Raw genomic sequence first — 72,089 nt, 5'->3', positions numbered from 1 at the left:
TCATGGTTATCACACATTTTGTAATTTTCCCCATACGTACATGACAGGTCAAAAAATGACAAAATTTTAAAAAGAGTTATCATAATGAAACTTCCTGAGTTGATTACTTACATGAAGACAATGATTTATCGTATTACAAGTTTTCTGAAATTGTATATTTAAATATGCAAATTAGGCATTTAGTCCATGAGCCAGAGCCCCAAAATTGAGCAGATATTGAATATTCCCTCGTTAAAAACCTTTGAATCCAACATCTTAACAAAATGAAATAAGTATGTTGACTCTGGCTTTGTCCAATGTTGATTCTGGAAAGTTATGCAAATTTGGGCATATTTTCCTATGCCTAATTTGCATATTTAAATATACAATTTCAGAAAACTTGTAATACGATAAATCATCGTCTTCATGTAAGTAATCAACTCAGGAAGTTTCATTATGATAACTCTTTTTAAAATGTTGTCATTTTTTGACCTGTCATGTACGTATGGGGAAAATTACAAAATGTGTGATAACCATGAAAAAGCTGCTCCTGTGGTGAGGTTATCATACATTTATTTACTCGTATTGACCCTCTGAACAATTTAATATAGGTTTGGTGTTGCCCACTCTTTCGATAATAATTGCTCAATTTTGGGGCTCTGGCTCATGGACTAATATTGGTAGTTGCAGGTTGCGTTTTTTTTGGGGGGCTTGTTTCTAAAGTGTAGTTGCTTATTTTGGGCTTGAGCTTCCAATTTTTGGAATTATTGTTTAAACCAGTGGTTCTCAAATATGTTCATGTCATGGACCCCCAAATTCATATGTATTTGTCCCTAACCCCCATCTGAAAATGTGTTGTGCCAGGGAGCCCCGTACCAGATTTTTGTTGTTAGAATGTTTAAAAAAACTTCCAAATATTCCACATTTTAAGATCTTTTTAGAAAATAGACGATCTACAAGCTCACACACGTCACATCGTGACACGTTGGTGAGCTTGTAGATTGGATATTTTCAAATATACAGTATGTTTAAAGTGTCAGTTGCTTCTTTTGGGCTTGTTTTCATAGACCTGGTTGCTTATTTCTCTCGCAGAATCTGGCTGTGTCCACAGCCAGAACCACCACTAAGGGTACAGCCACACATGTCCGTAAAGCGTCCATCAAGTTGCCGTACGGACGCCGGAAGTCCCATCCACTCCCATGTAAAAAAAAAAAAGGAACGGTACTTCCGGTTTTAAACTTAACATGGGAGTGGATGGGACTTCCGGCGTCCGTACGGCAACTTTACGGACGTTTACGGACATGTGTGGCTGTACCCTATGCAGTGGGGATTGAACAGGAACAGGAAGGTTAGGCAACCAATGATGCTATTTTAAGGAGTCTGCAGTTGCTTGTGTTTGTGACGGTCTACAGGATTCATGGTATTACAAATGTGTTTAGAGTTTTGAAGCAGTCAAGATTCCTGAGAATTTTAGTTTTAGGTTACAAGGAAAATCCAACAGACTGTGCTAATAGTAAAATCTTTATATATATATTTATAATCTTTATTTCAGACCCATGGGTCCATATAAAAGAAGACAGCACATAATATAAAAAAAGACAGCAGTATATAATTATATACAATATACAAAACGGATCACTCAAGTGCACCCACCCGCACCCCCCACCTCATTTACACAGACACCAATACATCTGTCAAGTACAGTATATTGCATACATACTTACAGTACATACTTACATTCAGGGGCCATAGCACCAAATTCTGGGCCCTGGGGACAACGATTCACTGTGCAACTTGTAAACGTTACATATAACTATAAATTATACAGTAGACAGTGTATAATATTTAGGTCAGTGCCCATGGCAGTCAATATTCCTTCACTCATTGTGAAACGTGACACACTGTGAGAGGGGGTGTTGCACTGTCTATCATGTATTCAGTACAATTCTGAGGTATTTTTACTTTACTGGAGTATTTCCAATTTTAAATAATTTTACTTCTACTCCACTATATCTCAGAGGCAAATATTGTACTTTTGCTCCACTACAATTATTTGAAAACTAAACTTCAGTTACTAGTTACTTTTTATAACATTTTCAAACATTAAAGGGATATTTCACTTTCAAAAAAACTTTTGGTCATTTTATCATCTACTCAGGCCTTTGTGAACCCCCCAGACAGTTTTTAAGTTGCTTGATTCAGTATTTATATATTTGATATTAATTTTATCAGACACGCCCCCTTCCTATACAATCCCATTGTAACTTCAAACTCCATTTTAACCATGTTAGATTAATCAAAAACACCTGTCCTTGGTTCTGGTGACTCACCCTGCCCTCCTAATGCGTGAGGGGGCCGTGTTTTTTCAATTACTTTTTTCATTTATTTTATAAAATTTTTTTATTGTATTTTATTTTTTTAATTTTCCAAAATTTTTTTTTTTAAATAAATGAAAAAAGTAATTGAAAAAACACGGCCCCCTCGCGTATTAGGGGGGCGGTATGAGTCACCAGAACCAAGGACGGGTGTTTTTGATGAATCTAACATGTTAAAAATGGAGTTTGAAGTTACAATGGGTTTGTATAGGAAGGGGGCGTGTCTGATAAAATGAATATCAAATATATAAATACTGAATCAAGCAACTTAAAAACTGTCTGGGGGGTTCACAAAGGCCTGAGTAGATGATAAAATTACCAAAAGTTTTTTTGAAAGTGAAATATGCCTTTAAGCCTAACCCTAAGTACTAACATTTTTAGTACTTTTACTTTTGTTACTTAGCACTGAATGTTGTTTTGTACTTTTACTCAAGTAATGTTTTGAACACAGGCCTTTTAGTTGTAACAGAGTATTTTTGTATTGCTACTTAAGTAAAATATCTGAGTAATACTTCCACCACTGGTCAGGACATTGCTTGGGACCTTGCCATTTATCACATTATGACTGAGAACAGACAAAGTGTACAGTATATGGTATGTGAGGGAGCTGGAAAACATGTCCCTCATTAAAGGGATAGTTCACCCCCAAAAATCATTTTTTTCTATCGATTAGTCACCCCATTGAGATATTTTAGTTTTTTGTCTCATTCCTAAGCCAATAATTTGATGACCGGCAGCGGTTCCGGTAGCAGACATAAAGAGTCTCCTTTGTGTCTCCTACCGGAACCGCCAGTGGTGGAAAGTAACTAAGTACATTTACTTAAAGGGCAAGACCACTTTGGTAGAGGTTTGGGTTTTGTAGTTACCTTGCCATGATGTAACTCCAAAGGTGGACAAGAAATCAAAAATAATCGCTCCATTTATTAGAAATTGATCATTCAAAATATGCTCCTCATTGACTTACATTGTACGGTAAAACAGCTCTCAAAGTCACTCTTTTAGCACATAAACAAACGCAAACAAAGTTGATTCAGACAATATAGAACATCACCAAACCCAGTACTGTTTTTTTTTTTTAATAAAAATGTTAACTTCCTGTTGATTTTGCTATTTTTATTAAGAAGAAAACCTGGACTGGATTCGCGGATCCAGATCTTCAAATAGTAAGTAGTAATGGTGTGTTGGCCCGTGATGGTACTGCAGGCTCCCTTTGCGGCTTGCTTGAATGGCCCTCCTAAAGGCCTCACCGTGGATTTGTTGGGCTTCTTCCTCACGGAAGACACAGACTGGGGCGCCAACCCAAACTGCTCCCGGATGCCGATAAGTACTGTACTTAAGTACAATTTTGAGGTATTTATTTTACTTGAGTATTTCCAATTTCCAATAATTTTACTTCTACTCCACTACATCTCAGAGGCAAATATTGTACTTTTACTCCACTACAATTATTTGAAAACTTTAGTTACTAGTTACTTTTCAGAAATGATGATACTATGAAACATACATTAACCACTTTAGTCCTATTTTATACATAGGCTATTGAAAATAGCAGATCTACAAGCTCACAACGCGTCGCACTGCGATGCGTTGTGAGCTTTATCGTATGAGTTTTATCGTATACTCAGACTTTTGTGAGCCCCCCAGACAGTTTTTAAGTAGCTTGATTCAGTGTTTAGATATTTGATATAAATTTGATCAGACATGCCCCCTTCCCATACAAACCCATTATAACTTCAAACTCAATTCTTAACATGTTAGATTCATCAAAAACACCTGTCCTTGGTTCTGGTGACTCATCCTGCCCTCCTAATACATGAGGGGGACGTGTTTTCTTACTTCTTACTTTTTTCATTTATTTTATTGATTTTTTTTATTGTATTAAATATTTCTCCCCAAAAAAATAAATGAGAAAAGTAATTGAAAAAACACGGTCTCCTCACGTATTAGAAGGACAATTTCAGTCACCAGACCAAAAACTGTCCGGGGTGTTTCCAAAAGCCTGAGTAGACAATACAATGACCCAATTATTTTTTTAAAGTGAAATATCCCTTAAGTAAAAGTATCAATACTGCATGTAGAAATACTGAATTTACTTGCGTAAAAGTACAAAATATTGGTATCAAAAAGTAGAAAGTACTCATTATGTAGAATGTCCCATTTCACAAGTTTTGAAATGTATAAATGTTTTTTGAAAATAGCAGATCTACAAGCTCACAATGCGTCGCATCGCGACGCTTTGTAAGCTTGTAGGTCTACTATTTTCAACTGTCTGAAATATATATAGGGCCAAAGTGGTTAATGTATGTTTTGTTATAATCAAAATCTACAAAGTGGAGTAAAAAGTATATTTGCCTCTGAGATGTAGTGGAGTAGAAGTAAAAATACTGCAAATTGGAAATACTCCAGTTAAGTAAAAATACCTCAAAATTGTACTTAAGTACAGTACTTGAGTAAATGTACTCAGTTACTTTACACCACTGCAAACCACAGGATTCCAGCAGACGTCAATTACCTTGTCAGTCGATCAATTAGCTCAGGCTGTACCAAGTAGTCAGGGAAGAGAGAGGGGAATGGGTCGAGGTTTCTTCTTTTAGTTTGGATTTTGTTTAGCATTCCTTCAGTTTATTATGCGTTTGATTTGATATCTATTAAGGCAATAGTCATTTGTGTTATGTATATGCAAATATTACTATGGTTACATTGTAAATATATATGCATAAGTTATCGTGGGAATGTCCATGTGCCCTTCACTATAAAACTGCTGGTAGAGAGTATGTAAGCAGTGTGTCGCCCTCATGTCACCTTGGCTTCTGGAATCTGTTGTACCTGAAAGACTGCTTTAGTTGTCCACCAGCCAAGATTTGTGGAAAGTTTTGCCACTAGTAAAAATCTTGGATTGGTTAATGCATCTCATTTCTCTATCACACTCCCCACCTCAATCTTGTTGGATTTAATCATGTTTATAAGGGCTCAGCACCATCAATACCTTACATCAGTGGTTCTCAACCTGTGGGTCTGATTTTGGGGGGCTGTCCCCAGATTACAGTGAAGTGACTTTTAAGACCTTTTTAATACCTAAAAAAAGTTTGCGTTGCAAGGCTTTGTGAGCTTGTAGATCGGCTATTTTCACAATATTTATCTGTGGAACTGAGTCAAACAAAATTGAACTCCTACATTGAAAAAAATAATAATTTACTCCTGCATTCCAAGTGTATATAATTGGTTTTAGTAACACATCACTGAATTCAAAGGGGCCCATAAAGAGCAGTGTACACATGTGGGTTACTTACTTACTTACTTATGCCTATCGCTCCTTTTCATGGAGCATAGGCCGTTGACTACAGTCCGCCAGAGTCCTCTCTCCTGGGCCTTCTTTTCCAGCTCTTTCCATGTCAGTCCACACTGCTTGATGTCAGTCTCAAGGTCCCTGCGCCAGGTGTTCTTTGGCCTTCCCCTCTTTCTTTTGCCTTGCGGGTTCCATCTAAGGGCTTGTCTCATGATGCTGGTAATGGGCTTCCAGAGTGTGTGGCCAATCCATCCCCACCTTCTTCTCTTAATCTCCTCTTCCACTGGTGGTAGACCCGCTCTCTGCCAGAGATCGATATTGCTGATGGTGTCTGGCCAGCGAATGCTCAGGATCCTCCTCAGGCAGCTGTTTATGAATGTTTGTACCTTCATAGTTGTGGTCTTTGTTGTCCTCCACGTCTCTGATCCGTACAGTAGTACTGGCTTGACGTTTGAGCTGGAGTCTGAGCTTTGTCCGCTGGCTGATTTCTTTAGAGCTCCAGATGTTCTTTAGTTGGATGAATGCGGCTCTTGCCTTGCCGATTCTGGCTCTGACGTCAGCATCCGTGCCGCCCTGACTGTCTATGACACTGCCTAAGTATGTAAAGGCTTTTACTTCCTCAAGTGCTGTTCCCTCCAGCATCACTGGGTCTCTGTTTGTTATATTGACCTTGAGGATTCTTGTTTTCCCTTTATGGATGGTGAGGCCAACTTGTGATGAGGTGTCTGCCAGCACCCTTGTCTTCTCTTGCATCTGCTTTTGACTATGCGAGAGCAGAGCGATGTCATCCGCAAAGTCTAGGTCATCCAGCTGTGATGTCATTGTCCACTGGATCCCGTGTCTCCTCTGTGTTGTTGTGACCTTCATTATCCAATCGATGGCTAAGAGGAAGAGGAAAGGGGACAGTAGACAGCCCTGCCTGACTCCAGTCTTCACGTGGAAGCTTCGAGTGAGCTGACCTCCATGGATGACTCTGCATGTCATCCCTTCATAGGAGTTCCTTATCAAGTTGACCAGTTTTTCTGGGATGCCATAGTGTCTGAGCAGTTTCCAGAGGGTGTCTCTGTCAACACTATCAAACGCCTTCTCATAATCTATGAAATTGATGTAGAGCGGAGAGTTCCATTCCACTGATTGCTCAACTATGATACGGAGAGTTGTAATTTGGTCGACACAGGATCTATTTTGCCGGAACCCTGCTTGTTGGTCTCTTAGCAGCGGGTCCACAGCTTTCTTTATTCGTTCCAGGAGAATCCTGTTGAATATTTTTCCTGGCACTGAGAGCAGCATGATTCCCCTGTAGTTATGGCACTGACTGAGGTCTCCTTTCTTGGGGAGTTTGACCAGGTATCCTTCCTTCCAGTCTGTTGGAATTTCCCCTTTCTCCCAGGTCTCCTTTAACAGTGGATGTAACATCTCTACCGAAGCATCTATGTCTGCCCTCAGTGCCTCTGCTGGGATGTTATCTGGTCCTGTCGCCTTTCCGTTCTTCAGTTGAGTGATTGCTTTCTTAATTTCTAGCTTCACATGTGGGTGAACGCTACAAAAATAATATAATATACTTCAGACTTCTGGTCAGTGATGGAAAAAGTACTCACATTTTTTACTTAAGTAAAAGTATCAATACTGCAATATAGAAATAGAAAAGTAAAAGTAATCATTATGCAGAATGTCCCATTTCACAAGTTTTCAAATGTATGAAATGTAGATAGGCTAATATTTCAAATGGCCGAAATGTATATAGGGCTGAAGTGGTTCTGTAATAATAATCAAATTCCACAAAGTAACAAATTTTTTCAAATAATTGTAATGGAGTAAAAGTACAATATTTCCCTCTGAGATGTAGTGGAGTAGCCTAGAAGTAAAAGTAAAGACAAAAAAAATCCTCAAAATTGTACTTAAGTACAGTATTTGAGTAAATGTACTTAGTTACTTTACAGCACTTCTCACAAGTGAAGACAGCGTGCGGTGTTGATTCCATCAACCCTTTTAATCAAAGACATGAAAAAACGCCTTTGACCATATTCACATGGTGGCCAGTTTGGGCACTACATTCTTTCGTAGTCTATGGGAATATAGAGTGACAACCCGATCTCATACAACTTAGTATACATTGCACGGAGTGTCATTCCGTGCATAGACAACTGGAAAACCTGCACGGAATGACGTGCAGTATAGAACTGGTAATAAAGAGGATTAATAAAGAGACTAGGCTTTAATAAGAGGCAATTAATTTGTCTTCTCAGTGACTCCACCTATGCGTGGCATTTGAATTTGCACAGCATTCTAAAAAAAAAAATCTTGTTGGAATGAGCCATTCACCTGATACACTTAGCTTTCAAGCCACTTGCATTATTTATGTACAGTAATATGGTCTGGCATGCACAACAGATGTGGAAGATAAGTAGCCTGGGATCCAGCCTGCTTCGCTACGTTCGGCGGATTTTTTTTCTCTCTTCGCTTCTCAGTCCAAGACTGTAAAGCCTCCTATCTCCAAGGTAGGCGGGACATGCCAAACGGCTTGAGTCCTGACGTGGCTTCTGATTGGTCTGTAATGCGGGGCGGGACAAAGCACCAGTGAGACGTCATTCCAATGCGCAGAAAAACAACAGTGTGAAAAGCATGGAGGGTGGCGCTGGCTGATGACGTAGGTTGCCTAACGCTACTCTCATTCGTTGGAACGACATCCAATCAGCAACAGCGTTGACTACGTAACATATGTAGTTCTAGTGTAGTTCTGCAAAACCTCCCAATGGGAGGCTTTCCAGACTGAAAAGCGAAGAGAGAAAAAAAAATCCACCGAACGTAGCGAAGCAGGCTGGATCCCAAGCTAGAAGATAAGACCGTATACATGTACTTTCATTTCTTGCACCACACTTGTGTCATAAGAGACTCTTACTGAAGGAAGAACCAGCGGGATATAAATAGCTATACCTGAAGAGCACAACCCAGGTTTTCATTACAGAGGAATGGCTTATAGTGAATTGTGTCTTATTTATTCAATGCCTAGCAATGAGTGGAAGTTGGCTAATGTTCAAGTGCGTATTATGTTCCCTGAAAGGCAATCCGATCCCAATGCACACACACACACACACACACACACACACACACACACACACACACACACACACACACACACACACACACACACACACACACACACACACACACACACACGTACTGTACACACACTCATTTTAAGATTTCTTTGGCTATTCAAAAATAGCAGATCTACAAGTTCATAGCGCGCAAACTTGTAGATCTGCAAATGTTTTAAGAATCGTGAAAATGGGTTCAAATCTTTGAATACATATTCTACAAATGTCTTCTAAATTGTAACAATAACAAAAAAACGTATGTTGCTAAATCAGTGGTGCTCCAACTTTTCCATGTAAAGATGATATGTATTTGGCCGCGGACCCCCATCTCAAAAATAAAATATGTTGTCCCAGGGACCCCCAGAAGCAAAGATTTGAGTAAAAAATGTTCGCTTTAAAAATATATATATTCAAAGATTTGTGCAAATCTTTGAGTACATTTTTAACTCAAGTCTTTGTTTCTGGGGGGAGGGGGCCCTGGAATAACATATGTTGATGAAGGTCGGCGGCCAAAAACATATAATTTTGGGGGTCCTTGCGATGTAGGTGTGGGTCCCCATCTCAAGATATGTTGTTGTTTGTTGTTGAAAATTATATCAAAGATTTTTCAAAAATAGCAGATCTACAAGCTCATAGCGCGGCATGAGCTTGTAGATCTGCTATTTTTTAATAGCCAAATTATTCAAAAAATGACACCGATACTTTCCCGCTCTTAAGGGGTTAATAGCTTAGCATAAAGTTCAATTTTGAACCCGCAATTCCTGTTTTTTTTATGTACAAACTTGTGCTTGCATTCCCATTCAGCTTCAAAGTGGACCGAATTACAATTTTGTAAGAAACATTTGTAAATTTCGTGTAAAAGAAGCTTAACATGTTGACCCTATTCACTCTCACAATTGAGAGTATAGGACATTGGGGGATTTTAGGAAAACTAATCTGTCCTTGCAGCATGAAGACAAGAATTGTTACAAGTAAAAGGCTTGTGTTCAAAATGTTACTTGAGTAAAAGTACATAAGTATTCGCATCAAAATATACTTAAAGTACCAAAAGTAAAAGTACTAAAATGTTGGAAAATAGCAGATCTACAAGCTGACAACGCATCGCAATAATTATAAAGTAAAAGTACAATATTTGCCTCTGAGATGTAGTGGAGTAGAAGTAAAAGTGTTAAACATTGGAAATACTCCAGTAAAGTAAAAGTAGCCTACCTCAAAATTGTACTTGAGTAAATGTACTTAGTTACTTTATACCACTGTCCACACATCATCATGTAATTAAGCTCACAAAAGCCGTCACATACTGTCACCAGACTTGACAGAATCACTGGCATGATAACAGGCACATCATCCAGTCTTCACTCTAGTATGACAATGCTCAAAAATAGACTCCTCAGCTTTGACATGTCACGCGTTAACTTGTATATCTCTGCTGTTCGGCCGGAACCAGCTAAATCCAAAATGGTAATTGTTCAGGAAATGAAAAACAAAATATCAATTTTTCAGAAAATGAAGAAAACCTTATATTTTTAAAACAAAGCAATACTGCCTCATCAAACTTGGTATTGTGACTTTATATATTATCAGATACTTGCATGTGTCATTATATTATCACCACTTTACCCAAATCCAGTGCAAGTGGAGTTAGGAGGTTTTGTCCATCATTGATAAGAACAGCTGGCAATGGATCTCAAAGCTCACAACACATCACAACGCATTGTGAGCTTGGAGATCAGCTATTTATGGTGAGCGCCATCCTCATATACTATAGATCAAGCTGAATTCTGTACTTAAACAACTTTTATTTTAACATGCATTGTAAACAACCATGGATCTAACTGTTACCACTGTTGTTCTTCTACAGTTGAGTGCAACAAACAATTCTGCCTCAATACTCAATCATGTATTTAACAAAAGCGATCATGGCACACCAACAATAAAAAAAATGGCATATAAATACAAAATACATTCATGAAAAATAGAATATTTAGCCTATCAAATCTGTAGCCTACTGCACTAACAATAACAACCACAGTTGAATTTACCTATCATATACCTATCAACATTTTATTATCACTCTGTTGTGTGTTGTGTGTTGCGTGTGTGTGGTGGGTGTTTCTTAGTGCTTTAGATTGTCATAAAAGCTGTGAAAGTCTTTTGGCATGATCTCCTTGAGCTCTTGGAGATGTTTGAAACAAACTCCTGCACACACTCATTCTCTGTCCATTAACATTTAAAAAGAAAACACGAGCAGATGACCTTTGTGAAGACACCCTTCTCCTCTTTACTGGGGTGATATCTATCAAACCTTGCACATACATTCTCTTCTCTTCCCAGTTTATGTTCTCCCAAAAGCATTGAAAAATCTTCTCCCTGTCTGCCTCATACAGAGCAGAGCTTCTCGAGAGCCTGAGAGGAGGGGGGAGTTGTTTGTTTTTGACGGACAGTTTGAGGGTCCAATGGAGTTAGGAGTTTTCGTCAGAGGCGTTTTTTAATACTTTTCATATGTTTATATTATTAAAAAAAAAATTACACAGATGTAGAGGGGGTTCAATAGTGTTGATTTATGAAAAAAAAAAAAAAAAACTGAAAAAGGAGTTAGCTGGTCCCGGCTGGACACTGACGATATATCTAATGACCCGTGGCATTCGTTCATATTTCTGTAACAAAGAAGGTATTGTGGAAGTCAGAACAAAGTTAGAATTTGGGTGTGAGTTTGATTTCCTCACCGAAACATTACAAGTTAAAAAAAAAAACTTTAGCATATATGCATATCTACGAATGTGAACAGCTCTCTAACTTTGAATCTTTTGAAACATGTATCTTTCCATTTTACATCTTATGTCTATATTGATTCATTTTGATATGTAACTTAACTTATCCTTTGCTGCTGATGTAACTTGATTTCTACCGGTTCATAAGCTTTAACGTTGACACCATAGCATACCAAAGCTATAATTCAAAGGTATTTAACAGTGCTGTCAAAGAGGAGTGCCAAATGATTTGATGGATTGTGTGAACAGGGTCAGATGTATCCTTTGTCATCATATTTGGAGAAGTTCCAAATGATGTGTTCCCATGATGGGAATGCAAGCAGAAAAGCATCAGTGAGAAGTCATTCCAATGCGCAGAAAAACAACAGTGTGAAAAGCATGGAGGGTGGCGCTGGCTGATGACGTAGGTTGCCTAAAGGCAGGTACAGACTGCCCGACCTTAAAGTGGTCGGGGGGTCATCTGATCGTTAAGCATAACACACTGCAGGAGTTTATTTCTTGAAATCGGCTGTCATAATATCGTTGTGGTCTTCACAACAGGATTGATCCCCGACAAGGGCTGACACACTGTAGGATAGTTCACTAGGATGCTATCTCCAGAGTCAGACCCAATACATACATTTGAGTTTATTCCAATTCATTTTAATCGACGTATCCCGTGATATGCCTCTCCCCCTCTCCCTCTCCCCCCTCTCTCGCTCTTTCTCTCTCTCTCCCTCTCTCTCGCTCGCACGTCAAAGTGCGCAGAAGCGGTCAGTGACAGAGTTGCCATGTCCGCTTATTATAAGCGACTTTGGGATAGTTTTTCTGTAAAGTTGCTTTTTTGGCCTTGTTTCCTAATGTTGTTTGAACCAGTTATTCTCAAACATTTTCATGGCAAGGACCCCCAAAATAATATTTGTCCGCAGAGGCGCAGACCTCCCCCTTCTGAAAATATGTCGTGCCATAGACCCTCATACAAGATCTGCGTGGATTTGGAAAATATTCCACAATTCCCCCCCCCCCAGATATCTTCTTTAAAAATAGCCTATCTACAACGTGAGCTTGTAGATCGTCTATTTTCAAGTATCCAATGTATTTATTTATATATATAGGCTTACAGTTGTTTGGCTTGTTTTCACAAACCTGGTTGCTTATTTCTCTCGCAAAATCTGGCAACACTCACTCACAGACAAACACATACACACACACACACACACATACATACAGATCGCTCGCTCTCTGTGTGTGTGTCTCTCTCTCTCTCTCTCTCTCTCTATCTCTGTGCAATAGTCTCAAATAAACAGCCCCCTTCGAGCACGCTCGCTCACTCTCATTCTGTTTTATAATAATGTTTAACTTAATACAGGACTGGACAGTAACTATGCGGGGGAGGGATCTGTTTGTTGTGGTCAGGCCACGGTGGCTGTAATGTGCTCTCATTGGCTGTAGCGTGCATCTCCTCGCAAGGTGGTCGCAGCCCCGTTCATAGTGTATGATATTGTCTGCTGTCCTGTCCCAGACAGAGCTGAATATCTAACATGGTAGTTATCTGAAAACGGTCGGAAAGCCGTCGCAGAGCGGATAATCGCGGCCATATCGTCTCGCGGAACCTTTCACACACAGCGAGCATTATCTCGCAGATCAAAGGCCGATCTGCGTCAGATCGGGAGGTTTTGTCGGCGAGCGCCAAAAAATGTCGGCGACAGCAATATCGGACCCAATCTCCTGCAGTCTGTACGGGCCCTAACGCTACTCTCATTCGTTGGAACGACATCCAATCAGCAACGACGTTGACTACGTAACATATGTAGTTCTAGTGTAGTTCTGCAAAACCTCCCAATGGGAGGCTTTCCAGACTGAAAAGCGAAGAGAGAAAAAAAGAATCCACCGAACGTAGCGAAGCAGGCTGGATCCCAAGCTAGAAGATAAGACCGTATACATGTACTTTCATTTCTTGCACCACACTTGTGTCATAAGAGACTCTTACTGAAGGAAGAACCAGCGGGATATAAATAGCTATACCTGAAGAGCACAACCCAGGTTTTCATTACAGAGGAATGGCTTATAGTGAATTGTGTCTTATTTATTCAATGCCTAGCAATGAGTGGAAGTTGGCTAATGTTCAAGTGTGTATTATGTTCCCTGAAAGGCAATCCGATCCCAATGCACACACACACACACACACACACACACACACACACACACACACACACACACACACACACACACACACACACACACACACACACACACACGTACTGTACACACACTCATTTTAAGATTTCTTTGGCTATTCAAAAATAGCAGATCTACAAGTTCATAGCGCGCAAACTTGTAGATCTGCAAATGTTTTAAGAATCGTGAAAATGGGTTCAAATCTTTGAATACATATTCTACAAATGTCTTCTAAATTGTAACAATAAAAAAAAAACGTATGTTGCTAAATCAGTGGTGCTCCAACTTTTCCATGTCAAGATGATATGTATTTGGCCGCGGACCCCCATCTCAAAAATAAAATATGTTGTCCCAGGGACCCCCAGAAGCAAAGATTTGAGTTAAAAATGTTCGCTTTAAAAATATATATATTCAAAGATTTGTGCAAATCTTTGAGTACATTTTTAACTCAAGTCTTTGTTTCTGGGGGGAGGGGGCCCTGGAATAACATATGTTGATGAAGGTCGGCGGCCAAAAACATATAATTTTGGGGGTCCTTGCGATGTAGGTGTGGGTCCCCATCTCAAGATATGTTGTTGTTTGTTGTTGAAAATTATATCAAAGATTTTTCAAAAATAGCAGATCTACAAGCTCATAGCGCGGCATGAGCTTGTAGATCTGCTATTTTTTAATAGCCAAATTATTCAAAAAATGACACCGATACTTTCCCGCTCTTAAGGGGTTAATAGCTTAGCATAAAGTTCAATTTTGAACCCGCAATTCCTGTTTTTTTTATGTACAAACTTGTGCTTGCATTCCCATTCAGCTTCAAAGTGGACCGAATTACAATTTTGTAAGAAACATTTGTAAATTTCGTGTAAAAGAAGCTTAACATGTTGACCCTATTCACTCTCACAATTGAGAGTATAGGACATTGGGGGATTTTAGGAAAACTAATCTGTCCTTGCAGCATGAAGACAAGAATTGTTACAAGTAAAAGGCTTGTGTTCAAAATGTTACTTGAGTAAAAGTACATAAGTATTCGCATCAAAATATACTTAAAGTACCAAAAGTAAAAGTACTAAAATGTTGGAAAATAGCAGATCTACAAGCTGACAACGCATCGCAATAATTATAAAGTAAAAGTACAATATTTGCCTCTGAGATGTAGTGGAGTAGAAGTAAAAGTGTTAAACATTGGAAATACTCCAGTAAAGTAGAAGTAGCCTACCTCAAAATTGTACTTGAGTAAATGTACTTAGTTACTTTATACCACTGTCCACACATCATCATGTAATTAAGCTCACAAAAGCCGTCACATACTGTCACCAGACTTGACAGAATCACTGGCATGATAACAGGCACATCATCCAGTCTTCAATCTAGTATGACAATGCTCAAAAATAGACTCCTCAGCTTTGACATGTCACGCGTTAACTTGTATATATCTAATGACCCGTGGCATTCGTTCATATTTCTGTAACAAAGAAGGTATTGTGGAAGTCAGAACAAAGTTAAAATTTGGGTGTGAGTTTGATTTCCTCACCGAAACATTACAAGTTTAAAAAAAATTTTTTAGCATATATGCATATCTACGAATGTGAACAGCTCTCTAACTTTGAATCTTTTGAAACATGTATCTTTCCATTTTACATCTTATGTCTATATTGATTTATTTTGATATGTAACTTAACTTATCCTTTGCCGCTGATGTAACTTGATTTCTACCGGTTCATAAGCTTTAACGTTGACACCATAGCATACCAAAGCTATAATTCAAAGGTATTTAACAGTGCTGTCAAAGAGGAGTGCCAAATGATTTGATGGATTGTGTGAACAGGGTCAGATGTATCCTTTGTCATCATATTTGGAGAAGTTCCAAATGATGTGTTCTGAATCATTGTAATTAAGTCTGTTCCATTACTGCCTTCATGTTGTACCAGGTAAGACCATTTAGAATATGGTATATCCAGGACTAAAAGTATCTAATAAACATGGATTAGGAAATCTAAAGTAATATTTATTATTGGTTAATAACATTGTGGGAATTTTCAGGCCCTCGCCTGAAAATTGTGACCTTATGGAGTCAAGAGGGTGAGAAGGCAGTCACTAACAGTCAGGCAACAAACCCCCTTAATTAGTGTGGTTGCCCTAACAGGGCAACCAGACTATAGTAATCTTCACACTTTATTAGTGTGGTTGCCCTAACAGGGCAACCAGACTATTGTTCTAGGGATACTATCATAATCTTTCTAGATAAACAATACTTTAGACCGCATCTCCTCCCACAGTTTTTATCCCCCAATGTTGTGCCATATCTCAAAATGACCGTCTTGACCTGGAATCGTGCGCTTGTATTTTGCTAAGAGATTGGTTAAATAGTTTAATTGATATTGATTTATTAGTGCATTAAATTTCCCCATCCACTTTAATGGGAATTGCAAAAACTCCCATTCAAGTATTTTTTTCTCGGTAACCATAAGGGCTACAGTTACATGACTTGGAGGGGAGGTTAATAGATTATTGCAAAATTATTACAAAAAAAATCACACCAGTCGGCCACATGGTGGCGCTATAACAGCCCACTTTACCTTTTGGCCTATAACTCTTGAACCGTAGGTCGTAAAATCAAAATTTATTTTCCCTAGATTCCTTGGGTCATGACGCAACTCCCCATATAGGCCACGCCCATTTCCGTCTGGATAGATTTTCCGCCATTTTGAATTTTCTTCAAAACACACTTTTAGCTCCTCCTCCCATATATTTTGTCCAAATTTCACAAAAATCGGTACACATAATCTCTGGACCCATGCAATAATCTGGACCGAAACAGAATTTTGATAGTCCATACCGTTCGTCCGTAAATGGCTTCCAAAGTTAGCGGGAGGGGCCCGTATTACAAAAAAGCCCACAAATCACGAACAAAACGTCCAGTCAATCCCAAATTTGAATCACATGTCAAGTGTGGTTTACTCAACAAATCCCCAAAAGAATTTCCACTTTGATCCATAGGGGGCGCCACAAATGCTCAAAATGTAACCGTTTGATGCAAAAACCTTATTTTGGGGGGATCAATCCTCTCAAAATGAAACGCAAGTGATCTCAGGAGTTACGTGACAATGTAATTGGCACAGCTTCCGACGGTATTCCTCCCAGCGTATTCCTCGAGTCCCGGCGGCAGCGACCCGCGACTAGCGTCGGTGCAACCACACTCTGCAATTGCCCTGAATTGCGACGCGTCTAGTTTGAATCTGCTATTGATGTGTTGATCAGTCAACCCTTTAAGATCCTGGTCTTTGTCCTGGAGCAGAAGCTCCTAGCTTTAAGTGTGAACCAAAACAAGTCTCTGGGCCAAGTCTTTTGTTACCAAGCGGCTGATTATAATACTATTGTCCTTATGCAAGGTGATGGCTAAGGTGAATGCATATGTTATCTCTCTCTCTATCCCCACAGACCTCTGGTAAAGCCAGATTGAATTCATACTGTATTATTCTTATTTCACAGCAAAAGCTTATTTTGTAGTAAGTACACAAGAATGAACATTGGTGAAATGTGGTTGGTGGAAGAAACCAGTTAGTTTCATGTAAACTTTTCTTCTTGAATCTAAGGAATAATGTCATGCTATTTAAATCATCTATTTTTGTCTAAATCATTCATACAAGGTTGAATACATATATGTGTGGTCTTATATTGAAGCTAATAAGATGTTAAACAATGATTTCATAATATGAGCTTGTGTAAAAGTGCAGTTTGATAGATAAATGTTATGTGTTAAAACCAAGACAGATTGTGTGATCCATTGTGCTGACTGAGAAGGACCACCCCAAGAAGTCTTTTGTTTCTAAAAACCTGTTTGTGAGTGGTCAAGAAGGAGGACTGGGAGGTAGGTCCTAAGACAAATGTCTGTCTGTATGAAGTGCAATGTTGTTGTGATTTAAGTACACTCTGTGGATTGGCAATGCAGATGTCAACGTCTGTGGAAATAAATATATTTCTGTGGACAAACCCTCTTTCAAACTGGATGCTTCTTATTCTTGCACTTAGGGAATAGTTATGGAATAGTGTTTTTCTTGTCTGATCAATGGACCATATACGACAAGAACTTAACAGACAGAATACAGGCTTTGTACAGTATAGCCAGTATTTAAGTTTTATATTAGCATTGGCAATAATACCACTATATTCCACTTCCGATACTGGCACTATTATATTGGCAAAAGCAGCAAATATAGGTGTCAGTTTCACTTTGTTCAAGTTCCTCCACAATCCAAACATAAAACCTAATAAGATCAGCCTCTACTTGTTTTACGTTTATCTTCCACATCAGTTGTGCATGCAAAACCATATTACTGTACATAAATAATGCAAATGGTTTGAAAGCTAAGTGTATCAGGTGAATGGCTCATCCAACAAGAATATTCTTTTTAGAATGCTGTGCAATTTCAAAACTCTCAGGTGGAGTCACTGAGAAGACACATTAATTGCCTGTTATTAAAGCTTAAAGCCATCCTCTTTATTACCAGTCCTGTTCAAGCTACAGAAGACAATACATGCTAGTTGGTTACCAGAGCCATGGTACCTAGAAATGACAAATTGATCATATTCCCATAGTCTACGAAAGAAGTGTGTGTGTGTGTGTGTGTGTGTGTGTGTGTGTGTGTGTGTGTGTGTGTGTGTGTGTGTGTGTGTGTGTGTGTGTGTTATTACTTCAATTTAGTGAGTCTACTTCTAATATCAGTGGAAGTAGACTCACTAAGTAACTAAGTACATTTAATCAAGTACTGTACTTAAGTAAATATTTTTGGTATGTTTACTTTACTGGAGTATTTCCAATTTGTAATACTTTTACTTCTACTCCACTACATCTCAGAGGCAAATATAGCACTTTTACTCCACTACAATTCTGATAAAACATTCTATAACAGGTAGACTGGTGGAGTAGCAGGGTTGAGAGAATAGACACTGCACACTGTCTTCACTTGTGGTATCACTTGTTAGCAGGTCTTAAACTGATAGAGTCATTTGATCTCTTATCTTAATTATCATAATGTGTCTAGGGTCCTTAACCTGGTTAAAATGTCCTATTAATAATGGTCCCATATGGGCCTGTACCTCAGTCATGTTAAAAGTACTCTGTACTCTCTACTAGCAGTCTCTCTGTCTGCAAGCCAAGGTCGAACGCATGCAGGCTTTCTCTGTGGCAATCTTTTGTTTTAAGAACACTGTATCTAGAATTCTCTTCTACAGCTGTCTCCCTTAGTGTCACCAAATCTTCCCTGACCAGTGACAGGTCAGAGCAGTCAGATGTCAAACCTGTTGACCCAGACATGGGGACGCATTAATAGAGTTTATAAAGGGTCGTAAATCCTGCTCTATGTTATTTATAACTATTTGTAGTTAAACAGCTGAAAACCCAGTGTAAAAAGGATGAGACGAAATCAAAGACAGACACAGGCCGGTTCTCAAATTAAAAGGTTGACATTGTATTAAGAGAAAGAATCAATCCACGAGGCACCGTACAGCAAAAATATCTCTCTGCCATTACAAAGACAGGCAATAGTATTTATACACAAGTTGGTGTCCGGACATCAGTTATGAGGTGGATCCTAACGATTGGTTAAGACCCTCAGACGTCAGATCATATCTGATGAGCTGTCAGGCATCAGGGTGTCATCATAATAAGTTGTTGTTCATCTTATAGTATCCTTGTGTACATCTTATGGTTTCATAAACAAGTTATCCCTTCGATATCATAGGACATGTGGCAGGTTTATCTGTGACAGGGTGACAGCTGACAGAGTACATTAGTGACGATGTCAGGTCATACAGAGATATAGGTTGTGTACAGAGATACAGGTCATTAGGACATTAGATCACAAAGCGTTGACCAAGACATGTTTTTACTGATTGGAAACATATGGAGCCGGCACCAGATAGCAAATATGGAGGTGTTGTTGCTTTGTCATAGATGGTCAAGTTAACTCCAATGAGCTGTTATTGTATTCCTCCAGAGATAATCAGTGACCTTGGAGGGCCTGCGCTCTGTACAGCTCAAAACACATGCAGTCTCTAGAGGAAAGGAGAGACCTGATACTAGGATTAGTTTTGTCCAACCTCGAACTTAATAAAATCATAAGATTGGTAGGCAAACTTGAGTTATGTCAAGATGGCACACTAAAATAGGATATGAGGGCATATATATCAATATTGTCGACAAAAGACATAGTTTTAACTCTAACAAGTCCCCAGTTCTTGTGGACAAGATTGGTAGATGACGTCAAAATAATATGTAATTAATTAATTAATATAAGAAAACAGATACATGTAGACTTAAATACCTTTTTAAATTGTATTAAAGGACTATAAGGGCAAAAACAAATGTTTCTTTGTTCAGATAACATACACATTTTTTCTTCTTCAAAAGGACTGAATTGTTTATTAATTTGGAAGCAAAATGGTTATATTTCATGAGTAAATAATCAGCGTTAGTAGGATGAAATCTTACATAGACTAAAGAATAATTAAAATGGTAAGTGGGTTCTATATGCTGTTAAATGAGAAAAATGACATCACCTCATAAGTTCCCAGAATAAGGTATTATAATTATGAACAGATCAAACCTTTCTTTATTTTATTTTATTTTGAAGGCCATCCCTTGGCAGGATCTGAATTTTTTTAACTTTTAACTTTTCCTGAAAATCCCACAATGTATGTACCACCAGGAACTTTAGCCAACATAGTCTTGTTTCCAAGAAGTTGTTGTTTCAGGTCCCGCCCCCAAGTGTGTATAGGCTCAGTCGAATTTTAGCCCTACTTCTCCTTGAAGCAATACTGTGGGTAGATATGTTAAAGGGGTAGTTCACCCCCAAAATAACTTTTTTTCTATTGATTACTCACCCCATGGAGCCTTGAATTCATAGATATTTTTTTGTTTTTGTCACATTCCTAAGCCAATAATTTGATTATAATAAATTTAGCCCCATTGATTCCGGTAGGAGACACAAATGCATTTGTGTCTCCTACCGGAATCAATGGGGCTAAATTTATTATAATCAAATAATAAAGGAAGGAATGCGACAAAAACAAAAAAATATCCATGAATTCAAGGCTCCATGGGGTGAGTAATCAATAGAAAAAAAGTTATTTTGGGGGTGAACTACCCCTTTAACCCTAAGCAAAATAATTTATGGCGGGAAAAACTCACGTGATGCCTCTTTACTCACACAGACGTATAGGACCTACTTTTCCTCTTTGAGCAGTCGAGAGGAGAGGCTTCTGTCACTCAATTTAACCAGGAAGATTATTTAATAAAGGTTTTCCATCGGAGTTTGAGACCCTCAGTCTCCCCTGGGGAGGTTTTGTAAACTTCGATTACTCCTGGGGCAAGATCTGAAATGGATGAATGTAAATCAAATTTACTGTTTGGCAGAGTTTAAAACAGTTTGGCATGGCAGTAGCCTACAGTTGACTGTAGTATGAAACACAGTTTAAAACAGGTTTAGAACCAGATATAAAATTAAAGTTTAGCCCTGTATTTACAATTGTATGTACAATTAGCAGGTAATGTGACCAGTGATTGTTGTCCAGGAATTGGATTAATGGGGTAATGGGGTGGCTTACATTCTCGTTCTAAAATGAAACACAAACATAAAACACAGCATTAAACATTAAAATCATAATCATATTTAAATCAGATATTCATCAAACTCCCCTCTATTTGACACCCATATATCTATAATATGTGTGTCAGATGATTTGTTGATGAGAAAGGGGATGAAAACAAAAAAACATTTTATTTTTTATTTATTTTTAATTAAAAAGTTATAATTAAAACTTTTAAAAATAAAATATAACAATGAAAAATAAGGAATAAACATCTTTGTTCTGAAGAGTATATTGAAATGAGATAAGTACAGAAAAATAGCTTTTGAAAATTAGCAAATCTACAAGCTCATAAAAAAATCTTAAGTTAAAATGATAAAATACTTTCAAAACTTTTAAAAATAAATCAAAATTACTTTATAATAAACTTAATATTATAGTTAATGTTTCCCAATATTGATATGGCACTTATTGTATCTTATTGTGGGTTAATTTAACGGATCTATGTTTTAAATGGAATTCAATAGAGACGCAGCCATGGAAACGTGTCTAACATACCACTAACACTTCCTGCTGAAGGAATTATGGGAAATGGAGTCTAAGTAGCCCAGAAGGAATTATGGGAAATTGAGTTTTAAGAGGTCATTTTGGAATGAGTTGCCATAGCAACGTGGCTGTTACAGACCCTAACGGAAACGGAAATCTCCACAAGGGATTTTGGATATTGGAGTTTGCTTAACAGTTAAAGTTACTAAATTAGATGAACAAACTCATTCATATGCTGATGGTGCTGACATTATGGCAAAAATAAAGGAAAACATATTAATAATGGGCTGACAGTAATAAAACTGATATTATATATATAGAGATAGATAGATATTGCTATAAGGGAGTTACTGTAATTGGAAGGAATGGGTTAAAGTTATATTGAGCCCAATGGCCCTCACAAAGTCAGAATGTTCTCATAACAATTCGGTCACAGACTTTTCTGAGACAGCAAACTGGTGAAAATAAATAAAATGAAATCCTTTGCATTCTACATTCTGTCTGATCACTTTCTTTACTTTCCCTACTCGACATAACTGACTTTCTTTACCTTCACTACGACATAACTGACTTTCTTTACCTTCTTTCACACTTCTCTTTACTTTCGACATAACTCACTTTCTTTACTTTCTTTCACACTTCTGTGAGCAATTATTAACCATAGCCTACTTTGTTATGAGAACAGCTGAACAAGAGAATGTAAACAGATAAGAAACTGGAGAAATGAGAGGCTATATTGGATAAGGGAGTGAGAGAACCTATGATGAATTTGATTATCTAATATACTTAGTAGTGGGTAAATTGACAATGAGTATTTTAGTGTACTCTGGGAATCTAACGAAATATCTTCCTTTTTTAAGTAAATGGATATGAATTATTATTATAAACTGAGCAAATTGTACCAGGATTCATATTAATGTGTAAATCGTAATTTTTTTTTTTTTTTTTTTTGAGTTTCAGAAGGAGCACAGGAGGCGTAAGATGTTAAAATGCACCTTACCTCTCATTGTGATCCCCCCTGAAATCCACTGACCTCTGATCCCGTACGGTCTTGGGTCACAAAAAAATCAGTAATTTGGATCTGAATGGATCTCGGCTGCCTTCTTCCGGGGTATCAGTGATGCTGTGAGGCATAAAGCAGACGTCGAGAAGGTTTTTACAACAAAATACTATCGGGTGGAATTTTAACATGAAGTCAAAAAATGATGGGTTTGATCAAATAAACAAAAGGGTGGGATTCCGTTTATGCCAGAAAAGATTTCCCCGTCGTCATAAACAGGACCCCCTTAGCTACCAAAACAAAATAAAAGCTTGAACTACCCGCTAACGAGAAAAGGAAAAAAAAAAACATTAGATATATAACTTAAAACCAACCCATCAGAAACTGGACTAATTAATGTAAAATACTCAAATGGAATTAATATGCTGGTGTGCCCTGGGTGTCGTGGAGAATAGCCAAGTCCTAATCACACATTAGGCACAGCAGAGAAGGAGAGGGCAGCGTCATAGGGGTCATAGGTGGGTGTCTAGCCAATATGAGGGCCCCAGCAGGGAGGATAGACACTAAACACAAACAAAAATACTCAAATGGAATTAATATGCTGGTGTGCCCTGGGTGTCGTGGAGAATAGCCAAGTCCTAATCACACATTAGGCACAGCAGAGAAGGAGAGGGCAGCGTCATAGGGGTCATAGGTGGGTGTCTAGCCAATATGAGGGCCCCAGCAGGGAGGATAGACACTAAACACAAACAAAGCAACATTAGTGTACAACAGTGGTATGGGGTGTGCGAGCACATACTGTGACATCAAGGACTAATTCTGTATATATTTGAGTACATTTTCTGTTAACAATTGAAAGTGGGACCCATATAAATGGGAACAAGACAACAATGTGGGAGATTAATACTAAATGGGTTAACAATCTGAATTGTCTTTGGTAAATATAAATGTAACAGGTATCAGATTATTTGAAGATGGGTATTCATAAATACTATATTGACACATATCATATTAGAACCTCGAATTTGAATTTCATGAAGTGAGTGGGCTAGGGTAGATGATTTTATATATATATGAAATATATATATATATTAAACTCATATATAGATATAATTTTTTTTTCTCATAGTAATGGGAGATGGGAAATAATCACCTTTTGTCTGTAAATGGTGAAACTTTTCGAAAATATCAGATCTACAAGGACTGATTCCTTTTAAGTGTTTTAAAAGTTAGGACACATCAAATTCATCTATTTCTGTATCAATTTCATCTATTTGCGGCCAGAGTGTCTTTGTCCGTTTAAAGGGAAGTTCATCTATGTCTAATTATCTACAACAACCCGGTTGTCAAAACCCCAGTTTGGCCGTCGGTGCCAAAGTGGAGGTTTGAAAGGGAGCGCTGTGTTCGGCTGGGGACATAGGGTCAAAGTATGGTCCGCCGTGGTCCCACATGACCAACAAATATAAGTTCGCGGGGGCCGGCCTGCAGTGTGTGAGCCCTGTGTAGAGAGACCAGGGGTGTTCTGGGTGTGGTGTGTATTACCTTGATTCCATGGTCCTGGTTGGTTCTGCTGTCGGTTTGCCCCGGATCCCCCGTTGTGGTTTTGGTTATTCTGTGGTGCCTGTAGGCTGATGTGTCCTTCCCCAGTAATCACGGCCTGTAGTTTAGCCCTAGGCTTTGGTTCGGCTATGCAATTGTTGTAATACTGAGCTAGAGTAGTGAGTTCCTCTGTGGTTTTCATTTTCCATAAGGGATCATTCATAGTGATGGCCTGTTTTAAGTGAGGGCGTAGAGCCTCCATTAAGAGGAGGTTAAACAATTTCTGGTAGCCCACCTGGCCACTGGTTAGGCCTGAGTGGCGGTTAAACTGGGTTTTAAATTTCTGAATGAATTCCGAGACATCCTCTCCGTCTTTCTGCTTAATGTCGGTGAGGACAGATAAATTAGTGTTAGCACGCAGGAGACCTAGTGCGTTCCCTATCATTTTGTTTACAGCTTCCTCGTGGTCTACCTGTCTTATCATTTGGGGTCTCTGTTCGTCCAGAGCTGGTGGCTCGGTACGGAAACATTGGATCGCACGGCCATGTAGGTCGAGGAGGTGGGCCCCCTCTGAAATCTGATGTGACATGGCTTTGGGGCTACTTTTTGCAATAAGGTCCCTGACTTCCGTAGTGTTAAGCTGGTGTTCTATTATCTCTGCTTTGAGCGCGGTCTCCCACCCCTCTGGATTGTCCTGAATATTAGGTAAAGTTTCTGCAATGTTCTTAATATCTTCAGGAGACCATTTCCTGTACCTATAAGCCAAATTGCCATCCCCCTGTGAATAGGCCATTAAGGGAGCAATCAGTGTTTCTATCTGATCTACTGTATGCTGTGCAGTAAGTGATTGTGTAGGGTGCGTTTTAGTGTTAACCCGACGTTCATGTAAAGATTTTGATCTCTTACTAGTGCTTGTGTCAGATGGAGGAACGTGGGGTAGGGGTGAAAGTCCTGAAGGCTCACCGACAGCAGGTCCAAGCACAGGTCCAAGCAGGTCCACATCCTGAGAACGTGGAGAAAGAGTAATTTTTATTAAAACCTCGTCATCATCCTCACTTTCAAACATTGACTTATCAAATGAAGGTAGTATGTCAGTGTGAGTGGTGCACTGTGCTTTGTTACCACTGGTGGGTCCCTGTGACGGGGAAAGGATATTTCCCATAATGTAAAAATGTAATTATTCAGACGTGACTAAAACGTAAAAGACGGTGTTCAAAATCTATTTAGTATCTAGCAAGAAGTGGGTGGGCAGGTAGACAATTTACTGATATAAAATTTTAATGAAACAATTCTGAGCAGATGCACGGCTTGTGGGAGAGAGAGAGAGAAACAGTGACAGTGACTACAGATTGTTGACACGTTCAAGGGACCGAGAGAGTGAGTGAGTGAGATAAAGAGGCCGTCAGCCCTACCCAAGGTTAAATACTTCTGTCTGTGGCCAAGTGGAAGGTTTAAATGACTAGTTTCTTAGTTTCTTTAAAATACTCAAATCAGCAGGCTGTGTCTTATCCTAGAAAATAAGTAAATATCATACAAACGGTTCAGTGCTGATGTAATGCTGTTTAGGGTCTGATTGGATGAGATGCCTGTAGCTGGTTTTAGTGATACAGAGGTTGCCTGGAGCAAAGGTGGCTGGTTTCTAGGTAAATGGGAATGAAATCAAATATTAAAACATATATATATTTTTTTAAATTGACCAAAGGTAGGAATAGAACAAAATCTAAATAATAGGACAGTATGGTCTTATTAGTTTAATATCTAACCTCTGTCCTTTTTGATTCATGATCTGCAGCTCATGAGTCAGAAACGGAGTTTGGCTAGTATTAGTGACTTTGGATGGGCTAGCTGGGTTCAGTATTGGTGTATCTGGACTATATTATATATTATATTATATTATATTGCTATAATAATTCCCCTCTGATTGGCACACACGGAAGGTATCTGTGTGTGTCAAGGTTTAAATGATTTACAAAATCAAAGTAAAAATATAATCATTCAACAGGTTGGCTATAAGGCAGCGCCTGTGGATTATTAAGCAGTTCACACAATATAATCTAACAACAGGTTGGCTAGGAGGCAGCGCCTGTGGATTATTAAGTGGTACAGTTCACACAATATAATCTAACAACAGGTTTGCACCTGTGGATTATTAAGTGGTACAGTTCACACAATATAATCTAACAACAGGTTTGCACCTGTGGATTATTAAGTGGTACAGTTCACACAATATAATCTAACAACAGGTTTGCACCTGTGGATTATTAAGTGGTAAAAAAACAGATATGAATAATATATGTAGGCCTATCTATGTACAACTGTAGTTAAAAACCAAGGAACAAATGTACGAGGCAATAAATATCTATGCACACACTGGTAGACGTCTGATATGCGCATATATATGTATTGACAGTATCTGTCCAAAAAAATTAATAATAATAATAGTAATAATAATAATATATATATATATATATACAAGTACGGCCAATGAGCCTCGTGATAAAGTTAATACAATGTCAAAATTACAAGTCAAGGAACTGAACCAAAAGGGAACCTGTGTCTTGTAGTCAGCTGGACGGAGAATCCCCACGCGTTTGAGGAATGTCTGTGAGCCGCTTGTCTCCAAAAACAATATTTGGAAAAGAGGCTGATTCTAAGATAGCTGACCGGAAAGAGTCCTCGCGCGAAGAGGAGTCGTCCGGAGCCCCTCAGAGTCGACCGTGAAAAAAATCTAAATTTGTTAAGGCTGATTCTAAACGCACCGTCCGAGAAAAATATTAATAATAATTATGATAATAATGTCGGACAGGCCTTTAACCGTTCGAAGGACCAATTAATAGAGTTTATAAAGGGTCGTAAATCCTGCTCTATGTTATTTATAACTATTTGTAGTTAAACAGCTGAAAACCCAGTGTAAAAAGGATGAGACGAAATCAAAGACAGACACAGGCCGGTTCTCAAATTAAAAGGTTGACATTGTATTAAGAGAAAGAATCAATCCACGAGGCACCGTACAGCAAAAATATCTCTCTGCCATTACAAAGACAGGCAATAGTATTTATACACAAGTTGGAGTCCGGACATCAGTTATGAGGTGGATCCTAACGATTGGTTAAGACCCTCAGACGTCAGATCATATCTGATGAGCTGTCAGGCATCAGGGTGTCATCATAATAAGTTGTTGTTCATCTTATAGTATCCTTGTGTACATCTTATGGTTTCATAAACAAGTTATCCCTTCGATATCATAGGACATGTGGCAGGTTTATCTGTGACAGGGTGACAGCTGACAGAGTACATTAGTGACGATGTCAGGTCATACAGAGATATAGGTCGTGTACAGAGATACAGGTCATTAGGACATTAGATCACAAAGCGTTGACCAAGACATGTTTTTACTGATTGGAAACATATGGAGCCGGCACCAGATAGCAAATATGGAGGTGTTGTTGCTTTGTCATAGATGGTCAAGTTAACTCCAATGAGCTGTTATTGTATTCCTCCAGAGATAATCAGTGACCTTGGAGGGCCTGCGCTCTGTACAGCTCAAAACACATGCAGTCTCTAGAGGAAAGGAGAGACCTGATACTAGGATTAGTTTTGTCCAACCTCGAACTTAATAAAATCATAAGATTGGTAGGCAAACTTGAGTTATGTCAAGATGGCACACTAAAATAGGATATGAGGGCATATATATCAATATTGTCGACAAAAGACATAGTTTTAACTCTAACATAAACAAACAATTTTTTTATTGCCAATGTATGAAATAATGGTTAAAGTGGTTCAAATGAAAAATGACACAGATGCTTTCCCGGTTTTAATGGGTTAAACCCATGTTGTGTTAATCAAAACATACTGTATCTTGGAGATTTTAGCTGTCATAATTATTTGTAATTATGTTGTTTCTTATATTTAATTTTAGTTTCTTGATTGCTGATTTATTTGCCCAATTGAACTTGGTTGTTGTGAGTTACATCATGTGTATTCTCTATATTCTCTGTATCATTATTATTATTATTATTATTATTATTATTATTATTATTATTTGCTTTAATGTTCTTCTATACTATATTACTTCACTGTTTATTGCTTTCTATTGTATATACTGTATCTGTGTTGTACTCGCAAAAGAGCTTGCTCTCAACAGACTACCCTGAATAAATAAAGGTCAATAAAATAAAAATAAAAAGTTGACATTGAGCCGGAAGTGCCAATTGTTTCATCTATGCCGGAACGACATATATGGTTGGTCTCAAGTAGATGCATTAGGTGGCTACACTTCTGGTGGTTTTGTTTGTTGACAGTATGACACGAGACCAATAGGTTTGTGTGTTTTGTAACCTTAAAGTATAGGGTAAGTGATATTTTTTGGTGAAAACAAAAAGTATTTTGTTAAAAGGTTAAAACACTATATTCTGATAGTAATCATTGCTATAGAGTGTTTTTTCAGTAACAGATGTCTCCCTGTCTCTCCAGTTCTTTAATAAACAGAAAATACATTTTCCGGTAGGTGTCAAAATCTCAGCCAATCAGGAGAAAGTACCCATTTTTAAGCTTAATTTGTATAGTGTTCCAGTTCCAATTTGGTCTGCTCATTTCTTAGTGTCATCACTTCCTAAATCACTTCCTTCCTTACTACACTCGTTTAATCTGTATCCTGATTGAGTTCTCTGTCCTGGTTGGATAAAATTGGAAATGAAACTGAAACTGAAACGAAAATGCATTTTCTGTTTAATAAAGAGGTGGAGAGACAAGGAGACTCCTGTTACTGAACAAACACTCTATAGCAATGAGTACTATCAGAATATAGAGCTATTTAACACTTATTTTAACCAAAGCAAATCACTTACCCTACCTTTAAATTTAAGACAACTAGACCATACCCATCGGGGGATATGAGCACCCAAAGTATGTGCAGTTTGGGTTATGCGCTGTGCACAGACCCATAGCTCGGGGGCCATCCCATAGCTCGGGGGGCCGTAACCATGGCAACATTATTTAACATAAAAATGATAATAAAATGCTGACATTTGGGTAAAGTGAAAAACGGGCTTCGGTGTTCCGTGCACATGGTAATGGTCAATGGCTGTGTGCAAATGCAGATCAATTGCTCCAGCCACTGAGGAGAATCGGGCAGAAGAGATTTTGGGCACAGACAGACGCACATGATTGAATGATGTTGTATGGTTTGAACATCCTATTGATTGAATTAATTATATTTCAGTCTGTGCGTCGCTGTGTTTTTGGGCACTTCAAATGAGTTCATGGGCATTCAAGGAACTTATTGTCTCCGCCAGGCCGAAAGGCATGGCCGAGACTATGTTTTGCACCCTGTCCGTCCGTGTGTCTGTGTGATTCCCGTGAAACTTTGCACGCACATTCCCACTAGGCTGAGGAAGAAATGCCGCCCTTTTCATATTGGTCTGTTATAGCGCCACCAGCAGGTATAATTTAGTAAAACAAATTTTTGGAACAAAATGCCTCAAAAAATGCCTCATGAATGCAGTGTTAGCTTGCCATGAAAGGCCTAAGAAGAAATGCCATCCTTTTCACTTTGGCCTATTATAGCGCCACCAGGAGGCCACAATAACCTACCTGACCTGGCGGAGACATGTGCTCCAAGGAGTACTTTTTCTAGTTCCCTTTCATTCCATGCAGCAGCCAGTAAGGTGTGTTTAGTGTATTTTCTTTGTTGCATTTGTTACATTTTATTTATTATTCAATATTTACGTCATGTTTCTGTTATGTTTATTCTGAACGTTTGTTTATGCTTTATTTTCGTTATGTTCCCAGTTCGACGTTGGATGATTGTGCCTATAAGAGTGCTTAATAAATCCACCAGTGAGATTTATTGACTAAACTGACTAGTTTTTGGCTGAGTAATAGAGGTTATTCTGCTTCTCATGGCTTAATTACATAGGGAAACTGGCCTACTAGTTCACTGAAAGTACTTTCATGTGGAACTATGTGAAACTAGTCATAGTCTAGAGACACGTCATTTAGCACACTTTTTATTTTATTTTAACCAAAGAAAATCACTTACCCTACCTTTAAATTTTTATCCCACGATTTTGTAACCCTTTTTTTTTCACCCGGTGCCAATTTTCGAAGTGATCCTGGGCGCTACGCTCCCCCCACCAGCCTAGGGAGCCCAGGGCCGAGCTCATGCCTCCTTCAATGCATGAGAGCCAACTGACCTTCTTGTCACCTGACAGGGGGGAGTTTCCCTTGTTGGACATAGTGCGTGGAAGGAACACGTTATTCCAACCAGTTCCCTTCCCCTCCATCAGGCGCCCCGGCTGTCATGGGGGAGGTGATATAGCGACCAGTATTACTACGTGTTCTTGTGAGGGTATTCTACCCTAGGAGACACGGTTAGAACATGCAAACTCCACACAAAGTAGGCCCTTTCGCCAACCCCACCTAGGGTATGGGGTATGGGCGCTGATGATGGCGCTCATTTAGCACACTTAGGTTGTGTGTATTAATTCCTAAATGTAATAATCATTTCATTCATTCGCTAAGTGAAAAACTCATTGAGAGAAGAGTTTATTCCTGGCCTTCGTGATTTCACTATTTATTTATTTTATTTATTTAATATATCTGTGTGTTGAATGCTGGAAATTATGATGTCTTTGTGTTGTGTTGTCATGCTTTTATTGTGTGTTTATGGAGCATCCCCTCAACCTATGTTTTTCACAGTGCATGTGCGTGACAATAAATCTGTTGATCTCTTGTGTTGGTCCTTCTGTTTTAAGCTGCACAACAGTGCACGACCAGTTTAAACAATTATGTTTTCTTTAATTAAACTAATACTGCTGTTTAGATAAATCGAAATGACGCCTGTCAGGTAGTGTTTGAAGAGTGGTTACACACATACATCTCTTCATGTCTAAGGCAATAAATCTGGACAGTGATGCTCGTGATGTGTCATGTTTTTCAATGGAACATCAGCAACGCCCCACCACACCACCATCACTATCTAGCCTGGGATCCAGCCTGATTCTTTCTCACCATTCCATTTGAGTCGTATTTTAATGACGTAGTCAGGAGCCCCCCCCCCCCCCCCTACAGACCAATCAGAAGCCGCGAGCCTTTTTCACTCGTTTGAGCACGGAGATGGGAGGCTTTCCAGACTGTATAGCGAGTGACAAAAAAATCCACCGAACGTAGCGAAGCTGTCTGGATCCCAGGCTAATCACTATCACTACCACTGTCTATAGTGTCATTATAACATCCCATCAAAAAAAAAGAAATAATAAAAAAAAAAAATGAAGTTAGCCATTTATTAGCCAGGGTAGGTACCTCTCTGGGGAGGTACGGTAATAGGTTAAGCCTGATATATTAAGAGGTAAGAGATAAGGTAATATGTTGAGCTTGATATATTAAAGGGATAGTTCACCCCAAAAAATATTTTTTTCCCATCAATTACTCACCCCATGGAGACTTGAATTCATGGTTATTTTCTTGTTTTTGTCGTATTCCTAAGCCAATAATTTGATGACCAGCGGACCGGTAGGCAGCGGTTCCGGTAGGAGATACAAAGGAGACTCTTTGTGTGGCTTAGGAATGCGACAAAAACTAATAAATATCCATGAATTCAAGTCTCCATGGGGTGACTAATCGATAGAAAAAAAGTCATTTTGGGGTGAACTATCCCTTTAAAAGGTAAGAGGTAGGGTTATATGTTGAGATTGTTTTATGCTCCGTTATACGACGATGTATGAATAAGACGCGTTATTTTTGCTGCGTTGCGAAATAGGCTTAAATCGAAAAGCACGTGGTTGTTGAGATATGGCCAATAAGCTCAAATATGAGCAGAGACAAGTGGGAGTGGCTATTATCTTGATAACAAAGATTAGATTCTTAGTTCTCTGGATAGAAATAAAAGTCTAACCCTTGATTGAATAAAAGCCATCTCTTCTCTGTTGCTCTTTTTGCCCGAGCCAAAGCAAACAAAATATCAAATAGAAGATTGCCGTCAAACAAGAAATCCCCCACAGTGTCTCTCACTCCCACAGCATATTTCCCTGAAAGTAATACAAAGTCTGACGCAAAGACACATAACACCTTACACATATATGCGGCTGCTGGCGCTGACATATGTTATTAATAGGTTGTGCCACAGTTTACTTAAGGATGCTCAGGAGGCAGGGTTGCTGTTGACGAATATGAAATGGAATCAAATGAAAGAATAACAAACGTCACAGATTTTCTTTTTAGCAAAAGCAAAAATGACCATCAAGAATCAAGAGAGGTTTAATTATCACTCACTCATACCGTTATACAAGCAGCTAAAATGTTAGTGTGGCATGTTCCACAAGACTGTGATAACAACAATACAACAATATAACTACAATATGCAACATATGGGTGGGGACACCATGGATTAGTGTGATGACAGGTGATGTATTTCGTAGCTAACCAACAAAACAAATAGTTTGTGCTGTGTGTCCTATCACATACATACCAACTCTTTGTCATCTCTCATCAGTCATATTTGGGAGTGTCTGCGTAGACAGCAGCAGCATTACTTTTAAGGTCCCATAAGCAATAGGTTAGTTATAGAATTCAGTCATAATAATTTGTTTACCAATTCATAAAAACATAATAAATAAATGCATACTAATAATAACAATAATAATAATAATAATAATAATAGTAATAACGTATAGGATAATAGAAATAGTCTTGGATTGTAACAAAATAACAATACAATAAGATATAGGTTAAAAAGTATACAGCGGTAAGACGGTCACTCTAACCCTCTTTAAAACCTCTATAGCCCCAATGGGGCTATTCAAAAATAGCAGATCTACAAGCCCATAGCACGGCACCAAGTGCTATGAGCTTTCTAGATCTGCTATTTCTGAAAAATCGTGAAAATGTGTGCAAATCTTTGAATATATATATCTTTAAAGCGAACATTTGTCACTCAAATCTTTGCTTCTTGGGGTCTCTGGAACAACATATTTGAGATGGGGGTCGGCGGCCAAATACATATCATGTTGGGGGTCCTTGACATGAAAAAGTTTGAGAACCACTTATCTACAGTAGCCTATGTAGGGCCGGACCAAGACCTTTTGGTGCCCGGGGCTACGATCAGGTCCAGTGCCCCCTGGACAGTGTTTTGTCAGCAGGATGGAGGGGCTGCTCAGAAACCTTGCTTTATCAGCGGGGTGAGGGCTGCTGCCGACGCATTTCGGCTCTAATTTAGCGCTATATCAGCAGCCCCCGGACAGTATTTCGGCACTGTTACTTGCAATTATAGTCCTTTCTTTTTTATTTATTTTTGGCAGGCCTTGGGGACCCCCAAGTTTGGTGCCCTGAAAGCCTATGTGTTAAGCCGGGCCTGTATCTACAGTACATACATTAGTGCAAGTAAGCGAACTTCAAGTGATCAAAACCAGTGGTATAAAGTAACTAAGTACATTTACTCAAGTACTGTACTTAAGTATAATTCTGAGGTATTTTACTTTACTTGAGTATTTCCGATGTTCAGTACTTTTACTTCTACTCCACTACGGGGAAAATATTGTACTTTTACTCCACTACAATTATTTGAAAACTTTATTACTAGTTACTTTGTAGATTTTTATCATTATTACAAAACATGCATTAACCAATTCAGCCCTAATTACATTTTGGCCATTTGAAAATAGCAGATCTACAAGCTCACAATGCGTCGCAACGCATTGTGAGCTTATAGATCTGCTATTTTCAAAAGATTGTTATACATTTGAAAACTTGTGAAACCGTGAAATGGGACATTCTGCACAATGAGTACTTTCTACTCATTGTTTCCTAAACAAAGGCTGTTTTGTGTTGTTGAAAGTCTGTTCGCCTCTCAGCACCCCACCTTCTCTGTAAAATACACTTTTTGGCCAGAAAAGAAAATATTTCACCGGAAGGAAAAAAATGTTTTGGTTGCTCCACAGTGCCCTCTACATATTTTTCTGGCCAAAAAGTGTACTTTACAGAGAAGGTGGGGTGCTGAAAGGCTTCCCACCTCCGAGAACGCAGAGCCCAGCGCCTGGCAGGGCGTTAGAGAGAATCCACTAACGCTCTGGACCAGGGCTATTTTCCCACCACTGATCAAAACAAGCATGGCTATTTACAGACAAATGCATCCCCCCCCCCCTTGTTCTTGTTCAGGGCTCTGACAGCTCTGTCACTCAAAAGTCTTGAGCCCAGGACTTTGAGACGCCTCAAACGCTTGCCATTCCACATAAATCACAAACAGTCCCTTACTGGGGTGCAATTTGTCTTAGTGCTCAAGCACTGCCCACAAGACAATTTTAATGTACAATTATTATCATTATTATTATTATTATCATTATTATTATGATGATGATGATGATGATGATGATGATTATTATTAGTGTTATTATTATCATTATTATTATTTATTCTGTACTCTAAGCATTCTACTGGTGTGGTGTTTTTGGGCGGTGAAACCGCCCCTATAAGTGAGGTTTGGAAATTTGTACAATTATCCTGCGCTGTGATTGGCCAAAAAGTACCCCGCCTAACCCTGCACCGTGATTGGCCAATCACAGTCTATTCAGGACTGTGATTGGCCAGTGTCACATGACACATATGCATAGCCATATATAAGAAACCATAACTTTAAAAAAAAACATAAATTGTTTTTTTTTTAAGTTATGGTTTCGTCCATCATAAAGAGTGTTTCAATAAATGTATTTATTTTTTGTACATGATTGGTTGACTCCATTCAGTATTGTGATTAGCTAGCAAGACACCGCCCACTTCACACAGGGTGTGATTTTTATTTTATTATTATATATTTTTTGAGTGGTGCTAGCCAGACTGACTTTGTCTGTGTGTCCGTCCGTATGTTTGCGGACGGCCTCAACATGTTTGTGTCTGGCCTCAACAGCTGTGGCTGATTGCAACACAAAGATGCAACCACCAGTTACACTAATTATACACAAACAGTAGTGCAACACACACACACACACACACACACACACACACACACACACACACACACACACACACACACACACACACACACTTTTGAGTAACTTAAAATGAGTACAAATAAGAGTATAGAGAATAAGAGTAAGACATACTTAAAAGATGTTAAAATATGAGTAAAAACACGTAAAAGTCAGTAAAAACATTTTAAAGTACTTAAAATGAGTAAAAATACTTTAAAGTCAAAATACTATAAAGTCAAAATACTATAAAGTCATCAAAGTCTGTAAAAAGTAACTAATTTAAGTCAAAGCATTTGAAAGTTACTAAATTGAGTAAAAGTACTTGCGCACACACACACACACACACACACACACACCAAGGGCGTACCGTCATAGAGGCCAATGGGGCCATGGCCCGGTCTGGAAAACTCTGCTCCCCTATTTTTTTATAGGCCTATATATATATATATATATAAAAAAAAATAAAAAAAATAGTCTTTTTTTTCCTCTACCGGCGCAGTAGCTCCGCAGCCTCCGCCCACCCCACCGTTCCCATTGTCAAGCGGCCCCAGCCAGACATGCTAATTGCCCTTGCTAATAAACAAGTCGTGATCTCTCTGGCTGTGCTAAACATGTTCTGCAGGTTTTGGCTCTGCAGTCTGCCCTTATTGAAATGAAGGGTCGCTATGCTGTGTCCCTCCACTCCCTCGTCCTGTGTGCACTAACAGTCACTGCATGCACTGAATACCAGTGGTGGAAAAAGTACTCAAATGTTTTACTTAAACAAAAGTATCAATTCTGCGATGTAAAAATACTCTGTTACAAGTAAAAGTAAGGTATTCAAAATGTACTTGAGTAAAAGTAGAAAAGTATTGGTATCAAAATGTATTTAAAGTACCAAAAGTAAAAGTAGGCTACTCATTATGCAGAAGGTCCCATTTCACAAGTTTTCAAATGTGAAAAAAAAGTTTTCTAACCCTTGATACTTTTACTTAAGTAAAACATTTGAGGATGGAACACACTGAGGGATGGGTAGAGTGTTGTTAATGTTGTTTTATGGTCATTTAATGAATTACGCAGTGGGTGGGGGGCCGGGGGGAAGGGGGAGTCATTAAGAATCTTGCCCGGTCCACGTTAGAACCCACCGTACGCGCCTGACACACACACACACACACACACACACACACACACACACACACACACACACACACACACACACACACACACACACACACACACACACACACACACACACACACACACACACACACACACTTTTGAGTAACTTAAAATGAGTAAAAATAAGAGTATAGAGAATAAGAGTAAAACATACTTAAAATATGTTAAAATATGAGCAAAAACACGTAAAAATCAGTAAAAACATTTTAAAGTACTTAAAATTAGTAAAAATGCTTTAAAGTCAAAATACCATAAAGTCATCAAAGTCTGTAAAAAGTAACTAATTTAAGTCAAAGCACACACACACACACACACACACACACACACACACACACACACACACACACACACACACACACACACACACACACACACACACACACACACACACACACACTAAAAAGACCGATCTACAATTTGAGTAAACGTACTTTAAGTACTTTAAAGTAACTTTAGTGAGTTAAAATATTTAAAAGATGTTTCTGCCAATATAAAGTTCTTTTAAAGCAGTCTTAGGCTATTAATAGCTTAATGAAATGAACTCATGAAAGGCACTACTCTCTTCACACTGGGTGTGATTTTTTGTTTTGCTTTGTTGTTTTTAACCTTCCTCTGTTCAGTACTTTGTAACTTTGTTTGGAAAGGTGCTATACAGATAAAATTCATTATCATTATCAGTATCATTGGTGAATAAAATGATACATCTCTGTCAAAAGCATGAATATCTCTGGGTGATTGCAGACATAATATGCTGTGCACACTTTTACAAAACATAATAAATGACAGATATGTCACCACCAGGGTGTGTGATGACAGGTGATATATATCGTAGCTATAACAAACAAAACACCATACAGTAATTCTTTGTCATCTCTCATCAGCCATATTTGGTGTGTGGAGTGTCTGCGTAGAGAATTTAGCAGCAAAATGACTTTTAAGATCCCAAAAGCATTAAGTTAGTTAAAAATGTAAGTCCTGTGTACTTAAAATAATTTGTTTACTAATTTATCAAAAATAAATACATAATAAATACATAAATATATAAATAAATAAATTATAATAATACAAATAAAAATAACAATTTGAACTGATGGTTGATGAAGTGGGTATGGATAATGCCATCATCCTATTGTCTATGTATGTAGCAATGCTCAGTAGTCTAGTAATTTGATGCAATATTATAATGTCAATAGAATAAGGCAAGTATGATCCTTTTGGCACAGCTAGTTGAACTCGATCTGACTGTGACTCAAAGTGTCCCTAAGTGTCCCTTCACATCTCTATGAATGCTTGTCATACCTTTCTAGTAATATGGCTTCAAAGCAATACTAGAAGAACAAGTTTGCAATATAAGCACCTTCCAAACGCGCATGCCCATTCAACGCAATTAGTTTGGTAAAACAAACAGAGGGCCAGGTACTGAAGGTATGGGTGATGCTTCTATGAAGGAGGGATTGAGAGATTCATAATCGCAAAACAATTTTTGGGCAGGGCTCCAAAAATCGGAGAAGCCTAAAGAACATAAAAGCTTTCACGCATGGCCACGGAACAACATTTTTAGCTGTGCAGTTCCTAACAAACTTACGCAGTATAGCCTACAGCTCATATTTTAACCACTGCACAGGAGAGGTGTAAATATCAAGAGACGGGATAATACGATTTTATTTATTTTTTGATATAATTGAGGACTCGAGGATATAATCGAGGAATTTCAGGTTAGTGATTTTGTCATGAAGCAATTACTGCATCTGTACCCTTACCTGTATCCAGTGGTGGAAAAAGTACCACATTTTTTTTACTTGAGTAAAAGTATCGATACTGCAATGTAGAAATACTCTGTTACAAGTAAAGGTCCAGAATTAAACATTTACTTCAGTAAAAGTACGAAAGTATTGGTATCTAAATGTACTTAAAGTACCAAAAGTAAAAGTACTCATTATGCAGAATGTCCCATTTCAAGTTTTCAAAGGTACATCTTTTGAAAATAGCAGATATACAAGCTCACAATGCGTCGCAAAATGTATACAGGGCTGAAGTGGTTAATGTATGTTTTGTACTAAAGTAACTAAAGTTTTCAAATAAATGTAGTGGCGTAAAAGTACAATATTTGGATCCGAGATATAGTGGAGTAGAAGTAAAAGTATTGGAAATTGGATATACTCAAGAAAGTACAAATTCCTCAACATTGTAATTAAGTACAGTAGGCTACTTAAGTAAATGGACTTATACTTTCCACTACTGCCTGTACCTACAGTAGGGCTACAGTATGTTTCATCTTTACTGCTATGACAACTGAATTTCCCTCAGGGTCAATAAAGGTCTAACTATCTCTCTAATTATCAGTTGACCAATAGTAGTAGTAATAATTGATTAGTTGATTTAATCAACAAATGTGCAAAATTGCCTGTCTTGCTTGTCTCGGTCAACTAATACCAGTGGTGGAAAAAGCTAAAACATGATTTAAGTAAAAGTATCAATACTGCAATGTAGAAGTAAAAGTCCGGAATTCAAAATTTACTTGAGAACAAGTACAAAAGTATTGGTATCAATACGTTTTCCAATGTATAAAATGTCTAAAAACGCTTTGAAAATGGCAGATCCACAAGCTCACAATGTATATCAGGCTTAACATATTACCTTACTTCCACAGCATGGATAATAAATGGCAAAATGTTCTATTTTTCTTCTTATATATATTTATATTTATAGTTATAATGACACTATAGACAGTGGTGGTGATAGTGATGGTGGTGGGGTGGGGCATTACTGATGTTCCATTGAAAAATGTGACGCAAAACGAGCATCACTGTCGCATGTACAGATTTATTGCCTTAGACATGAAGAGATGTAGGTGTGTACCTTGTAGCTTAACCAAACACTACCTGACAGGAGTCATTTCATGTATGATTTATCTAAACAGCAGTATTAGTTTAATTAAAGAAAACATAATTGTTTAAACTGAAAAAAACTGAAGGACCAACACAAGAGATCAAGAGATTTATTGTCACGTACATGCACTGTGAAAAACATAGGTTGAGGGGATGCTCCATAACACAATAAAAGCATGACAACAGAACACAACACAACACAACACAACACAACACAAACACATCATCATTTTCCAGCATTCAACACATAGATATATTAAATACATACATAAATAAATAGTGAAATCACGAAGGCCAGGAATAAACTCTTCTCTCAATGAGTTTTTCACTTAGTGAATGAATGAAATGATTGTTACATTTAGGAATGAATACACACAACCTAAGTGTGCTAAATGATGTGCCTTGACTATGACTAGTTTCACATAGTTCCACATGAAAGTGCTTTCAGTGAACCAGTAGGCCAGTTTCCCCCTGTAATTAAGCCATAAAAAGCAGAATAGCCTCTAACACTCCCTTCAGACAAAAACGAGTCAGTTTAGCAGATCTATAGCATACCTACAAGCTCAAAAATAGCAGATATACAAGCTCATAGCGGAGTGCCGCACTATGAGCTTGTATATCTGCTATTTTTGAATAGCCAAAGTATAAGATAATGGTTAAAGTGGTTCAAATCTAAAATGACGGATGCTTTCCCGGTCTTAATGGGTTAAGTAATTCAAACTTTATAGATACAGTGTTACAAGTTACCCCAGTGTTACAAGTTACAAGCCACAGTCTAGTGAGCCATCAATCAGCTCAGTAGCAATGTGGTTAGAGTGTCTGCCCTGAGATTGGGAGGTAGGGGTTCAATCCCCTGGCCGGCCGGCCATGGAGTAGCACAGTCTATGGAAAATGGGACCGAATGCCTCCCTGCTTGGCATACAGTATTAACCCATTAAGACCGGAATCGCACTTGCGTCATTTTTAGATTTGAGCAAAAAAAAAACTACATTATGTTACACTTTGGCTATTCAAAAATAGAAAATGTATACAAATCTGTGAATATATAGGCCTATATTCTTTTAAAGCATTTTTAACTCTAATCTTTGCTTCTGGGGGGTCCCTGAAACCAAATATTTTGAGATGGGGGGTCCGCGGCCAAATACATATCATTTTGGGTGGTCCTTGACAATTATAAAAAAGTTTGAGAACCATCTGATATAGCGATATGAGCTTTTTTGAAAACTTTTGGGATTTAGAAGACATTTTGTAGAATCTGCTTCAGGTCTTAATGGGTTAAGAGTTGGACTGGGGGTAAGTCCCTATGATATACTAGCGCCATGTCCAGGGAGTGTACATGTACCTTATGACTGGAGGATGTACTTGTCGACTAAAACTATGACGAAACATGTCTGTCGACTACCTTTTTTCACTTATGAAAACCAAATAAAAAATAAGCTATTATGACTAAAACTATTACTTAATATACTGACAATTTCGTCAACAAATAAAAACTAGAATGTTTGGGAGGGACTAGTGGAGAAGACAAGTCATCATAGTTGATCTACAATAGTTGATCTCACAACGTGTCGCAGCGCGCCACGTTGTGAGCTTGTAGATCAGCTATTTTCGGCATGCAGCTAAGTGAAAATCATTTCGATACCATCACGGCCTGCCAAAAAATAATAATTGTCGACTAAATCAACTGTAGATTTAGTCAATTAAAACCTTATGATATTTAGTCAATTAAAACCTTATGATATTTAGTCAACTAAAACTAGACTAAAAGTAAACATTTCAGGTGACTAAAATATGACTAAAACTAAACAGAATTTTATTTAAAAGACTACGACTAAAACTAAATCAAAGTTGCTGTCAAAATCAACACTGTTTTCCACGCAGGAGACTGGGTTCGAATCTCTGGTGGCACTGTCACACTGATATAGTTACAAGCATCGATGCTAGATAACGACGTAGTAAAGAGATACAAAGCACACATTTGGTACAACTGTTTAAACAATAAGCTACACATTTAACAACAATCAAGTTAATCATTAGACTTAACTTTGATCGATCAAGAGGAGTGTGTGTGTGTGTGTGTGTGTGTGTGTGTGTGTGTGTGTGTGTGTGTGTGTGTGTGTGTGTGTGTGTGTGTGTGTGTGTGTGTGTGTGTGTGTGTGTGTGTGTGTGTGTGTGTGTGTGTGTCAGTGCGTGTGGTATGTGTGTATGTGTGCCTGTTTTGTACTTACAGTGCCAATATTTTCTGTCTAATAGGTGGAAACGATATGGTCAAATTTGGGAGAAGATGGAGGACTACCGTTCTGCATGTTCTTGGTAAGTAGTAAGACACTAATTCAGCTGTATGTTGAAGGAGGATTGTTGAAACAATTTATCATAAAACTAACCGACAAATCCGAGTGTTTAAAATGTACCCAGAGAACCTTGTGTGTGGTTGGTTCCCTATATCCACACATTGAGAGGTGAATCTGTTGAAAAGTGTGAACCTGTAGAACAGTGGTTCTCAACCACTGTTGAGGGGGGGGGGGGCTTGTAGATCTGCTATTTTCACAATATATTTACATACATGTGGAACCGAGTCAAACAAAATATAATGCCTCAACTCCTACACTCCAAGTGCTTATCAGGGTGGGGGGTCCCCAGTTCAAATATGATTATTTTGGGGGGTCCCCAGCTCAAATATGATTATTTTGGGTGGTCCCCAGTTCAAGTATGATTATTTTGGGGGGGGTCATGGCCTGAAAAGGTTGAACCACTGCTGTAGAACACCTCCACCTTGTCCATTATTTTAGCCATGAAATTTACTGTGCACATTCATGATCGCCAGAGCATGATCTCCTACTGACTTTCACCACCATTAGGCCAAAATGTCCACATGCACACATTTGACTCACAAACAAGATATCGTGAAAACTACTGGGCGACATTGAACCCGTAAGTTCTCCCAATGAACAGGTCGGTGCCTTGCATGGTTTCCTCTGCCGTTGGTGTGTGAATGTTTGTGTGAATGGGATAAAGTAATGCACAATATTTGGCTCTTTGGATGTAGGCACTATATACAGTAAATGCACCATTTAACATGTACTGGTGGGTTTGCAGGAATTGGCCCGTGCACCATCATGTTCCCCAAATGATGGCCGCTACTGTGACCCAATAACCTGTCCTCTAATGCCACCTTTAGGCTAAAATGTAAACAACATTATCTCAAAAACAAATTGGTGGCTTACTTTGATAGTTGGGGAAATTCATGCTCCCTGGAGGAAGAATTCTATTTTGAGTGCCTCCATGACCTTTCCTCTACCACCACCCTCAGGCCAAACTGTCAGCTTTGCATGTACAAGATATACAATATACAAGTACTTTTTTTTAAAGGTATCTTTACTTTACTGGAGTATTTCCAATTGCCAGTACTTTTACTTCTACTCCACTACATCTCAGAGGGAAATTTTATACTTTTACTCCACTATAAATTATTTGAAAACTTTAGTTACTAGTTACTTTGTAGATTTTGATTATTATTACAAAACCTACATTAACCACTTCAGCCCATAGCGCCTACCTGCCAAACTCAGACCGTCAGATAACAGGAGATTTCTTTCCAGGGGGGGGGGGGCATACTGACCACGTCCCCAAGCGGGGGCTCTGGGGGTCCCCCCCCAGGACATTTTGAACAGAGTAGATGTAATTTCTAGTATTCTGGTGGATTTTGGGAGTTTGACACTTTTATCAGGCTTTACTTACATAAGATCCATTAAAAAGTTAAAAGTAGCAATAAAAGAGCCATATTTAACTAGAAACCTGTGCTCCTTGGAGCACAGGTCTCCGCCAGGCCGGGTTGCCTACACTGGGCCCACAAACTTTGCAAGGCACTCATAGCCAATTGGAACGGGATCTGAAAATATGTAGGAGTAGTAGCAAAAAGTGTGTTTGAAGACAACGCAACATTGCAGAAAATGTAATCTGGCCGGGGCCTATATGGAGAGTGAGTGTCCAAGGAATCCAGGGAGACAAAACAATGTTGATTGTTTGACCTACAGTTATTGGCCAACACGTGAAATGGGCTTTAGTAGTGCCACGTGTAAAATGTGCGGCATAGGTTCTTCCTGTTAAAGGGATATTTCACCTTTTTTTTTAATGTTGGTCATTTTATGGTCTACTCAGGCTTTTGGGAGCACCACAGACAGTTTTTAAGTTGCTTGATTCAGTATTTAGTTAATTGATATTAATTTTACTAGACACGCCCCTTTCCTATACAAACCCATTGTAACTTCAAACTCCATTTTAACCATGTTGAAACACCCGTCCTTGGTTCTGGTGATAAAATCAAATACAATAAAAAAAATTAATTAAATAAATGAAAAAAGAAATAAAAAAACACGGCCCCTTCATGGAGGGCAGTATGAGTCACCAGAGCCAAGGACGAGTGTTTTTGATGAATCTAGTTCAATTTAGTTACAATGGGTTTGTATAGGAAGGGGACGCGTCTGATAAAATGAATATCAAATCTAAATACTGAATCAAGCAACTTAAAAACTGTCTGGGGGGCTGACTGAGTAGACGCAAAAATTACAATTTTTTTAAAAATGTGAAATATCCCTTTAACATCGACACGTTGTGAGCTTGTTGATCGGCTAGTTGAACTATTTTTAAATGTTTTTCACACTGTTTCAAAAATCACACATTAGGACAACATTTTTTAGTCTGGAGATTACATTTTGCTTTAATCCATGGGGACTGCAGTTTTGCACAGAACCTATTGAAGACTGACTCTTTGAATAGAGAGCATGAATTACTCTCACTGAAAGGTGAACATTTAATTTGGTTCAATCTGATTTAATTTGAGTTAATAAAATAATTTGGACAAAGCAACCGTGGTGTGTCTCCCAAAGAGCGAGGTAAAAAAATTAAATCAATTCAGGCCTTAGTTTGATTTACGTGTGCGGCTGAAAAAACAGAAAGGGCAGCTGTGAAACAACAGCAAATGCGGCATGCACGTGCACAGCCATTAACCACTAAGCCCTATACAGGATATATTTTGTTGTATGAGATATAGCGAAAATAACTGATCTACAAGCTCAAAACGCAACACTACGCGTTGTGAGCTTGCAGATAGGCCATTTGTGTTATTCGCTGCACGTACGACTGGGAGGAGACCCCGGGTCAGACCAAGGACCAGATGGGGGGATTATATCTCCACTCTGGCTTTGGAACGCCTCGGGATCCCCCAGAATGAAGTGGCTAATGTTGCTCTGGAAAGGGAAGTCTAGAAATCTCTGTTGGAACCAGAGCAGGAATTTCAGGGAGGCCACAAAGGCATGCCCTGAGGCCACAGTGGCCTTAATGCCCCAGCTGACTGTACCACTTTCTTCTTTGTCTCTTTCTTGTCAATATGTAGACACCAGTGTCTCTTTCTTGTCAACATGTAGACACCAATGTCTTTTGTTGAGATTTTGAATTCTTAACTCCCCTGAGTCCCCATCTTTAAACCAATCCAGTCAGTGACTTTGATTGGTGCAGGGCTGAGCATGGATCAGATTGTAAATATCATTATTTATTTCACTACAGATTGTCTCTACCTATTCACATTTTAAATCATCCTTAACCCTTAAATTCAATTAATTATTTCGATGGACTAAATCATGTTTTATTTGATGGCCTTCCTGCCCTGGCATTTAGCCTTTGTGCCCTAAAAATAAAAGATAAGCGGTTGAAGATGGATGCATTTTTTTTGGATGAAACATTTTCTTTTTTGGAAAATATTTGCCCAAAATAAGGAGCCGGTGAAGATGGTTAACTCATTAAAACTGGCAAAGCTTCTGTGTCATTTTAGATTTTAGCCTTGGCTATTCAAAAATAGCAGATCTACAAGCTCACACCAGGTCACTTAGTGCTGCGCTGCGAGCTTGTAGCAATTTTTTAACTTTTTGACAAACCTTCTTTTCTGGGGGTCTCTGACACAAAATATTTTCAGATGGGAAGTCCGCGGCCAAATATATAATACTGCATTCTGTAATTTGAAGAAAAGAAAGACAAAAAAAAAGTCAGTTGAATGCTGTGGGTAGCACTTGCAATGCAAGTCATTTTAACAGGATGTCTTTCATTTGAAGTCATTTTCAGACCCTGGGAATGATTTCCCTGCAGCCATTGCCAAGGTTAATGTAAAGCTACTCAATTGTACATATATTTTATATTTTTGTATATTTGTATATACTGTCAGAGTTGATCAACAAATTCATGAATGCGCATTGATTAATGAGTCAGCTTTCACTTTGTGTGTGTGTGTGTGTGTGTGTGTGTGTGTGTGTGTGTGTGTGTGTGTGTGTGTGTGTGTGTGTGTGTGTGTGTGTGTGTGTGTGTGTGTGTGTGTGTGAGCAGGGGTGATGGCCTCCATAATATGGATCTGAGTGCGGAACACACACGCGTTGCGTAATGAACTATATTTAAAAATGTCAGAGGCGAGGCTTGATATGTTTGACATTTAATATCCGTTTCAGTATGCAATGGACCCTTCGCTAAACCCCACCCCAAAAGCGATTGTCCAATGCCAGCTTAGCAACCGTTGTTAGCCTGGCATAGGTCTGGCATAGCTGTCAATGTTATTTCGCCCGCACAGGCGCACACACACAATCATTTGCAACATAATAGCAAGAATAGGAATACTACGATAACGCAATGGTGACTATGAACCACCTACCCAAACCCGTTGGAGGCTTCTTTTCCCAAGCTGAAATCTGCACTTAGACCGGGTCCGGGTGTGTTGAACACATACACAGCTTAACGTCAGGAAAGTTACACGACACGACTCACTCGCCCAGGTGGTGTCAATAATAGGCTACTAATCACTGCAATCGTAACAAAATTCAGAATCACAGCGCTGCCTGTTTCGGATTCCGCACGTTAAAGTATATTAATTCATTTGTTCGTCTATTTATTAACTCCTGCTGCAGTCTTACCCTGTGGTACATGAAAACTCCTGTTACAGTCATGGATAAACTTTAACCTGGTGTTTGCACTTTCTCCATTTACGGTCCGTACATCTATATAAACGTTCAGATTTCAAATATAAAGTGCTTACCCCATGGCCACGGATGCTAAAATTATGCACGGGACTCTCAAAAGTACCCGTATATTCTGTATTGTTCAATAAAAAGCATTTTAATCCGATCAGTGGCCATTTTCTCATAATGTATCAGAGTGCAATACACCTACAAACCGATAGGGTCACTCAGTTGAAAGTGCATGGAGAAAATGGCCACCGATCAGATTAAAATGCTTTTTATTGAACAATACGGATGATACTGGTACTTCTGAGAGCCCGTACATAAATGTAACATCCGTGGCCATGGGATAATCACTTTATATTTGAAATATGAACGTTTATGTAGATGTACAGGCCATAAATGGAGAAAGTGCAAACACCAGGTTGAAGTTCATCCATGACGGTCGTGACAGTCGACCGTCGTGTATCCATGGCTATTACTCCCTCTAACATTTCCCATGTTTTTAGTTTATTGAAATAATGTCATGCACATTTGTCCAGTGCATAGCCTACTGCAGGCCTTGTTGACTAGATTTAGAAGAGATTTTGAAGCTCTTGCTCCTGAAATGATCGATTATTTTTAAAGGGAAAAGCCATCATTTAACATGCAAGTCAATGGGTGAGAAGCGAAGTTTGCCAGGCGCTGCCAGGCCTGGGTGTGACTAACTTCGCACCACCAGTCACAGAGTGGAGTGGGTGGGGCTTAGCGAAGGGTCCATTAACTCGACCTGTATTGTTAGAAGGATGCATTCCAGATAATGTAAAGAGTGCTGCATTCATTCATAGTTATGTGCAGAAACCGATTTATTAATTGCAACGGTACAGATTTTGTCCAAACATCACACAAATCGGTAAAAAGTATCTCTATAGTCATTAAACCAAACCGGTATTTCAGATTTTTCATATTCCATCCTGATTGGCTAAAAATGGCTTCCAAAGTTTGCAGGAGTGCTCCGTTTTGAACAAAATGCCTCAAATCATGATCACAGCATGCAATTTCCCTGAAATTCTGCACGCACATTCCCACTATGCCGAGGAAGAAATGCCACTTAAACATTTTCAAATCAGCCTCATGGTGGCGCTATAACAGGCCGATTCGTGTTTTTACCTATAACTGCACCGATCTGTATAAAACTTTGTATGCGCACTCCCTAGAGGTCAAGGAAAAACCTTTTCCCTGCATTTTTCACATCTGCCTTTTAAAGCGCCAACAAGAGGCCGAATTATGTAAAACATTTTATTTTATATTACTCCTTCCCATTGTATCCAAATTTCACGCAAATCGGTACACATGATCTCTATAGTCATGTGATCAAGACTGATCTGTTAGATTTATCATATTCCATCCTGATTGGCTAAGATTAACATCTAAAGTTTGCAGTATAGTGCCTTGTTTGGAACAAAATGCCGCAAATCATGAACGCAGCGTCTGATTACTTTCCACGCACATTCACACTATGCTGAGGAACAAATGCCACCCTTTTAACATTGGCCTGTTGTAGCGCCACCAGTCAAATTTAGCAAAACACATTTTTAGAACAAAATGCCTCAAATTATGAATGCAGTGTCCGATTGCCGTGTACGGGCTAGGAAGAAATGGCACCCTTTTCACATTGGCCTATTATAGTGCCACCAGGAGGCCAAAATAACCTACCTGACCTGGCGGAGACCTGTGCTCCGAGGAGCACTTTTTCTAGTTTTTCTTATTTTATTGTTATTTTGTTACAATCCAAGATTATCTATTAATGTCACACCCCAGGCTGGGTGAGGATAGTAAGGAACCCTAGTACTCTCAAGTACTATCAGACATATTCAATAAGGATGGCAAAGCAAGCAGAAGGGCAAGTTTTAACAAGTTTATTTCCCCCAAGTGTCAAGTGTACAAGTGGCAAAAACAAAGGAGACCAATCGACTGCAATAGAAAATAAAGACATATTCCAATCGACTGCAATAGAAAATAAAGACATATTCAAAAACATATAACTTCAAATAATCCAAATATAAACCAATGTAAACCAATTCAAGTATTATTATAATAAAATACAATACATGATCTAATTAATTATATAATTATATATAATAACTAACAATAAACAATGAATGCATTTAAACACAAAAATAACACCTCCTTAGAGACTCGAAGCTGCACACCTCTCCCAGCAGACAACAGACTGACAGAGACTGAGCAGCTCACCCCTATATAGCCCCATGGCCCCTCCCACCAGAACGAACCAAATAATTAGGGGGATTTCTGATACTGTCACCAGTGTTCCTCTTCAACACCTCTGTTACAAAACCTTGTCCTCAGACAAGATGGTTTGGCCCAAATTGGCATGATCAGTGATTACAGGTGCGTCTCCTGACAACCCTATAAATTGGCCTGAACCCCACCCTGACTCTTTTAGGATCCAGTGAAGAGCCATGGTGAGAGAGAGAATGATTTGTTTGCAGTTGAATAAATAACATTAAACTCTGCTTTTGGTGGTCTCTGTTTGTCCATACACCCTACCAATTGTGCAGCATTGGTAGGCCATGTGTCAAAACAGTGACAGTGTGTGGTCACACTGTCACAATTAACCTATATGTTATTATTATTATTTATTTATTTATTGGAATTGGTGAACACATTATTTTAAGTAGACATGACTGAATTCTATAGCAAACTAATTGCTTATGGGACCTTAAAAGTCATTTTGCTGCTAAATGCTCTACGCAGACACTCCCAAATAATGACTGATGAGAGATGACAAATAATTGGTACAGTATGTGATAGGACACATAGCACAAACATATTTGTTTTGTTGGATAGCTACGAAATACATCACCTGTCATCACACTAATCCTGGTGAAAACCCATATGTTGCATATTGTAGTTATTGTTGTATTATCACAGTTATATAACTGTTGTTTGTAACTGTCTTACCTCGACTTTTATTCTTATTTAGTTACAATCCAGTATTATCTCTATTATCCTCTTGTTGCATATTGTAGTTATATTGTTGTATTGTTATCACAGTCTTGTGGAACATGCCACACTAACATTTCACTGCTGGTATACCGGTATGAGTGAGTGACAATTAAACCTCTCTTGATTCTTGATCTTTTTTTGTTTGTTGCTAAATTCTATTTTTATCTGCAACGTTTGTTATTCTTTCATTTGATTCCATTTCATATTCGTCAACAGCAACCCTAGCCTGGTCTCAGATGCAAGTACGCTGTGAAACAAAATGTGTGTCGCAAGCTTCTTCCATTTGACGGAGTGAGGTTACAGCAACCCTGCCTCCTGAGCATCCTTAAATATTCAGTATTGATCTTAAAGCAGGAGGTTGAAAGATGAATAGCTCATAAACTGTCACTCATAAAACACCCTTGATTGAATAAAAGCCATCTCTTCTCTGTTGCTCTTTTTGCCCGAGAGCCAAAGCAAACAAAATATCAATAAGAAGATTGCCGTCAAACAAGAAATCTGCCACAGTGTCTCTCACTCCCACAGCATCTTTCTCTGAAAGTAATTAAAGTCTGACGCAAAGACACATAACACCTTACACATAAGCGGCTGTCGGCGCTGACATAGCTTATTAATAGGTTGTGCCACAGTTTACTTAAGTCAACATTGTCTTTAGGAGACTGTTGATGTTTGAACTGATTTTGAACTGATACCTCAGCCAAAGGGAAGAGGAAAAGAAAATACTCTTGCAAATTGTCTAGCAAGTATTAATAGTACAGTACATACCATTCTCTCCAGATATGCGTCAGGACTGAGAGACTGGAAAACAACAGCTTTCTTCCCAAGAACTGTGAGAACATTGATCGACTCATAACTTTGATCGACTCATAAAATGCTCCCCCAAATACACGCACGCACACTTGTTAGCAGTAATCCTGGTCTATATACTGCCTCCCCCTGGTCAGCCGGGGCGTCTGATGGAGGGGATTATATCCTGGATTGATCGACTGAATTCTCCCCCAAATACACGCACGAGCGCACGCACGCACAAGCACACGCGCACACACACAGTATGAGATGTAACAACACACCCCAACCCCCCAAATAATTTTGATTATTATTTCAAAACACATTAATCACGCAACCCTGTATACATTTTGGCCCTTTGAAAATAGCAGATCTACAAGCTCACACGTCACATTGTGAGCTTGTAGTTATGCTATTTTCTAAAGATTTTCTATACATTTGAAAACTTGAAACGGGACATTCTGCATAAATCAGGGGCGGATTAACCCTGCATGGTGCCCGGTGCTTGGACCCGGTTTGGTTATTTTTTTTTTTTACGGCGTTTGGTGGCCCCCCCAAAGGTTGGTGCCCTGTGCTTCAGCACCTCAAGCCCGTTGGATAAGCCACCACTTTGCATAATGAGTAGGCCTACTTTCTACTTTTGGTACTTTAAGTACATTTTGATACCAATACTTTTGTACTTTTACTCAAGTACATTTAGAATTCTGGACTTTTACTTGTAACAGAGTATTTCTACATTGCAGTATTGATACTTTTACTTAAGTACAAAAAATTAGTACTTTTTCCACCACTGATAACTCGTAATCACATGCCAGGTTAAGGTTGTGCTGTCGTACTGAGGCCCTCACACATAGTGACTGGGGCATGTCAGCGTACCCGTTGTACCAGTCTGTCTGTGTACCTTTTATGCCCATATATGGAGATTTCTGTCTCTGTCAGTCCTTGTCCCTTTTATGCCCATATATAGATCACTGATGTCATCAGTATATGCCCATACACAGGCATGCCCATTGCCCATGTATGGATATATCCGTTGGATCGGCGGTTCTGGACAACTGGATATCCATTTATGCCTATAGATAATGGGTTCCCAAACTTTTCAGCCTGTGACCCCAAAATAATGCAGCAATTGACTCGCGACCCCACCTAAACCTGGAGGTCATTTATGCACATAAACTTGCACGTTCGGTGCGCATTTGTAATGTATTAAAATAGTAAAATGTACCATTTGTAATCATTTTTAGATTGTATTTCATCCATTCTGTTGAATTTAAAATTGAAAAATAAAAATAAATAAAAGTTCACAACCCCACTTTTAGTCTCCCGCGACCCCAAGTGGGGTCACGACCCCAACTTTGGGAACCCCTGCTATAGATGATGAATTTCATTTTCGATTAATTTAATTTTATAGTGCTTTCTTAAGTACTCTCTTACTCAAAGCGCTTTACAATGGTTTTACCACGGTTCTCCGTTTACTACTCACTATGGGATATCAGCGCCCTCAGGCGATGGACAGAGCAACACACACGCTCCCGATGCCAATACTGATTGGCTAAGGCAGGGGTGTCGAACTCATTTTGGGGTTGGGGCCGAATTGGTCAAATGGTGACTTGGTGTGGGCCGAAACCAGTTGCGGACGTGCATGCGCGCTCACACGCATTCAGTCAGCATCTGTTGTCTCAGACACTGCCACTAACTACGTAGATCACTTTTTTTTAATGTATTAAGATTAAGAAGAATAGCTACTTTAATTATTGACATTAAAAACAAACAATGCAATTTGTAAGGAGCCCCAATAAACCATTTTAAGTAGAGTAATTCAATTTTAAATTAAACAATACCTGCAATGTGTGTGGGTGGTTAGGTAATGATTACCATGTTTTAAGCCACGTTTTCACTACAGTGCCAGATTTTTTCCAGCAAAATAATTAGATTTATAGAACAACAGTGGTGTAAAGTAACTAATTACATTTACTCAAGTACTGTACTTAAGTAAAGATTTGATGTACTTTTACTTTACTAGAGTATTTCCAATTTCCAGTACTTTTACTTCTACTCCACTACATCTCAGTCACTGCTATAACTACAGTATATCAAATTCTTGGCCGAAACCGAATATAGGAAACACTTGGCCGAATGGCTGAAAATTATTATTGAAAATATATATATATACAGGCTACAGTTTTTAAAATATTATTTTGTACCATTGCTTTCATGGCTATGCCTCTGTTTTAGAGCTACATGATTATGGCAACACATCATAACTATAATCCATATTTAGATCAGTTATTTAAAACATGTTTATTTATTGTGTAGAATTATTTATTTACTATTGCGTAGTAATATAATACAATATGTCTCAAAACATTAGCATGCCATACAGTTGAATTTTTGCAAATTAAATAAATACTATTTCAAGAAATTAAAACTAATATTGAATAGCCTAACAAAAGGCAATATAATGTCTGCAGTTGCATTAATGCACATTCCCTCCTTTATGAGAAGTTACTTTCAGTTTCATTTCAGAAAGACACACACACACACACACACACACACACACACACACACACACACACACACACACACGTGGAAAGACTGGTGACGCGAGGTTACACACACACACACACACACACACACACACAATCAAAGTCAAGCGTTCACAGCTGGTGTTAATTATTTTGCCCTGCAAACTATCGCTGGTTATCCTACGAATGTTACACCCTCTGACAAGTGGATTCTAGTTTTTAAGATGAGAACAGTTACAAAGGAAGGCTATTCCTTTCTCACTACCTTCAGTTGAGACGATGCTGTGTGAGGGGAGAGAGGTGAGGGCCCGGGGGGAAGGGGTGAGGGGAGAAATGCAGCCACTCTACTCCTCAGACGAGAGACGCAACGGATATATATATACTTCTCCATACAACGGTGTTTACCGGAGTTGTGATGCTGTTGAAAAAGTGCAGGTAGAGTTGAATGATGGTGATGGTCCTCTGTATGTTAATGACCTTGGCTGTGGCTTCACGGCTTGGCCATTGTTCTCACAGAACAAGTTTGTCCAGTATTCAGACCCATGCAGCTAGCCTCAGTGCATAATTAAGAAGCTGCTGCTGACGTTTTTTTTTTCTCTCGTTTTTTTTCATTAAAAGGTAGTATTAAATGGTGTTTTCTAAAATCACATCGCGGGCCAGGCCCGCGAAACACCAGTTTGACATCACTGGGCTAAGGGTATGTCACGAGTCCGGAAGACCCGGGAGTATAAAGCTCCCCCGTGACGTAGGCTCTTCCTCTTTTCTCTACTCTGCATGCGAATGCGCAGAAATTCACACACAAAGAGAGCAAGAAATTTTCAACTTAACCCATTGCGGGAGTACGGAGTATTTCCCCACGGGAAAATCTTGCTTAGGTTCTCTCCCGGAACCTATTTATTTATTTTATTATCTTTCCTATCTCCTCAAGTTTTCCTTAATTCTTGGTCTGTCTGGAAAAGCCGGTTAGCTGAAAAAGCCGGTTAGCTGCTAACACCGGTTAGCAGCTACTAGCTCATTCATTCATTCAGTGGCTAGGCTAATACTAGCAGCTACTAGGCTACGCTACTGGCTAGGCTTTAGCCTGTTGTTTTCCCAGACCGAGGACCAAGATGGAACCACCGAGGAGTTGCGGGCTCGCGGAATGCGACCCCCTCATCGCCGCAGACGACCCCCACCGCATCTTCATCCACTGCTTGGGGGTCGATCACGCGTTCTGCGCCAGGACCCACCCGGGTGAGCCAGATGCGTGCCTTAACTGCACGAGGTTAACCGTTTCTCAACTTGACGCTCGGCTCGTCAGGGCTAGGACCCTGGTCGGCTGGACTAGACGAGATAATGGTGAGACCTCCACCGCCACCGGACCGGGGACCCCAGTCGGGCAGCACGAGCGGCCCCCCGGCTCATGGGACCCCCACCGGTGCCGATGCCAAGACTAGAGCGTCAAGCGTCCACGACGCTGACGCCACCTCCCGCCGCTGCTGCTGCGATGGGGGCTTGTCCCCACCGCAGCATGCTAGCAGCGGCCCTCCCTCCCCCCTGCCAGCGAGGAGTCGATGGCTCTTCACGATGACGACATGGCGGAGGACGGGGAAGATTTCCTGGAGCTCCCGTCGTACCAGGACACCCAGGAGGTGTCCACGACGAGCCCCGGACGGGGAGAACCTCCCGCAGCCACCGAGGAAGAGATCCTCGAACCTGTGGCGGCTGGTTTCAACGAATGGCTAGCCTCACTAAGCAACAGGTTGTTAGCAGCGCTGTTCTAGCTTAGCTTGCTCGCTAGGACAACACCAGCTCGTTAGCCTCTTCAGAGCCGGCGTCTGTACCACGAAGAACGAGGCTACAATCGGGTGCTTTGAGACACATAAAGGGTTTTCATAAGAGTATGTTGAACTGTTTATGCTGTTTCCACTGTTTCTGTGTTTTATTCTGTTCCATTAAAATTTCCCAAAATACACAAGCACACTATCCAGCCCCGGTCAGGAGGTCACGACGCTAGGGGTCCCTGGGGGTCCCCGGGCGTCGATGCCCTCCTCTATAAGCCCATTGTGCCTATCAGGCCTGCTTTCACAGCATGATAGACAATAATGGGATACTTCTCTGCCTGTTTTCAACAACTGTCGGGGTGCATCGATGCATAGGGATCACTAAGTGGTCCCCGTGTTGATAACCACCCCTTATAAGCCCAAAGCGCTTGGAATGTCCCTTGGTGACTTTCCAAACGCTGCTGGGATGAATACTGTGCATGCTATGAACAAGACAAAGGTAATAAACCCATTGCTAATTCTATACGCCAGTGTACATGGGTCACGCCAAAATTTTCCAATTCTACCATCCATCCGGCAGAGGGCGCCAGAGGCCCACTGTGGGAAGGAAGGTTTGCAAGATGGCGGCGCGGGTCGAAGGTCACCCCAATATTTACAACCTGCCAAGCACCGTGTCACGCCAGCCTCTGGAGGGCGACAGAGTGCTTCCTTCGGTGGAGGTGGCTCCGTCGCTTCCTTTAGCCAGGCCAAGAAGCCTAGACAAGATGGCGACGGACTTTGTAAACACCAAGGGAGCAGCGTGGAATGCTTCCGTACTCAGTCACGTGACCCCCACGCTTGCACGGGCCCGGTGGGTTAGGTGTCGACGTCACCTGTTTCCATGGAAACGGATGTCAACGTCTCTTCACTCCTGGTGAGTTAGCCGTGACTATTACTAGCTATGGTATGCTAGGTTAGCATAGCCTCCAGTCAGGCTGCTGTTGTTTCACTTAGTGGCTGACTAGCCTCACTAACATCGACACAGTTAAAGAGCAGTGTTGTTTTGGTGCAGTGCTTAGACAGTCCCCTAAAACAACACGTGGTGGCCATAGCTCTCCTTCGTTCTTGGTTAGCCAAACAACTACAGGTAGCAGCTAAAGGCTAAAGGCGACCTGTAGCTAGGCTAGACTAGACCAGGCTAAGCTTACAGGCTAAGCTAGTTAGCCCTTTGTCTACACTACCACGATGGAGGCTCAGGTTCACTGGGTGCCTTGAGACAAACATAAAGGGTTTTCATAAGAGTATGTTAAACTGTTTATGTTGTTTTACACTGTCTTTGTGCTTTATTTTGTTGCATTAAAAATGTACTAAAATACACAAGCACATTATTCAGCCCCGGCCAGGAGGTCACGACGCTAGGGGTCCCAGGGGGTCCCTGGGCGTCGAAGGCCTCCTCTATGAGCCCATAGAGTCAGGCTGATGTTGTTTCACTTAGCAGCTGACTAGCCTCACTAACATCGACACAGTTAAAGAGCAGTGTTGTTTTGGTGCAGCGCTTAGCCAGTCCCCTAAAACAACGCTGCGGTGGGCATAGCTCTCCTTCGTTCTTGGTTAGCCAAACAGCTACAGGTAGCAGCTAAAGGCTAAAAGCGACCTGTAGCTAGGCTAGACTAGACCAGGCTAAGCTTACAAACTAAGCTAGTTAGCCCTTTGTCTACACTACCACGATGGAGGCTCAGGTTCTTTGAGTGCTTTGAGACACACATAAAGGGTTTTCATAAGAGTATGTTAAACTTTTTATGTTGTTTTACACTGTCTCTGTGCTTTATTTTGTTCCATTAAAAATGTCTTAAAATACACAAGCACGTAATCCAGCCCCGGTCAGGAGGTCACGACGCTAGGGGTCCCTGGGCGTCGATGGCCTCCTCTATGAGCCCTTTGTGCCTGACAGGCCTGTTTCACAGCATGGCAGACACTAACGGTCTCTAATGGACGCCACAGTACGAGTCCGCTGGACCGCGTGGCGACGTCATCGGTCCCCGTGGAAATGTGCACGTTGCCCACGGGACTGATAACAGCAGCGCCTCCTCCCGACTCGCTCGCTCGGTGAGCAGCTTTTGGGAGGGTTGCAATCCGAATCTGTTTTTATCCCAGTACATCAGCGTTGCACTGTGTTTTACTGGTTAAGCTCAGTACGGCAGTGACACACTGTGGTTGTACTGACCAGGCTCCCCTGAACAACAACAACACATTGTGGTTGAACTGGTGTGTTTTCCACATGCCTTGTGTTACTTCCTATGTCAGACGAGTGTGTCTCTCTCATGCGGAAGATAAAAGCAGCCATGACTCTAAGAGAGAAGGTTCTACTCTCTCTCTCTTGAGCATGAGCGTTACCAGAGAAATATCTACGAATCAGAACCGTTTGGGTTTCTGTTCAAAGCTTTTTCTGGTGAGAAAAAAGGGGGGGGGGCGTACGGCCCTTTCTGAATCTGAAGGGCCTCAACAAGTATCCATTTCTTTGTTGACGACCGTAAAAGCTGTTGCAAAACGGTACATCAGGGGCACTGATGGGCGGGCATCAACCTCTAGGTTGCTTGCCTCCACGTTCCAGTCTGGCCTCCACACAGAGAATTCCTGCACTTCGGCTACAAAGGGGAGTGTACGAGTACACGTTTTTTCCCTTTGGTATGTCATTAAGCCTGCGAGTGCTCGTGCAGTGTACCAATGCGGCCATAGCTCCACTGCGGCGACAGGGGATCGGTCTGTCGACTTAACTTCGACGACTGGTTAATTGCCGTGGGCTCAGAGGAGGAGGTGGCACGGCACACGGCCGTGGCCCTCTCCCACCTGACGTCGCTATGTTCACAATCAACGTCCAGAAGAGCGTTCTGGTTCCATCTCAGCGGACCACCTTCTGGGGGATCTCGCTGGACTCGAACACGCTCAGAACGCGGCTGTCCAAGGGCAGGTTAGACAGCGTCTTAGCTTGTGTGAGGTCTTTTCGCGTAGGGCGTCAAGTCACTTACAAACTAGGCATGCAGGCGGTGAGTCTCATGGCTTCAGTCATTCACTTAATCCGCTTGGGCAGGTTCTACATGAGACCTGTATAGAGGTGGCAGCGGGCTCTTCGGATCCCACTCACCTCAGGCTTTCAGCAAGTGGTGGTGTTTCCAGGGTGTCGTGGAGACACTCGGATCGTGGTCGCAGGTGGCTTTTCTGTCCCAGGGAGTCAGTATAGGCGCTGTGATATCACAGAAGGTCATCACCACGGACGCCAGCCTCACAGGGTTTTTCCTCGCTCTCAAACAGTTCGGTGCTCGGTTTCCGGGTTGTTATGTCTCGATCAGAACATACAACACCACGACCATGTGCTGAGTGGTTAGTGAGCCCGCCTAGGGAACCAGAGGCCCTGGTTGCCCCAGGTTCGATTCCAGGCTATCCCAGCATATGTGCCGATGATATGAAATTTGTCCCTGAGCAAGACTCTTAACCCCAATTGCTCACAGGTTCTCATTGGAAACAAGACCGCAAGGACTTTCATGAACGACCTGTTAAAAGGAATTATCCTTATCCTTATGTCAACAAGCAGGAAGGTTTGGCCTCCCTGGTGTTGGACGGATTAGCGTGCGAGATGGCGCTGTGATGCGACTCACGTCTCGCGTCCATTCAGGCGTTCCAGGTGCCGAGCCTCCTGAACGAACTGCTTTATGCTTTCCCACCAATAGAGCTGATCCTCCCCATGTGGGGGAGGGTCAGGCTCCGAGGGTTGTTGATGTTGCTGGTGGCCCCAGCATGGGACACGTAGAGGTCAGGAGATAACTCCTCTCCTTCACGACGTGCCTTGGGCCCTCCTTGTCGGCAGGGACTTGCTGCGGCAGGGAGGGGGGACGCCCTCAGGACCTAGACCTATGGGTCTGGCCCGTGAGAGGGTGAATTTGAGCTCGTGTGGCCTTCCCCCTGACGTGATGGCTACCATCCAGGGCGCAAGGGCCGTGTCCACGAGGAATGCTTACGAGGTCAGATGGGGGTTGGAACAGTCACCAGTGGTGGTGGCTTTCCAGGCCTCGATGTGTAGCATTCTTACTTTCTGCAGAGAAGGCTAGATTGGGATTTATCCTTCTCAACAGTGAAGGTGTTTTGGGGCGGCCATTTCCCTTGCCACGAAGTTTCGATGGCAAGACGGTGGGCCAGCACCCCTTGGTGCGCCGGTTTTTGTGCGGCGCCAGGAGAGCCAGGCCGGGTAACAGGCCACTGTTCCCAGCCTGGGATCTGACGGTTGTGCTGGAGGCACTATGCTGTCCATCGTTCGAGCCTTTTGAGTCTGTGGATCTGAGGATCTTTAGTCTCAAATCGGTCCTCTTGGTGGCCCTGTCTACGGCTAAACGGGTCAGTGACATGCATGCACTCTTGATGAGTCCGGAGTGCATGAAGTGTTTTAACAATGACAGGAGGGTTTTGCTTAAACCTAACCTGACGTTCGTTACCAGGACCGGGGTGGCCCCGGATCCGGGTGAGTTGGTAGCCTTCCATCCGCCTCCCTTCGTTTCGGCGGAGGATAGGCGGTTGCATTGTTCTGTCCAGTGAGAGTTTGAAGCTCTATTGTCAGAAGACAGCGGCCAATCGCTCATCGACGTAGCTCTTTGTCTCTTTTGGGCCTTGGGGTTCAGAGGAAGGCGGTCAGTAAGGCAACGTTTTCTAGATGGATCCGAGATGCCATTAGGTTGGCTTATGTGAGTAGTGGTGCCCCTGTCCCGGAGGGTCTGAGGGCTCACTCTACTAGAGGCATGGCTACATCCTGGGCTCTCTACAGGGGAGCTTCGATCCAGGAGATCTGTGCAGCCGCAAATTGGTCGTCCCAATCGACTTTTGCGGTTTTCTACAGCCTGGACGTGGCGGCGTCATCCTTGGCGCGCGCGGTCCTAGGCGTAGCGGCTGCCTCCAGGCCAGTGGAGGGAAGGGAGTAGGCTTGGGGCTTTCTCCCTATTTCTCGATTTCCTCTGGGGTTTCCGTGGGACCAGCTGGGCTGGCTCCCAGGAGATGGGGCCCTGTTCCTCATATTGAGTTATGAGGCAGGCTTGTGTCTGGGGGGGGTTTATGAATCCCATAGTGAGTAGTAAACGGAGAACCGTGGTAAAACTAGAGGTTACGAATGTAACCCCGGTTTTAGTAGGTTCAGAGTTTACTACTCACCAGACACCCCTTTCTGTGCGCATTTGGCATGCAGAGAGGAGAATGTTAAGAGGAAGAGCCTACGTCACGGGGGAGCTTTATACTCCCGGGTCTTCCGGACTCGTGACATACCCTTAGCCAATCAGTATTGGCATCGGGAGCGAGTGTGTTGCTCTGTCCATCGCCTGAGGGCGCTGATATCCCATAGTGAGTAGTAAACTCCGAACCTACTAAAACCGGGGTTACATTCGTAACCTCTAGTTCATTCATCCATACATCATTCACACACACATTCACACACCCATGGCGGAGGAAACCATGCAAGGCACCAACCTGCTCATCGGGAGCAATTAGGGGTTCAGTAGTCTCGCGTGGCCAGACTGTTGCCTCCCACAATTTTCAAATGTTTCCGGTCATACAGTCTGGGACTGAGAAGCTCTGATGATGATTAGAATATAAACCGGATGTGTAGCCTCCTCCCCACTTCCATTTTGTCTTTACAGTCGTGCAAATTTATCCTAATATAAATCAAAATCATCTAAGCATATATATAGCTTGCTGCTTAGCAGAAATGGAAATTACAAAATAACATGTAAAGATATTTTAAAATATATTTTCGTGAGCGGAAGTGCCAGCTTCCTCTCTCGGATTTCGGGAGGTGTAGTTCCAAACTCTATATAGTATTTAGAGATTGTGGAATAGTTGTCTGGCTACGCGAGACTAGGGGTTCAGTGTCTTGCTCAAGGACATTTCGACAGGAACTCTGGGGGAGCCCGGGATCGAACTGGGAACTCGCGGTTCCCATCCGGCCGCTCTACCGGCCGATCTACCCCTGAGCCCCTGAACCGCTGAACCCTTGAGCCACTGGACATATGGGTCGGATCATACTGACATGCATGCCTATATATGGGCGTATCGGGCATGTTTACGGTTATGTCTGAGTCATAGTGGCATGCCTATAAGCGTAGCGGGTTTGTTTATGGTTATTTCTGAGTCATAGTGACATGCATGCCTACAGTATATGGGCGTATTGGGCTTGTTTATGGTTATGTCTGAGCCATAGTGGCATGCCTATATGGGTATCGGGTTTGTTTATGGTTATGTCTGAGTCATAGTGGCTTGCCTATACGCGTATCAGGTTTGTTTATGGTTATATCTGAGTCAGAGTGACGTGGCCGAGGTCCGCCCTCCCTCCCTCCCATTAGCCAATTTTAATATAAAAGGATATTAGCACAGCTGTGATTATGTTCAGCATGAGGCCTGCATTCCAGATGTTTTGGATATATTGTTTGGGCTTTGCTTTAAGATATGGAGGTCAGCATTTGCATTTCATTATCTTTCGTGCGTAGGTAAGAGGTTATCTTTTGTTTCCAGTTAGATTTTGTTGTGATCAGTCCTCCGCCCTGGAGAATGTGTAACCTGACGAGAATAAAGAAAATAATCAAAAAAGTGAACTGTTTGGACGGCGGTTCATGGGAGCTGGGAAGGTTAGTTTCCCACACCATTATGTTGCGTCCCGGTTCCCCTAGGCCAGTGGTGTAAGTACATTTACTCAAGTACTGTACTTAAAAATGTTGAGGTATTTTTACTGGAGTATTTCCAATTGTCTGTACTTTTACTTCTACTCCACTACATCTCAGAGGCAAATATTATGCTTTAGTTAATAGTTACTTTGTAGATTTAGATTATTATTACAAAACATACATTAACCACTTCAGCCCTATATACATTTCGGCCGTTTCAAAATAGCAGATCTATGCAGTATTGATACTTTTACTTAAAGGAGGGAGCCAGACCAAAATACATGTGGATTGTATCATAATCAGTCACCAACATACCTGATGCAGTTGACTTTTTTCATAGAAGCTCCTGTTCTCCATTCTGCAGACCCCTCCCACAGCTAGAATGGAGCCTAGAGCATAAAGCTAATTCGGCTATTTCCGTCGCTCCAAACTTTTTTTTTCATGAATCGTCTCCATTTAGTGTCCCGTCACTCACACATGCACTGTTTGTCACTTATGAGGGGAGGGGGAGCGCTCCACGCTAAATCTCACAAGAAGCGAGAGTTGCAAGTTGGGAATGCATGCCTGACTTGCTGTCACCGCAAAAATGTCTACCTACAGCCAGTGGTGGAAAGTAACTAAGTACATTTACTTTAAAAAAAAGTACTGTACTTAAGTACAATTTTGAGGTATTTGTACTTTACTTGAGTGTTTTCAATTTCCAATACTTTTACTTCTACTCTACTACATCTCAGAGGCAAAAAAAATACATTTACTCCACTACAATTATTTAAAAACTTTAGTTACTTTTCAGATATAAATTATTATATTTTAAAACATACATTAACCACTTTAGCCCTATTTTATACCTAGGCTATTTGAAAATAGACGATCTACAAACTCACAACGCGTCGCATCGCGACACGTTGTGAGCTTTTAGATCTGCTATTTTCAAATATTTTAGTACTTTTACTTTTGGTACTTTAAATATATTTTGATACCAATACTTTTGTACTTTAACTCAAGTAAATTTTGAATTCTGGACTTTTACTTGTAACAGAGTACTTCTACATTATAAGTACAAAAAATGAGTACTTTTTCCACCACTGATAACTCGTAATCACATGCCAGGTTAAGGTTGTGCTGTCATACTGAGGCCCTCACACATAGTGACTGGGGCATGTCAGCGTACCCGTTGTACCAGTCTGTCTGTGTACCTTTTATGCCCATATATGGAGATTTCTGTCTCTGTCAGTCCTTGTCCCTTTTATGCCCATATATAGATCACTGATGTCATCAGTATATGCCCATACACAGGCATGCCCATTGCCCATGTATGGATATATCCGTTGGATCGGCGGTTCTGGACAACTGGATATCCATTTATGCCTATAGATAATGGGTTCCCAAACTTTTCAGCCTGTGACCCCAAAATAATGCGCCAATTGACTCGCGACCCCACCTAAACCTGGAGGTCATTTATGCACATAAACTTGCACGTTCGGTGCGCATTTGTAATGTATTAAAATAGTAAAATGTACCATTTGTAATCATTTTTAGATTGTATTTCATCCATTCTGTTGAATTTAAAATTGAAAAAGAAAAATAAATAAAAGTTCACGACCCCACTTTTAGTCTCCCCGCGACCCCAAGTGGGGTCACGACCCCAACTTTGGGAACCCCTGCTATAGATGATGAATTTCATTTTCGATTAATTTAATTTTATAGTGCTTTCTTAAGTACTCTCTTACTCAAAGCGCTTTACAATGGTTCATTCATCCATACATCATTCACACACACATTCCCATGGCGGAGGAAACCATGCAAGGCACCAACCTGCTCATCCAGGCGTGCGGGAAGTCCTTAATACCTAGGGGGGCTGTGCGTCGGGGGGGACTCCTCGCGCGATTTTTTTGCGATTTTTTTGGGGGTTTTCTGTGTTTTTCCCCACACAAAAAGGCAGAAAGACAGTGTAAACACCAGGTTGAAGTTCATCCATGACCGTAACAGACTGCTATGATCCATAAAATATATATATATTATAAAAAATAAAAAAAAAATTTTTCTTTTTTTTTTTTTTCTTCCCATCACCAGGGGGGCTGCTCCCATCACCAGGGGGGCTGCAGCCCCCATAGCCCCCCCCTTCCCGCGCCACTGTGCTCATCGGGAGCAATTAGGGGTTCAGTAGTCTCGCGTGGCCAGACTGTTGCCTCCCACAATTTTCAAATGTTTCCGGTCATACAGTCTGGGACTGAGAAGCTCTGATGATGATTAGAATATAAACCGGATGTGTAGCCTCCCCCCCACTTCCATTTTGTCTTTACAGTCGTGCAAATTTATCCTAATATAAATCAAAATCATCTAAGCATATATATAGCTTGCTGCTTAGCAGAAATGGAAATTACAAAATAACACGTAAAGATATTTTAAAATATATTTTCGTGAGCGGAAGTGCCAGCTTCCTCTCTCGGATTTCGGGAGGTGTAGTTCCAAACTCTATATAGTATTTAGAGATTGTGGAATAGTTGTCTGGCTACGCGAGACTAGGGGTTCAGTGTCTTGCTCAAGGACATTTCAACAGAAACTCTGGGGGAGCCCGGGATCGAACTGGGAACTCGCGGTTCCCATCCGGCCGCTCTACCGGCCGATCTACCCCTGAGCCCCTGAACCGCTGAACCCTTGAGCCACTGGACATATGGGTCGGATCATACTGACATGCATGCCTATATATGGGCGTATCGGGCTTGTTTACGGTTATGTCTGAGTCATAGTGGCATGCCTATAAGCGTAGCGGGTTTGTTTATGGTTATGTCTGAGTCATAGTGACATGCATGCCTACAGTATATGGGCGTATTGGGCTTGTTTATGGTTATGTCTGAGTCATAGTGGCTTGCCTATACGCGTATCGGGCTTGTTTATGGTTATGTCTGAGTCATAGTGGCATGCCTATACGCGTATCAGGTTTGTTTATGGTTATGTCTGAGTCAGAGTGACGTGGCCGAGGCAGTATTGATAATTTTACTTAAGTAAAACATTTGAGTACTTTTTCCACCACTGCCTACAGCGGACGTGGTCAGAGCCTGTCACATGCGCTCAACGGAAGGTCCTCTCAGGCAGGGTCCGCGGACAAATACATATCATTTTGGGGGTCCTTGAAATGTAAAAGGGTTTGAGAACCACTGATATTATAGCAACATAAGTAAAAAAAAGAAAAAGAAAAAAAATGTTATTAGTTTGCTTTAAAAAAGATACTATATTCAAAGATTTGCGCACATTTTCACGATCTAAAAAAAGAAAAACAATAGCAGATCTACAAGCTAGATATTCAAGCTAGATATAAAATAAATAGCAGATATACAAGCTCATAGCGCGGCACCGAGTGCTATGAGCTTGTATATCTGCTTTTTGTGAATATCCCAAAGTATAAGATAATGGTTATAGCTAAAAATCTAAAATCTACACAGTATGCGTTCCCGGATTGAATGGGTTAAAGTGAAAATCCAGTTAATAGTTTCATTTTTTCAATACATGACATTGTAATACTTTTTCTTTCACAGTTCTCGTGATGTCATCAAAAATGGTGGACACACAAATGGCTGCCACAACAACAACCACACTTGCCTCAACAGCCACAACTGCTGCCCACACAGCAAGTGCAGCACCTACCACAACACACACAACTGTACGTCCAACAACTACAACTACTATGGTAAGGGAGGGATATTGGGAAGTGCTTCCTTTTTAAATGTATTTTATTTATTTAAAACAAATATATTGCTTTTCATGAAACTCAGACGCTAAGGAAAATGGAAAGAATACAGCATACGATAAATTATAAAACAATACAGTATAGTTAGATTATATATATTATATTTTATTTTCTTACACACAAAGGAGCATAGGCCATATGATAAACTATTCAGAAACTGCTGCTTTCAAATGAATAACATTAGTATTGGAAAAACTTCGCTGTATGTACCAGCGGGTGCTGCCGACACGTTTCACAGATTTACCGCTTCTTCAGTAGCCATTTTTTATATTTCGGTGCACTTTACCGGATAGTAGAGTCTTCTCTCACTTTTGTCCTGCCGTTTTGTGCCCCCCTGATGTTGTTAAGTACTGAATTGAGCAACTGGATAGAAAAGATTCTCAATTCTGTTCGTCTGAAGAAATTGCAGCGATCGTTCATCTACCAATGAGTATTTCAGCTGTCTTGCTGCAAGAATCCCATACCAACAATTTAAGAAACATCCAGAAGACACCAGAATCCTGAGGATCTTTTGTATTTTGCACTGTACCGGTCCACTTCCAGCTCTCATCTACAGCCATCATTTTGCCAACTTCATCCACCACAGCAGCTCTAACAACCAACTAACAACCAGCTCAACAGCAATAACTCATGCACAATATCCAGACTTTAAGAGGTAAGACATCACACATTTTGACTAAAATATATATTTTGAACAAATCCAGAAGATTTACAACATATTTTTCTTTCATTTTCAGTTGTAAACATTGTACCTCAGGCTATGTCTACAGAATGTACTGTCACATAAGGTGGTAAGTGGTCAATACTCACATAGGAATTCAAGCACTGAATATATCAATTGCATCCTTTAATGTCATCACCAACAGTACCAGTGCATGTTATTCTCCTTATAATGCAGCCAACCTTTGGTTATAGTGTGTTCTTACAAACTTGGGTTGGTATAGTGAGGGGAATTACCATAGAATTGTGTAACCAGTGTTAATTTTGTCAGGAGACTAAGACTAAAATAGGACTAAAACTAAATGGTGTGTTATTCAAAAGACTAAGACTAAATCATAATTTTATGTCAAAATAAATTGTGTTGACTAAGACTAAAAGACTAAGATTTTGATATTTAGTCGACTAAGACTAGACTAAAAATAAACAATTTCAGATGACTAAAATAGGACTAAAACTAAATGGTGTGTTATTCAAAAGACTAAGACTAAATCATAATTTTATGTCAAAATAAATTGTGTTGACTTAAAGGAGAATTCCGGACAAATTAAGTGTTATCTTTCATGTCTCGTTACTCACCTAGCGACGTAAAAAGTGGCGTTCTTTTTTTCCATATATTCCCCTGTCGTCATTTTTTAAACACCCTCCGTTGTTATAATGGGAGCAAGTGGGTTAGTGAAGTTCGTCTATTATAACCGACGCAATGTTATTTTTTTCTCTACTACGATTCATTGTAGAGTCTCGTGATAGTCAAACATGCGCTGAAAATTCCTGCGAGCCTGCCGTTAATGGCGAACGATTTAACACTGGTTGCTTGTTTCCAGAATCTGGCAACACGAGTTGCCAGGTTCTGGAAAGAAACAAGCATCCAGTGTTAAATCGTTCGCCATTAGCGTCAGGCTCGCAGGAATTTTCAGCGCATGTTTGACTATCATGAGACTCTACAATGAATCGTAGTAGAGAAAAAAATAACATTGCGTCGGTTATAATAGACGAACTTCACTAACCCACTTGCTCCCATTATAACAACGGAGGGTGTTTAAAAAATGACGACAGGGGAATATATGGAAAAAAAGAACGCCACTTTTTACGTCGCTAGGTGAGTAACGAGACATGAAAGATAACACTTAATTTGTCCGGAATTCTCCTTTAAGGCGGTTACACACCGGCGAATATGCGAATATACGCAAAATTCGGACTCGTTCCGAATAATTAAAAGACGCTTTTTTCGCTCCGCGAAACTGGTGTGGAAGCTTGCATTGACTTGATAAGGTTTTTTAAAAAAACGTATTATTCGCATGAAAAAAATCGCCCCGGTGTGTAAGGACCTTAAGACTAAAAGACTAAGATTTTGATATTTAGTCGACTAAGACTAGACTAAAAATAAACAATTTCAGATGACTAAAATAGGACTAAAACTAAATGGTGTGTTATTCAAAAGACTAAGACTAAATCATAATTTTATGTCAAAATAAATGGTGTTGACTAAGACTAAAAGACTAAGATTTTGATATTTAGTCGACTAAGACTAGACTAAAAATAAACAATTTCAGATGACTAAAATAGGACTAAAACTAAATGGTGTGTTATTCAAAAGACTAAGAGTAAATCAGAATGTTCTGTCAAAATTAACTGTGTTGACTAAGACTAAAAGACTAAGATTTTGATATTTAGTCCAGGCTAGACTAAGACTGACCAGAATTATAATCACTTTTAATTGTTGTTTTGATATGCATTGTGGGGAACAATATCTGAAAAGTTAAGTACATATGGTCAATGTTAACTTATGTTTTTGTTTCCCCACTTTTTTCCAACAGATATGCCAATTAGCAATACAGCCACAAAAACATAATACGCAGACCGCTAAATGGGGTCACATTACTACTATCTCTTGCCTACATTGTAGCCGGTCGCTTCTCTGGGATCAGGGTGTAAAGTACAGATACAGTATACATAGGCCTGTCACAATTATTACATAATTGTCTAATCGCAGTTAAAAAATGTTCAAAAAATGTCAAACATTTTGGAAATAGCAGATCTACAAGCTCAAAAATCGGCTATTTCCACTATTGATGTTTTGTTAGTTTATTTAAGTATAAAGTAATTATAAAGCTAAAGAGAATTTTATTCATAATGTTCCATTAATTTTCAACGACATAAAACAATTAAATTGTTAATCACAATTATTTGAGTGACAATTAATCGTCAACATAAATGTTTAATCGTGACAGCCCTAAGTATATATAACACATAGCCAATTGAAATAAATTGTATTTCAACATTCAGTTAAATTATTTAAAACAGATTAAGATTAAGAAAAGTGAATTAAAAAGTGACTAAAACCTTATTTCTAAACATTTTACGAATACAACTAAGATCATGCATTTATGCTACTAATATACCAATTAAATGTGTTCTATTAATACACTGTGATAAGTCTTCTACTGTATGCTCGTTAAATTATTTTTGGAAGTTTGAACTGTATTGGTGCCTATTTATAAAGAAGAAATGACTGTAATGTAATGTAATGTAATGTAATGTAATGTAATGTAATGTAATGTAAAGTCTAAAATAAATTGTATTTCAACATTCAGTTAAATTATATAAAAAGTATTAAGATTAAGAAAACATTAAACTTGACTTAAACCTTATTTTTAAACATTTTACAAACAAAACTAACATAATGCATTTACTGTATGCTACTATTATATGATTTAAATGTGTTCTTATTACTACACTGTGATAAGTCTTCTACTGTATGCTCGTTAAATTATTTTTGGAAGTTTGAACTGTATTGGTGCCTATTTATAAAGAAGAAATGACTGTAATGTAATGTAATGTAATGTAATGTAATGTAATGTAATGTAAAGTCTAAAATAAATTGTATTTCAACATTCAGTTAAATTATATAAAAAGTATTAAGATTAAGAAAACATTAAACTTGACTTAAACCTTATTTTTAAACATTTTACAAACAAAACTAAGATAATGTATTTACTGTATGCTACTATTATATGATTTAAATGTGTTCTTATTACTACACTGTGATAAGTCTTCTACTGTATGCTCATTAAATCATTTTTGGAAGTTTGAACTATAATGCTGCCTATAATTATGAAGAAGTCTAAAATAAATTGTGTTTCAACATTCAGTTAAATTATAAAAAAAGGATTAAGATTAAGAAAACATTAAAAGTGACTTAAACCTTATTAACTATGACATCATCACCTTTTTTCATTGTAATTAATCTAAAACACCCAAAATAATGTAACATAGTTATGCTTGGGTAATTAGAAGAAATAATAATAAATAATGTAGTATGTGTAGTAATTTAAGTAAAAGTGTAGATGATGATTAACAGTGTGGGCTTGTTTTGTTTTCAAGCATATCTAAAAGAAAAACACCATTCATCTTGGACAAATCCACCAAAACTACTTATTACTCTAGTTACCCCAACCGACCCCTGAAAGTTAGAAACCCAGATATTGGAATTAGATGTCTTCATGGGTCCAAAACCGAACCCTAAAAGATTTTGTTTCTGAGATAGGACTGGATCTGACTTTTATTTGTATTTTTATGATGAACCAGAACCAAAAAAATGTAATAGGAAATGTAAATTTACAAAGAAAACATTTTGTTCTGGATTTAACCGTTATTTGTTTCTATCTAAAAGGAACGTGTCCTTTGATATAACAACTGTGAAAAAGACCCAGTCCTTTTAAAACAAATGACCTCTGCACTAACACATCTCAATTGGCAATCTGATCCTAAAGTAGGTCAGTCTAATCCATTGGTTCTCAAAGTGGGGTCCGGGGACCCCCAGGGGTCCTTGGAGGGGTACCAGGGGGTCCCCAGCAAAATTAGTTAATATAGTGTCAAAATAATTTTAACCACTTTAACTGTATTTCATAGTTTGGCTATTCAAAAAATACCAAACCGAGTGCCGCGCTATGAGCTTGTAGATCTGCTATTTTCGGAAAAATCTGTGGATCCTTTTTTTAAGGCGAACATTTTGAACTCAAATCTTTGCTTCTGGGGGTCCCTGGCACAACATATTTTCAGGTGGGGGTCCGTGACCAAATACATATTAATTTGGGGGTCCTTGACATGAAAAGGTTTGAGAACCACTGGCCTAATCATCATGCAGTTACACAGTCCTAAACAGCACTGATCAGGGTCTTCTTGGATCTATTCAGGTATTACACATAATGATGAACAGTCCTCGGTAATAAGGGACCCGAGCTGGGCCCAACAGACAATAGACCCAATAGACAATAGACCCAATAGACAAAACATGGACCCGTACCTGAACGGGCCTCAGGTATTTTCTCTGTTTTATGGTTCAGGTGGACCTGTGAAGATCTCCCTCTTTTTTAAACCCCCTTTTCTCCCCAATTTAGTCGTTATGCCAATTGATTCCTCCCCACACACATTTCCAGTGAGGAGCCCCCACCGGGAGGACATGGGGTCTTCCTCCTACTCTAACCCTAACCCCAACCCGCAAGGTGTCGCCCCAGCCCATAGGAGTACATGTAGTGTCAAATATGACCCTCCCCGCACGACTTCCCACCTCGAATACAGGCCAATTTTGTTCGTATAGACGCTCTGCGCGGTGGATTCGAACCCCCAGACTCCGCGGTGGTGGGCAGCTACTTTACCACTGCACCACCCGAGCTCCCTCGCCCATGAAGATCTCTGATTGGAAGTTTTGAAACTATGGTCTACAGTTAAAGACAACAATGGTTTAACCATAAATAGTGAGAAAATAAATCAAAAAGGATAAAAAAAGAATATAGAAATAATATTTCAGGTTGGGATAATGTACAGTAAAATGTAAGTGTATTAAAATGTATTAATTAGACCTCAAAAATTGTAAAAATGAATTTAATATTGTATTTTTTTATTATATTATACTGAATACAAACTTGAAGTTTTATATTGATTATTTTTATGTTCACAGCAACCAGTACAAGAGTACAATACCAGCAAATCTAAAACAACAAATATGTCTCCAGCAAGCACAGCTACAACTCCAACCACTACAACTACTCAAACGACCAGGACTCCACCCACAACTCCAACAACTCCAACACCTCAAACGACCACGACTATTCCATGTAGTTGTGTAGTTGTGTTTGGAGCTCTGGTCGCTATTCAAAGGACCAGAGCTCCAACCACAACTCCACCCACTAAAACTTCTCAAACAACCACAAATCCAACGACAACTCCAACCAGCACAGCGTCTCAAACTACGAGTAGAAAAACTACAACTACGACTCAACGAGAAACTACATCTCCAACAACCATAAATAAGGTAAGGAGTGACTATAAATATGAGCGCTTCATCCTCATCTTCAATACTAAATATTAAATACTAAGTTACACATCTATGTAAATCTATATTTTGAACTGAACTATTGAAATGCCTTAATATAATCATAATGTAAAGTAGAATACTCACCTAGTTAATGCCATTCTCTCTTAGTCAAATAGCAAAGTCACAATGCCAAAATGCAATGCCAAGAATAGCATATCAAACCTCCTGTCTTCCTTGTTTTTGAGTGGTGCTAGCCACTCCAAGGACTGACTTTGTGTGTGTGTCTGTCCGTCCGTATGTTTGAGCACGGCCTCAATCCGACCATCAACAGCTGCGGCTGATTGCAACACAAAGATGCAACCAGTTACACTAGTTACACAAACAGGAGTGCAACACACACACTTACTTTTGAGTAAAAATACTTAAAATGAGTAAAAATACTTCAATATGAGTAAAAATACTTAAAATGAATAAAAATACGTATGTTAAAATTAGTCAAAACACGTAAAAGTCAGTAAAAACATTTTAAAGTACTTAAAAGTCATCAAAGTCTGTAAAAAGTAACTAATTTAGGTCAAAGCACTTGAAAGTTACTAAATTGAGTAAAAGTACTTGTGCACGCACATTCCCACGCACGCACACACACAAAAACGACCGATCTACAATTTGAGTAAACGTACTTTACGTACTTAAAAGTAACTTATGTGAGTTAAAATATTTAAAAGATGTTTCTGCCAATATAAAGTTATTTTAAAGCAGTCTTAGGCTAATAATAGCTTAATGAAATTAACTCATGAAAGGCTCTCTTCACACTGGGTGTGATTTTTTATGCCTAAATGGTAAATGGTGCATTTATTTAGCGCTTTTATCCAAGGCGCTTTACATAGATTGTGCATTACATTCACCCATTCACACACCGATGGCGGAGGAAACCATGCAAGGCACCAACCCACTCATCGGGAGCAATTAGGGGTTCAGCGTCTTGCTCAAGTTCGCTTCGACACTAACTCTGGGGGAGCGCCCCAGCCCCAGCCCGGGATCGAACTGGGAACCTTGCGGTTTCCAGTTCACTCTACCCGGCCACTCTACCCCTGAGCCACTGCCGCCCGATGAAAATAAAAATGAAAATAAATGAAAATAAATGAAAATAAATGAAAATAAATGAAAATAAATGAAATTTAAAGTACATTTTTATATTTAACCAAGCATAATACCC

The 72,089-nt window shown here is 39.8% G+C and overlaps 1 long non-coding RNA gene across 1 annotated transcript; it reads left to right on the top strand.

Moving 5' to 3' along the window:
* Positions 1 to 38,103: 38,103 nt before the first annotated feature.
* LOC308075086 lies at positions 38,104 to 64,761 on the top strand. The gene is made up of 3 exons (XR_013932156.1): positions 38,104 to 38,169; positions 41,596 to 41,655; positions 64,628 to 64,761. It is a non-coding gene; the product is annotated as an uncharacterized lncRNA (long non-coding RNA).
* Positions 64,762 to 72,089: the final 7,328 nt, after the last annotated feature.

Source organism: Gymnoscopelus braueri (assembly GCF_963280865.1).
Source record: "Gymnoscopelus braueri genome assembly, chromosome: 19".
Classification (NCBI taxonomy): Eukaryota; Metazoa; Chordata; class Actinopteri; order Myctophiformes; family Myctophidae; genus Gymnoscopelus; species Gymnoscopelus braueri.
This window is presented reverse-complemented; position numbering and strand designations above follow the sequence as displayed.